This window comes from Beta vulgaris, chromosome 8 (assembly GCF_026745355.1).
Source record: "Beta vulgaris subsp. vulgaris cultivar EL10 chromosome 8, EL10.2, whole genome shotgun sequence".
NCBI lineage: Eukaryota > Viridiplantae > Streptophyta > Magnoliopsida > Caryophyllales > Amaranthaceae > Beta > Beta vulgaris.
This window is the reverse complement of record NC_079209.1, coordinates 11,447,787-11,519,875: the sequence shown is the minus strand read 5'-3', so window position 1 is coordinate 11,519,875 and position 72,089 is coordinate 11,447,787. Positions and strand designations below refer to the sequence as shown.

Sequence of the window (72,089 nt, the reverse complement as noted above, 5' to 3'; positions counted from 1 at the left end):
AATAGTATAAAAGTCAAACCGTCACAAGTAAAAAGAAACGGGGTAAGTGTGTTAAAACTATGTCATAACTCATATGTGAGTTTTCGTCACAAGCTTATGTTAGGAAATTTATTTAGGAACAGACGATGCATATTGTATATAATTCTCTGGTGGCCTAAATTTAGCTGGATATTTATTATATTACTCCCTCCGTTTCCTAAAAATCTTCTTTGTTACTGTTCCTACAGATACCAAGGAGGATCCATTTGTGTGGGGTGGGTAAAGTAGGAGAGAGAAAGTGGTTAAAATCGATAAATAAACAAATAAAAGGGGTTAAAGTAGGAGAGAGAAAGGAAGTAAAATTGAATTGATAATGTGATGGTGGACCATATGATGGGGATATGAGAGGGTAAAAAGGAGAAAAAAAATTCCAAATAAGGAATAAAGTAAAAGAGAGAAGATCTTTTATAAACGCGCTTAAACGGAAAGAGGGAAGATCTTTAGGAAACGGAGGGAGTAGAAGATAATGTATTTTCTAAGGATTAAATTTTAATATTTTAATTTAAGATGTTCATGATCAATTCAAAATCTTAACAAAATTTGTTTATATAAATTATAATTTGAGAAGAATTTGAAAGACTTTCCGTTGAAAGAAATATAATCTATCTATATCTATATATAATATTATAAAACAATAATAAGCTTTTTGCCACATATTAAACATCCACAATTTTGTATGCGAGTCATTCTTCCTTTGAGTTTATTATGGTACAAAAATAATACTTTCTATTGAATATGTTTTCCTAAATATTAATCGATGTTAATATGTGTCCAATCAAGCTTAATTTGGATCAAGGCAAAAAAATATAGGAGTCAGATGCACAGTCATAATAAAAATAATTCCTAAAATAAAAAATTATATCTCCCTAAATTCGGCATATTTGATAGGTAATCCAGCCAATATAAACCAATATCCATAAGAGTTTTAACTCTCCAAATATCCAAATGATATATTTGTGTAAACTGCATAAAAATAAAACTTTCAGTACAATTCTGTCAAAAAGATTAATATAGTGCAATGGGTGTTGATAGAGAAAAACATGTTAGGAAGAAAAGAAAGTCTACAATGATTGATAAGGAAAATCAACTAGGTGGCTATAACAAAAATAGTACATTCACTCTAACTACCCATTTATTTAGAACTCTCAACCTACAAACAAATTTTCACCATCCTAACCTATAATTTCGATTTTTTTTATTGTTGTGAAATACTGAGAAGACATTTTAGTATATGTTTTTTCCTTTGAATGATAACTAAGACCTACATATAACTCAATCACTAGTGGAAAAAATCTTATATGTCACTTAGTAACAGATGCGGTTTTGTAAAACCGTATCCGAAAATCAACCAAAAAATGGGAGACAAATTTGGCAAAAATAATCTGATGCGGTCGTCAAAAAACTGCATCAAATCGTAATAATTAAAATCTAAGGTTACTTTTCTAAAAAAAATATTGTAAGATGCAATATCTATAAAGTTGCTATCAAGTAAAAAGTAAACCAAAATTTCAGCACCAGCTTATACTTTTGTTTATCATTATCCAGAGGAAATTTGGTTAAAAAAGATTTAAGTCTTAGAATTATACTCCATTCAGGTAAGTAACACTAGAATTTTTTGCACGCGATGTGCGCTTGAATTTTTTTCGAAACAGAAACTCGATTTTCTTCGGCATTAGAACATTAGACTTACAAAGTATAATTGTTTTTATTAGTTGCAAAATTTGATTGGTTTAGTTTCTGTCACTTAAGTCTCTCACCATTCTTTTTGTTTTTTTTTACTTTTCAAAGTTAAATTCTATGAACAAAATAGAAATTTTATTGAATTTATTTATGATTTCTAATATTATAATTTTTTAGTTGATTTTTGGAAGAGATTGAAATTTCTTAAATTTCATTTTCTCTTTTTTCGTTTTACCGGGACATTTTCATCAATTTAGCCAGTACAGTACTTCATAAATCGTAAAGAAAATGGACACTTTGATTTCAAGTCAATTTTTTCATAGCTTGTAGTTTGTAAGTGAAATTTTTAAGTTTTTATAAAGTTTTCTCATTTTAGTGATTTGCATAACGTAAATTATGCAATTTTATGATTTTAGTTGACTTGTAAGTGATTGTTATAATTTATTTTTGGTATTTTTGTTTGAAGCCCCCTTTAATTTGTAAGTGAAATTGTAATTTAAAATGGGAAGGGGGGGCAAAATAGGCATTTCAAAAGAGGACACCATTGCTCCCCCCTTCCCTTATATAATAGAGATCATCGGAGCATCAGATCATAATTCTAACCAGAACTAATGAGGAGAATAAAATTATCATAATCTCTTAAGGCTAATTGCAGTTGTTGAACAGGACATATAGTCATATACAGAAACACTCGATGCTAAACATCCTGTAGAGTTGAACAATTGAACATAAAAAAAAAAAAATTCATAATATAAAAAGAAAATCATCGAGTGCAATTGCTAATTACCTTGATAATTTGGACGATTTCATTTGAGAGTTAAGACACGTAGCAATACATTATTTGAGTGTACAACAATATCCACTAAAGCACTGATGAGCAATTGGTAACTTCATGAGATTTGGGCAACTTCGTTTGATTTGTGCAATAAGAAATAATTTCCAACGTCTTTTTTGGCAATAATTTATTTAATTTATGCAATTTCATTTGAAAGATGTAGAAGAAGGAAGACTCTAGAATGAGATAGAAGTTTGAAAGACATCATGCAGTCTGTGGGTCCTTCTAATTTGTACAAACTATTTGGCGGTTTGGTTGTTGTTTTCGATGGTGATTTTAGGCAGCTATTGTCTGTAATACTGAAATGAAGCAGACAAGACATCGTGTTCTCAGCCTTAAGTTCTTCTTATCTATGGGATTCATGTCAGATGTTGAAACTGACGAGAAATATGCGTGTATAAAATGGATCTTCTAAAACAAGATTGAAAGAGATGAAAGAATTTTCAGAACGAATACTTATTATTGGAGATGGCAATACAGGAGGTCCGAAAGAAGGCGAAATCGAAATTAAGGTGTCAAATGATATTCTCATAGTAGGGGAATCTGGCCTTATATCGGCAATTGTGGAAAGCACATATCCTTTCTTAAAGATCACTCTGTGGGAGCTAGAATATTTCCAAGAAATTAGCTCTGACACATGAGATAATTGATATGGTGAACGATTACGTACGCACTATCCCATTTACCAAAAGAGGAGAAAGTGTATCTCAGTTCATATGCGATAAGCAATGTTGAAGGCAATTTAGGAGCTAGTGAAATTTATTCAACTGAATTTCTAAATACCATTAGAGTTCCAGACCTACTTGATCACCATTTGAGATTAAAGGTAGAAGCACCTATTATGTTGTTATAGAATATAGACCATAAATATGGGTTGTGCAACAATGCGAGGCTGGTGATTAGGAATCTTGAGAATCGCGTTATTGAAGTTGTGGTAATTTCTTATAGTAACGTGGGGGGATAAGGTATTTATTGCTCGCATGACTCTGACTTCATCTGATGCAACGAGATTTCCATTTAAGTTCCAAAGAAGGCAAGTCCCTTTGGTCTTTTGTTTTGCAATGACTATAAACAAAAGTCAGGGTCAATCTCTATTTCATGTAGGTTTTTATCTCCCTAGCGAGACCAGTTTTTTTAGTCATGGTTACGGATGGCCATGGACCCAGGAGCGACTCGGTCCTTATTTAAGGGTCTGAGTCTAAAATTTGAGACCCATTAGGTCTGGGTCGGATTTGTGTTTGAGTGCAAAAAAAAGGGTCTGAATCTAATAGATTATGACTCAGACCCGCCCCACAGACCCATATATATATATATTATAATATATATATATATATATATTATTATATATATATATATATATATATATATAAAAGCCAAGGGGGAGCTATGGTGTCCCCATTGAAAAGACTTTTTAACCCTTCATTCAATAGAAAATATTACCTATTAAGATTTTGAGATTTTTCTCAATCATAACCCTTCCTAATTTAAAATATGTATATCAAAAGAAGTTCAAAGTAGCTAAAATAAACTTTCATAAAAATATGTGTGCTGAAAGAAAAAGTTTATGATTGAAGAACAAATTAACATAACTAAAGCAGTTTTCAAATCAATTATTACAAAACCAAAGACATAAAATTTTAATTTTACCTAAATTTTTGAAATGCAATAACAATACCAACATCCATTAACAAGTAATAAAAAATACCAAGAAAACAACTTCTTCATCAAGTAATTTTTATATTTTATATTTACACCATGTGATATTTAATTAGAACTAATGATGATCGTAAATTAATTACATCCTTCAAAATTACAATTAGAAGAAATTTAATAATAATTGCCAAAATAATTCACACGCGCATCACGTGTAAAGAAGGCTATATATATACTAGCTTTATTTGAACACGATGCATGCATTCAATAAAAGCAATTTATTTTTCACTCAAACGACAATAACAAACATACAAACAATATTAACTTCTAATAACATTGATACTTGTCACTTTTATAGTGCTAGAAAGTTGATATTTTCTTCAAACATCACCTTTTTTTTTCCATAGCTCCATTGTCTTATAAAATTAAGTGTATCCCTTAAGTGTAAATTTTTTCTTTTTTAATAAATATAATATACATTTTTTTCAAAAATTTATTGTATTTTGTATTTAATTTTATTGTATAGAAAAGAAATTTTAACATTTTTTTTTTTTGCTGAAAAATGTGATTTTTATCCTTAGTTAGACATATGCTGTGGTAGTTTTCCGTGATTCGTGAATATCCATTGAACTATGTGTGCAGTGTTTGATTTCAAACTAGTTATTAGGTTCGAGCTATGCTCCGGGTAAGAAAAGTTCATTTATTAATATAATACTTTATGATAATAACACTAAATATAACTTAGTCTAGTGGTTAATACTTTAGTATATGTACTTGAGGTCTCGAGATCAAACCTTATACTGCGCAATTTTCTAAATTTTTTAATTGTACATGGATTACATGAACTAATTAAAACTTCCTAGGAAGAGCGCCACGTGGCACAGTTTCTTGTTTATGCACGCCTTTCAATATATTTATATAGATTTGTATTTATGACATATGGAGCATTTTACTATTTTGTAATCAACAATAAATACTAATTGTGGCAATCATATAAGTTGTCGTAAACATCCCCACCATTATGTAGTAATTTAAATTCATTAAGGATATAGTGGTAATCTCATATGAACACCACAACCTCCTCAATTGGCTTATATAATAGAGATAAAATGATAGTAATAGTAAAAATATAATAAAAATTTAAAGAGCAATAAAACTTTTTACCTTAATATATGAATTTTTAGTTTTTTAAGCAACCATTGCGTCAAGTACTCGACCCCTAAATTTCTCATTTTGTCCATTGCCGACCAGGACTAAGAGAACTTGTTATGGATATCTTAATTTGGAATGTTTTGCAGAAGTATTAGACTATTATGTTAGTATTATATCATTTTAATAACTAAAGGAACATGCGTAAAAGAAACGCGTGTTAAAAAAATAATGGAAACTCTTAATAAGTTTGAGACTCATTTTAGACCCAGAACTCGCTAGACCCATTGGATCTGGGTAAGGGTCTAGATTTTCTAGACCCTGTGGGTATGGTGCGGGTTTGGATCTACATCAAAATTTACGGATATGGGTCTAGTTGGACTCGCCCCAGATCCCGTCCCATGCCCATCCTTAGTCATGGTCACATCTATGTTGCCATTTTTAGAGTAACAAACAAACGGGGATTCAAGATCCTAATTTGCGACAAGGAATTAACATGGGGTATCTAATACCACGAGCAATATAGTTTATAAGAAAGTATTATATAAGCCAAGGGAGGAGGTGTGGTGTCCTCATTTGAAATGAATAGAATACCCTCTAATAAATTAAAATATATTTTTATATTAAATTTAAAAATGAGAATCAATGTAACTTGCCATATGGAATAAGTCAAAAATTAATGGAATATGCAATCACCATTAATAACTTGACTAGATTGACACAATTCACGAAATTAATTAAAATATTCAATTTAAAAAAAGTTAGTGATATATCATGACAACATAATACTTCGTATTCACAAAGTTCAAACAATATGCATGATTTATTAACATTTATAATCGTTAAAGAACTATACTAAAGCCGCCGACAAAGAATTATTAATTCTCGACCAAAATTTTCTAACAAGTAAAAATCGGCCATCTTTAGTTCAAAAAGATAATAACATCTAAAAAAAACTCAATAATTTAAATCACTACCAAAATAATTTTAGATTAAAAATATATATGTCAACGCACGCATCGCGTGCATATACGACTAGTTTGATTACTGATGTACGTTACTCACTTTTATTATATGTTTATTTTATGTGAATTGTGTTCTTTAGTAACATTTGTTCTACTTCACTATGTTATAAACTACTTATTACATAATAGCTAATCATTCTACCTTTACTATGTTGTAAACTATTTATTACATAATATTGTATGTATTAAATTAATTCAAAGATTCAATTCCATTAATGATATATGTTACTAAACTGAACTTACAAGAACACTATACTCTTATGCAAATTGTTATTTTTAAATGTTTGACAATAATAGTAGGTCGATCCACCATATACTATTGTAAAGATTTAAATTTAAATCAAGAATAACATATTAATGTGGACAAAATACTTATAAATCAAATTACAATTTATACACATTAGTATCTTAAATTACAAAACAAAATACTTCCCCCGCATTTTGAATGGGTCAAAAAACTAGTTTTATTAATAATATATTTTACTTCTTAAATTATTTTACTAATAATTTAAGCGGGGAAATTTTTAACGAGACAGTTAAGAACTAATTGATCGAGTAACATGTGTCAAATCACTAGTGGAAATAACATCATTGGATCTGGTCAAAACAAGGTTACCGATATGTTATTGGATCGTAACGGTTGGGCTAAGAACAACTAGAAAAACTCAACTAATCCGGTTTTGAACTGGATCAATTGAGAACTAATTGATCCGGTTGGGCAAGAAAATCGGACCAACTAATTTAATATTTATAGGCGCACAATTTTATTTTATCTTTTCAGTTCGTTTTCGGTTTCCTTTGCCTATAAATATCTTGTTTCTTTGAATGACTTTTCACAATGTTTTACAATGCTTTTCTACGACTTCTAAACACACTTACACATACTCATATTCAAACACTCCGTCCAACTCCCATTCAAACACATTCATGCCTTTGAATTTCATATTTCAAACTTTAAGATTGCTCATCTTGAAGATCGTTGCATAAGACTCAGGCGATAAAGGTACAATTTTCGAGGGTCAATTCCAATTTAATTCTTATTTTACTAACCATCTACTTATTATGATGTAAATCTTAAATGGAATTAATGCTATATTGTACATTTTTCTCTAAAGTAAATCTCCCTTTTTATATTTTCTTTTACATTACATTGATATTATTCATATGCATGCTATATGATTTAATACTTTCATAACTTCACATGCTTATTTTTGCTAATCAAAGACCTAAATAACTGTTCTAATATTGAATTAAGATAATTAGACAACTTGTTAGTTACCCAGTAATTTGATTGCATAATAACATGTCACCCCAAAATTAGTCTTTTGTTTGTTTGATAAACCAACATAGATTAATTATAGATTGCATTAAAATATTTTTTTGCATAAAACATGAAATGAATTGATATCAAGTAGAGGTAATCAATAAACGAACATGGTTCTGACCGTGTTCGTACCTTCACCCCTTAGCTCAATCTATGTTTCATTGACTATCTATGGACTCATGACGGAAAAAGGTATATTGGATAAGTCCCTAAGTTGTCCCAAGATTTTTCAATAATATCCAATTAGGTTTATGAGTCTTCTTTTAAAGATTGCTATCGAATTCAAAATATTTTCAATAAAACCTTTACAATGAGTTAGTCAAGTATGTGCTCCGCGTAGGCGAAATAAATTAAAATCAGGCCTACAATTATGATGTTATGCATGTAATTTTGAATCTCATGCAAACCGAAACTCCTATAATACAATTTATGGGATATGCTTTTGATGTTAATGAGAAATTTAAAACCCACCTTGATTTGAGTTCCCTAAAAAAAAAGAATCTAAACATAATTAAAAAAGTCATTCTAAGACCCTGATAGATTGTTTGTATTGAGGGAGGAAATTGAGGATACATCTTGTAAGGGGTATCTCATAAAGGTAAAAGGATGGTCTCCAACCACTAAACTACCCTTGATCATTCTCCGTACGTAACATGAAATACTTGGGATTGAGAATATGAAGGGGATTGGTTTGACGATGAAAGCATGTCTATTCTCTATAAATATTACTACCTAAGGATGGGGAATCGAAATGGATCAATATGATCCACTTGCTTTTCATGGAATGGAAGACACAAATATATTTAGTACATGTATCCAATATTATTAGGATCGGGATCCTACTTTGGAATGTAAAGGTTGGTCGGATCGAATCGGCAGGATTGAATCATAGGATCGTAAGATCCTACAATATAGGGTACATTAGTGATCATTATGCTATAATATGGTCAAAAGACTCATGTTAGAACTTTACACACATTAATAATGACGTTTTTTATTCCCAAATGGTGATAGTAGTTCAATACTCTAGGATCGACGTAACATTATGCCAAAAGCTAATAGGAGAAAGATAATATTTGGAATTATTTTGTGAAATTTTATGATAGAATCGGATCGTAGAATCGCAAGATCGTAGAATCGTGTTATGATGCTACAATGTAAATTTTGATAGTTGGGTAGGATCGAAAGATCCTATTAAATTAAGATTTATGTAGGATCGGGATTGAAAATAAAGCTACTTCTAAATCGTAAAATCGTAAGATCTGAATCAGGATTTTAACAACAATTATCTAGTTCTGTAATTTGGTTATCTATTCCCAATCTATACTTATGTTATTCTTAATCATCAATTTCCACTTCTCATCCCATATGCCATTGCCTTGTTAATTTAAGATGCAGGAATTGAAGTATTATCTATATATGGGATTCATTAGTTTTGTTATTACAAGAGTATAATATTAAGATAGGGAGACTAATAAATAACTTTTGTAACCTTTCTTTATTTGAATGGAAACTACACTAAAATCTTTAACATCATCAAAATTATACAGATTTCTCAAGTAATCCCAATTCACACTATCGTTTATTGAACCTTTTCTCCTCCGAACAAAGAGAAACGAATGATATGGTATATCACCTTAAGTTGGCCGGTTGGGCCCTACATAGGTGTTAACGAGCCAAATAAAAGCTCGAGCTTTGGGTTCTTCGTCTGATCTCGTAAGTCGAAGCCGGGCAAAGTTTTGAGCTCAAATAAGTTTCTGTTTCAATAAATTTAGATAAAATTCAATTAGGTTTAATAAATTTCAAGGTCCAATTATGTTTAATGTATGAATTGGATATTTCGACAGCAATACAGGAAGAAGATGATCGATTTTGATATTTATAAAATGGAAAACATAATATAAAGATAGATTGTCAAGTATTCAAGTGATTTGATCACATTCCCAAACTAACCGGTAAAATAAACTCCTCAGTATATTCTTCATACCGGTTTCCTATCACTAATTCCTTTTTTTTATAGAGCTTACCTACTTACTTTTGTTTTTAACGAGAGCTTACCTACTTACTTACTCCTAGAGCCAACCTTTTTTTTTTTTTTTGAGGGGAAAACACACCAAAATTATCATAAATCAAGCTCCACCAAGGCCAAAAAACCTTGGGGGAAATCAGACATCAAATACAACTCCTCATTTGGAGCAACCTCCCAACGAGCAACTAGATGGGCAACACAATTACCCGACCTCCTAACATGACAACAAGAAAAAGCATCAAAACCACCACTCAAGACTCTAAGTTCATCAAACCATAGGAAAATAGGAGCCTCTCCCACCCCATGTTTTGCAATAGCATTACAGACACTAAGAGAGTCCCCTTCCAGCACAATGTTACGCAAGTTCATCCTACGAGCCAGCTGGACTCCATAGAGCGCAGCACGAGCTTCCGCCATCTCCACCGACCATCGTCCAGCCCAACGACGCACACCTGCCGCCACCACACAGCCACGCCAATCCCTAATCACCACGCCACAGCCCACACTGCCACCATCATACAAATGCGCATCAAAATTTATCTTCACAAAGCCCACTAGCGGGGGAATCCAAGACATAGGTGAGGTTACTGCCCCTGTCGCACCCAAAACAAACACCTCCTTCGCATATGTCGCATAATCCTGCACCAACCTTACAAAGCCAACTGCAACTCGCCTAGCATCTGTAGGCTCTTCCTCGAACACCGCGAGATTGCGACAATGCCAGCTTGCCCAGGCCAACGCTAGAAAAGTACTTAGAGCCTCCTTCTCCAGCTTAGTTGCCACCCATTCGAATCTATCTCTGAACGAGGTTATTGGAGCTTGAAAGAGAAGGTCTCCAAACTCGCTCGAAGCCCAGATTTCCTTCGAAAATTTACACCCAAAGAGAGAGTGTATAATAGTTTCTTCTTGATGCAAACAAATAGTGCACCATGAATCACCCACAATGTGACGATAATGGAGCCTTTCTTTGACCCCCAAACTCCCCTTACAAGCCCTCCACACAAAATGTTTCAACTTGGGTGGTCCTTGTATACCCCACACCCTTCTCCATAGATTGTTCTCACCTGCCCCTAGTTGAAGCTCCCACTCCCGCAGCCTCCCCCAGCCTCCCCAGCCAGTATGCGGTTCGGACCGAAAAAACACCATTCCGGCACGGCCACCAATACAGCGAGTCCGAGGGCCAAAGCTGGGATAAAGGGACATCCCACACCAAGGCTCGGTCTTCCACTCCAAAAGTTGCCTCCACCATCTCTCTATCCCAACAACCATTCTCGAAATTAATGAGCTCCGACACTCTCATATCCATGTTGCTGTCACTTCTAGGTGTAGGGACAACATAAGCACCGTCCCCCGGCAACCAGGAGTCGCTCCACACATTAATCTGTAGGCCATTGCCCACCCGCCACTTAAGTCCCTCTAGCAATAAGGACTTTGCTCCCCAAATACTTCGCCAAGTAAAGCTTGGGTCATGCCCTCTAGACGCCTCAATAAAGGAGGTATTTTTGAAATATCGCGCCTTAAAAATGGAGTGCAGCAACGAATTCTCCCCCTTGCACAGACGCCAAGCCTGTTTGGCCAATAGAGCCTGGTTAAAAAATTTTAAATCACGGAACCCCATTCCACCCATGGACTTCGGGAGACAGAGAGACTCCCAACTATGCCAATGCATTTTACGTTCCGACCCAGTAGCGCCCCACCAGAATCTAGCAAGAATGCTATGCAACTCATCAATAAGACCATCAGGGATATGAAACATGGACATCATATACGTAGGAATAGCCTGAGCTACAGCTTTAATAAGTATCTCTTTCCCTGGTCTTGAAAGCAACTTCTCTTTCCACCCCTGTAGCTTTTTCCACACCCGTTCCTTCAGACAAGCAAAAATAGCCTTTTTCGACCTTCCAATGCATGATAGTCGGCAGGCCCAAATATTTTTCATGTCGCTCTACTTCCCTCACGCCCAATGTAGCAACAATTTCTGCCCTGCGAGTTCTAGAAACACATTTGCTAAAAACCACTTCAGTCTTGCTCAGATTGACTTTTTGACCAGACGCTCCCTCATATATATTGATAATGTCAGCAATTTTAGAACATTCCTGCAGACTAGCTTTAGCAAACAGAATACTGTCATCCGCGAAAAAAAGATGCGAAATCAGCGGCGCCCCCTACACACTTTTGCCCCATGAATAAGTCTATCATTTGCCGCTTTAGTAAGTAACAGAGAAAAAGCATCAGCGCACAACAAGAATAAATATGGAGATATTGGGTCACCCTGACGGAGACCCCGAGTTGGGATCAAGGAACCAGAGACAGTCCCATTAATCTTGAAAGAGAAAGATACACTAATGCACTGAATTATGCGCGACACCCAAGCATCACAGAACCCCATTTTATGCATAACCCGCTCCAGAAAGCCCCACTCCACACGGTCATAAGCTTTACTCATGTCAAGCTTCAACGCCACCGAACCATCTCGTTCCTCTCCCCTTCTTTTCATTGCATGAAAAATCTCGAACGCTACCAGAGCGTTGTCTGTAATTAGACATTTGGGAACAAACGCACTTTGATTGGGTGAAATGATCGAACCCAACATAGGTTTCAACTTATTCGCCATCACTTTTGAGATAATCTTATACAACACATTGCATAGGCTAATCGGACGAAACTCACCCATACTTTTCGCATCAGCGCATTTGGGAATCAGCACCACACAAGTTTTGTTAACCTCCTCTAAATTCACATCCCTCGGCCACCATTGCTTCACATAATTAACAACATACCTCCCTACAATATCCCAAAATTTCTGAAAGAATAGTGCATGCATACCGTCAATTCCCGGAGCTTTATTCGGATGCATTTGGAACAATGCATTCCTAACCTCTTCTCCACACGGCTCCGTATTGAGTAACACATACATCTCCGGGGTCACGACGTTATTAATACCTGCCAGCGCCCCCTCCATGTCCGTCGGCCTGCTAGATGAGTAAAGACCTTCAAAGTATTTCGTGACTACACCATTTATGCCCTCCACCGTGTTTACCCACACGCCTTCTTCATCCACCAACCCCTTAATAAAATTCCTCTTGCGACGTTGAGAGGCTTTGTGGTGGAAATACTTCGTATTTTTGTCACCATCTTTAAGTTCATTAGCCCTTGCACGAGCATGCCAGTAGGACTCCTCCAGACGGTGCAGTTCATCAAGTTTACCCGAGAGTGCAGTACAACCTTCGCGAGCTATGTAGGGACCCCCTCCGCAGCATTCTCCTTGCACAAACCTTCAACTACCTGTCAACATTCCTCTTTCGATAGCCAAAGAGCTTCGAACTTGAAGCTTTTCGCCCCTCCACGACACCGCTCCTCTCTTCCAGCTTTTAAAAATATGGGTGCATGATCCGAGCGGTGAATAGGCATGTGAATCACCTCAAAATTTTCAGCAAAAGACATCCACAATTCATTCGCTAGGAACCTATCTAGCCGTTCCCGCACTATAGATCCCGCATGTATTCCCCTTTGCCATGTATAACAGCTCCCTCGGAAACCTAAATCACGAAGCTCACATACATCCACAGCCTCCCGAAATAAATCAATTTGCCTCTCTCCCCTTCGAGCCCCTCCCTCTTTCTCATTATGGCTCAGAATCTCATTGAAATCACCGAAAAATAACATGGGTAAATTCACCTCCGTCACCTCCTTCATCAACTCCCACGTTAAATATTTGTTAGTTGCCTCCGGCCACCCGTAGATCCCCACCGCTTTCCACAGCGGGGCCCCCGCCTCGTTCAACACATACCCTGCAAAGTGGTGAGCGGAATATGATTGTATCTGGACATCTAAGTCCCGCCACCAGAAACCCATACCCCCCGAGTTACCACTACTACTCAAACAAACACCCTGCGTAAAACCACATTGTCTCTGGACAATCTCAAGTTTTTTGGAATCAATCATCGTCTCCATAAGAAAGACGATATTCGGCCTATCTCTCCAGCACCAGTTCCGGAGAGTGAGAACTGTCAAGGGATTGCCGAGACCTTGACAGTTCCAACTCAGTATTTTCATTGTTGTTCGCGGGGTGGGGCATCTCCCACCACCGCTACTTTCTCATTAGATATCAGAACCTTCATTCGTTTAGCCGAAAAATCTTCATCCAACATCACCTCATCAAACCCTCGCTCCTCTTCCATCTCCTTTCGTTTATGCCCAGTACTAACCCCCCTCTTCACACTTTCCTTTGGCGGAACAGCAGCAACATTTGACCCCTTTGATTGCATCGATCGAGCCAGACGCTTCTTCTTCTTCAGTGAAGCATCAGCCCACCCCACCAGAAAACCACCATTACCCGACGCGTCCCCATCCAGCAGACTCCCCCCAACTTCCTCCTCACACTGCTCAACTAGCCCCACCTTTTCAGTGGGAGTCCCCCTGCCTCCTTCTCCACCGTAACTCCAGCATTCACATCATCCTTACTGAGGTCCAAAGTCTCCACAACCCTCGTCAACACCTCCCCCCTAGTCTCCTTGTCTCCCTAAGCTTCCAGCACCTCCGCCCCCGAATTCTTACACACAAATAGGGTTCTCCTAAGGCCACAGACAGCCTGGACTTCATCCTTGTCCCGTTTTCGCCCTTTGCGTGGCGAAGCTTTTATCCGCAGCCCCCAGCCATACCCTTGCTCACCCTGTTCTTCACTAGCATGACAACAATCCTTTTTGCTATTCCCTAGGCGTCCACAAAGAAAGCAGAAAAAGGACAACAATCCTAGAGCCAACCTAATTATATTATACTACCCATATTAACCCCCCTTCTAAGCCAATCTATTACACAATAAGTTATTGAATAAGTTCCAACCAAATTTAATAAGTTTCAATAAAGCTAAAGAACTTAATAATTAATATATTAGTATGAAATATTTAATCAAAGTACCATTATGGTTATATTTATTTGTGTTAATATTGTACTCTAATATTTTTTATATTAATATTTTTTTTCATTATTTGACGATGATTCGTAAGATATTCTCAAAGGTTCTCTTTTCTATAGAGGGTACCATTATAATAGTAATGATAAGTAAACGGCGCAATAAATAAATCATAAATATTACAACTAATTGACATGCGATAGCCTTTTTTTCATAACTTAACTTGTACACTCACTCTTAAAACCTAATCTCGTTATTGTGATTTATAACTTTTTTAAAAAAACTACTCCCTCCGTCCTAAGATATAGTTCCCATTTTCATTTTGAGTGTTCCAAAATATAGTTCCCGTTTCCATAATTAGTTCCACATTTTTTCGTAATTTGTCTAAAAAAATCGTGTCTCATCATTTATTTGCTTCTTGAATTTTTTTCCTTTGTTTATTCAACCAAAATGTTATAGTTAGTGCTTTTTTCACCAATTATTCTCCATTCTCTCTCCTAAAATCATATTTTCCCATACAATATTTATTTAAATACACAAAATATCTTTACTATCTCTCTTAGATTCTACTTGCATAAATTATCGTGAAAAAAGGGAAATGAGAACTATATTTTGGGACGGAGGGAGTAGTTAGTGACTCTTCCGAAAATTCAATCTGTATAGGTAGCAATTTATGATTACTAGTACCATTATAATTATATTGTTACTAGCAGTAATGCTATTATTATTATTATTATTATTATTATTATTATTATTATTATTATTATTATTATTATTATTATTATACATGTATTATTATTTTATGCAATTAATGTATTAGTAAAATTATTAATAGTTTATAGGTAATAAGTAGTTGTTGGTACGAGCAATGTCCTGAATCATTTATTAAAGTGAATTTGAAATCTTAAATCAAAAACTTGAGAGAATTGGGAAAAAAGAGTTATGGCATTGGATTGTGCTCAGGAAATGATCTTGCAGTTCCTTTTAATTTTTCTACATGGTAAATTATAATATGAACTATTCATCCATATAACCTTGGTTTTAAGATAATACATAATTATATTATAACTTAGAAAAAGAATATGATACAATCTTGTTTTTGAAATTTAGGTTAATATGTAAGAATATATAATCGATGGATGTAACTAAATAGTGTAGTAGTATTAATTACGGAGGTTATAAAAATTTGAAGAACTTTCGTTTTAATATAAGAGTTCTAAGTGTTGTTTTGTTGACATTGTTTACCATAGAAAGTTAGAATTCCTATGAACTGGAACTTTTTGGTTTTGTTTGATTGACAAATTCATGGGAAGTAGAAATTTCAAGAAATTTCCGCTTCCCACAAAATGGAGGAAATTACTTATTTAGGGGGGCCTAGATAAGTGAAAACACACCATATTCGAGTTTGACTTATCTTAACACTAAACACGAGTATAAGAAAATATGTTACAAGCTTATGACATCTTCATAATTAAGATTTTGCTACCTTTTCTTTTTGATTTTCACGAGTACTTTGCACAAATATATTATTAAATTTCAATTAAGTTCCGTAATATATAAGATAATAATATAGCTAAAATATATACTTCGCTTACTCGAAGTCTCGTGCTCATGAAAATTTCCAATTGGGGACAAATATATAGTCCACGAGGACAAGGTGGGTCCGTTGATACTCGTGGGAACTATTATCTAGAGCTCAAAAGTTGACACGATACAACAACACAACACAAACTGAATACGTAAAAAATGGGTTAGTGTCAAGCTTTTTGAACACGTTTCTATAAACAAGTCAATACGTTTTTTTACTAACAAATGGATTGGGTTAGTATTGAGACTTACAACCCGAAACTGACACGACATAACACAATTAACTCAAACATATAGGAAATAGCACCATTTACAAAACATTAATGAATTCTTTGAATGTTTCTAATACACTATAGTAAGTTATCGTCTAAATAAACATATATCGGTAATATTGGACATCAAAAATCAATTTATTATTAATTTTTTTTTAGAAATTTTGAATAAATAAGTTAAATGAGTCGACACAACTAAGTGCTTAATTAAATGAGTAAGGTTAGTATGTAAAGATTTCTACACGATTAATTAAACGGATAGGGGTTAATAGAGTTTTTGACACGATTAGTAAATAGCACAAAGACGAAATAATAGACACGAATACGATACTAGATTACTAGCTATTAGACGTCTTTTCATTTTCTCCAAAGGAGAACAATTTGTTAAAATAGTTTGATTAACCACTGATTCACTGTCCTTTAAAAAAAAAAAAAAAAACCACTGATTCACTCTGCTCCTCTTCGATAAACCAAGTTTCTCTATAGAAGGAATCAATCCAGATTCCAGGTGAAAAAGTGCTGCTTCAAATTCTCCATTGGAGAGGAGAGAGAATTAGAGATGGAAATGGAATGTTGGGTATCCATGCCAAAGGTGGAGCTACATGCCCATCTCAACGGCTCTGTGCGAAATTCAACTTTACTGTAAAATTCTCTTACAACCCTCTTTTCATTTTGCTCTTCTCTAAATACCCTTTTTATCAATTCTTAATCTTTTGCATCATAATCATAATACTCAATTTCAGTTTCCTGCATTTTGCTTCTTCTGGCAGTTTAATTGATTCAATTTAACCAACCCCCTTTTTTTCTTTTACTTAATCAATGATTATATAACCCTTCTAAAAAACATATAAAATCAATGATTATATTAACTTGCAGAGAATTTGCTAAAGAATTGGGTGAAAAGGGCATTATTGTTTTCTCTGATGTTGAACATGTTGTTCTCAAAGGTATGTTATGTACTCTTATAATTTTTAGGATAGTTTTGAGTTGCCAAGAATTTTGGTTTGTAATAATTCTGTTAATGCAGATGACAGATCTTTGACTGAAGTGTTCAAGCTGTTTGATTTGATTCACATTCTTACTACTGATCATGCTACTGTCACCAGAATTACCAAAGAAGTATGATGGAGTTTTCTTTTTGGCTAGTGAAATTATGGAGATTTTAGCTTCCATTTTGTTAAATTAGCTACTCCTATAAACTAATCCTATGTTTTATATTAGGACAAATTAACAAGAATAATTCCAAGCTCGTCTGAGCTTCCGAAAATAGTTTCAACTTTGAATAATTTCAAAACAATCCTTATAATTTTTCTCAATGTTTGCCTTTGTTAAAGTTGAACTTGAATGTGAACTCCAAGATAAGCTGATAAGATGATTGGAACCATACGATATTCAATTTTCAGTTGCGAGGGACCATTTGGGAAGGAAAATATTGAAACATGGGATTTTTATAGAATTTTGTAGAGCTGGAATCGTTGTAGGAAGTTTGCAAAAGCTTAAAATTGTTGAGTTGTGTAGCTCTCCTTAATACTATGTATTTGTTTAATAGGTTGTTGAAGACTTTGCTGCTGAGAATGTTGTCTATTTGGAATTACGAACTACCCCCAAGGTGCTAAACCCAAGTGTTGGCTATAATTAAAACTTGTCCATTATGAAGATTATTGCTCATTTAAACTAAGGTGGAAGTAATTGGTGTACGTTTTCTTTGGGAACGTAGAGGAACGATTCTAGAGGAATGACCAAACGCTCTTACTTGGAAGCCGTGGTTGAGGGTTTAAGAAGAGTTGATGCCGTTGACATAGATTTTGCTTCAACTGGAGTTGTCTTGGAGAACAAGAAAAAGTCATGTTATATGAATAATGAGTGTGATGGCATTTCTAGGAAGAAGATATATGTTAGACTTCTCCTCAGCATTGATCGACGTGAGACACTTGAAGCTGCAATGGAAACTGTATGTATCTTGCTTTTTCATGAGGTTTAGCTCTAATTTTTTGGTGGTTGAGTGAGCAAAATAAAAGGAGAAGTCCGTAAGCTTATCTAACATAGAATTTTTTTTTCATACACTAATCATTTTCGTCCATTGCCTTCATATTACTCTGGAAGGTGACAATGCAAAAAAAATGATTACAGGTTAAGTTGGCATTGGAAATGAAAGATGTCGGAGTGGTTGGTATTGATCTATCTGGGAATCCAAGAGTGGGAGAATGGTATATGCCAAGAGTTTTTTTTTTTCCATTTAGCTATTCATTCAATGTGCTTCATCCTGTCTGAAGATGTTATGCATGTGGGTATGTTTGGTTTTGATTTTAGGACAACATTTTTGCCAGCTTTGAAATTTGCCAGAGAACAAGGCCTTCATGTTACACTGCACTGTGGAGAGGTATATGCTGGTATTTAGCCATTTGCCCTTGTTTTGTAATCAGTTGAAATTCTTCTGATTATCATGTCTGTAAACTTAGTGCTGTCTAGGTCCCTAATCAGGAGGAAATACATAGAATGCTGGATTTTCTTCCGGAGAGGATCGGCCATGCCTGTTGCTTGGAAGAGGATGCATGGAGAAAATTAGAGATGTCAAAGATCCCGGTTTGTGCCATTACTTGATATTTCCTATTATTACTTCTGTCACAAATTCACAATTCTTTGATACGTTGCTCAAAGTCCCTGTTGTTATATAAACTATGTGAAACCAAGCTGCAAATCCATGCCACCAACTAGTGATGATGCTATTCAGCTCCCGAGTCCTGAAACCTCCAACATACCTGTGAGGTGAGAGGTTCAAGTGCCATGTACTCGCTTTTCATGGTCAGAGGAGTTATTTGTGGTGTGGACCTCTGTGCTTGGTTATCCCATTTCCATCCCTAGACATTGACTCTTGCTAAAATAATTTCAATGCTCAGTTTCCTCCCCCCCCCCCCCCCCCCCGTTCTCGCTAAGTGAACTCTCATCATACTACTGCAATTTTCGCTTGCTTATTATTAGATAAAGAGTGAGGCTAAGTGGCTAACATGTTAGCCATGTAGGTCTCTCTTCAGCCTCCATCACAATCTTTGCTTAATGATTTTAATTTATGTCAAACTATAGCAATATGTTTATTGTTAGGGGATTCAGATTAATTCAGTAAATAAACTTTGGCTTTGCTCTTTTTTTTTTTTTTTTTTATGGCTTATCAACAGTGGCGGATCTAGAAATTATATGCAATGGGGTCACTAATCATAAGTACCCGAAATAAGCACCCGAACCAGTGTTGAGTGTGGTCTCTTCTGCTACTAATTAACACTTTTATCTAAATTTATGCACTAAAAATTAGGTTTTTTCTCATATTGTTTTGCCTCAAGTGGGGTCAAGTAACCCCACTTCTATCAACATGCATCCGCCGCTGCTTATCAATGTTTACTGTTGTTTAAGGCGGTTATTCCCATTCATGATCTTGAATCATTCTTATCTTTGCAGGTTGAGATATGTTTGACATCAAACATCAGAACTAATACAATTTCCTCCATCGATGTTCATCATTTTGGTGTGGCTCCTTTCTAGCTGTATATTTAATTATAAATGTCAAAAGTTAGTCTACAGTTTCAGTAAGCATAAGCTCTTAAAAAGATATGTGCAATCTATCCTCTGATAAATTTGTTTATCTGTCAGCTGATTTATACAATAAGAAGCATCCGCTTGTTCTATGTACTGATGATTCTGGGGTGTTCTCTACCAGTTTATCTAAAGAATACGCCATTGCTGCTGCTGCATTTGGTACACGTCCTCTCTAAGCTCGTACACTTCCATTTAAATACCTGCTTGTTGCTGCTTGTTTATATTATCTCTTTTCTTTTGTGAAAAAGGTATTGGGAAGAAGGATTTGTTCCAACTAGCAAGGAACGCAGTTGAACTTTCATTTGCCGGGGAAAAAGTTGTGAGAGAATTGAAAGAGCTATTTGATTTGGTTGGAAAGAGCTTAGCTTACAGTGATTGATAACATGAAGCAGTCATTTTTAGGCTAGATATGGTATTATGATTTACTGGTAATCTGGTATCGTCAAACTCATGTGCTAGCTTTGCTCTCAATGCCGAAACATAAACACCCACATTTTATCAAACCCTTATTTGATCATCAAATTCTGTTAAGAAAAGAACAAATAATCAACATACATATTTATGTGGTTCACCAACAATGACTAATCTATGGGCAAAGAGAGAAATTAGATCTTATTAGGTTTGGACTCTCGATGCGCGAGACTACATATTTCTGAATAGGGAGCCGATATAGGCCGGAAGGGAGTGTTGTGTTGTTTGAAGCACCATACTCAATGTATCTCAAGAGAAGGGATAGATAAAGAGGGTGGTTAAATCTTTCTTCCTCACTTCCTTAGAGCCAACTACCAAAAATATGTATACAATAATACTTGTCTTTTCATGTACTTGTAGAATATTCTACTAAACCGCAATTTAGGTAATTTGGTTCTTGATAATGGTGGTGGTGTGGATTGACCTTGCATACTTTTGAACTTTTGATTAGTAGGTATAATGGCCTAATGGGTTAGGTCAATGGTTCAATACCTCAATACAAAATGCCATTCCAACTTCCAGGTCCCTTCGACATTTTTAAAGTGCTTTTTTGTTGTTGAACGGAGACATTTTAAAGTGTATTAGTAAGTGGACTTTGCTACAAAAATGGCAAGTTGGTAAGTATTTTATGTTTTTTTTTTTGACGGGAAATTAGTAGCTATTATTCATTCAATAACTCCATATATGAGATTACTAAGTTGTTTGCCTCTATGGGCACTTCTTCCATCCAAATTTTTAATTCTCCAAAACTACAACTAAGGTGGGCAAGGTTATGAGCAATCTTATTCCCATCTTGTAGCTCAGGAGTTAACATCCTTGATGAGCTGGCGTTTTCTGTTAGAGTTTGTTAGAAAGTTAGTTTTGATTAGTTTCTTAGTTTCTTGAATACTCTTTGTATAAATAGTGTTTAGGATGTAAATTTCATTTGAGATTTTGATGAAAATAAAAGATTAAGAGTTTCTCTCTCTAATCACATTGAGATAACATCTGTTATCTCTTCACATCTCTACCTACATGCTTACAAGAAATTCTACCACACGACTTACCAAGCTCAAGTATATCATTCACAATGTTCCCAAAGCTTGTTTGATCACTGCTGCCCTTTTTCAAATGAGAAACTAATTTTAAGCAATCACTTTCAAGCACAACATCTCAAAGGCCCACGACGATGGCAATAGAAAGAGCAAGGGCGAGCTGCCATTGCCTTCGCTTTGCTCACATCCACACATGAGTCATCACGAGTCCACATCTCTTCAAAGCGAAAAAGTCTTCTTCTTTTTTTTCTTTCGGACTGTGCATCTGCATTTTTTCTTATATTAACAAGCAACGGTAAATGATTCGATCTCCTTTTCTCCAAATGCGTCACAAACGAGGCTCCAAACAAATTTTTCCACACTGAATTTGCAAATCACCTGTCAAGTCTTTCTTGTATATCCCCCCTTGGTTGTTAGTCCAAGTGAAAGGATGACCTATGAAAGAAAGGTCCTCTAGGTGGCACTAATCCACTACCATTTGAAGAATTGTCGCCTCCATATGTTCAAAAACCACACCTCCTTGCTTCTCCCTTGACCACAACATATGGTTGAAATCTCCTCCTCATAACCATGGAGTGTGTGGATCAGAGTGAAGGCCTTGCATCAATAACCCCGTTTTCCCTTGTTCTCTTCCTTGGGCCATCCATAAACCCCCGTAAAAAATGCCAACTCACTCCATTATCATCTTCTATCATAACATCGATATGATTTACAGAGAAAGACATAATGCTTACATCCCACCCTTCTTCCTTCCATAACAAAGCTAAATCACCCCTTCTTGTTCTCATATTCCCCAAACAATCAACTGCCAACATTCCTTTCATCTTAATTCAATCTAACTTTTTCCATCTCCACTTTGTTTAATTTTGTTTCTTGAAAAAAGACCAAAAAAGGATGCTCATTGATCACAATGCATCTCAACACATTGACCAACGAGATGCTTTCCAAACCCCGACAGTTTCATAATAAGACATTATTCATTGGCCACCGAGAGCTCATTGTGTGGGGCTCGCCACGTTCACAGGAATATCATGTTCAATCATATGCTCTGCCTCATTGTGATCCACATCCACTTTTTCACTCTCCCTTGTCTTCCTTCTGATACCTATCAAAGCAACTTCATTCTTTGTTTTACTTCTTGTGTCTCTTTGTACCCTATTCTACCTTTTTTCATTTTGTCTTCACAATCTATTCTCTCATTTAGATTTTTTCCACTCTCCACCCTCAAGCTAATGCTCTTAATTTCATGTTTTTTACCTCCTACTTCACCACTCTCCATACTCCTTTCCTCGGACCCACCTTCTGCACTTCCACTCTTTTGTTCTCCCTTCTTCTCCACGTGTAATATTTGTTCTATACTCTCCATGATTTAATTTATTAAGGATAACACTCACTTGCTCCTTCATCTCACTCGCCTGGATTGATTTCGGCTTTGTGATGAAAAATGTTTTAGCACATGAAGATCTTCTAGCATCGCCACTCCATTCATCCACATTACTCCTTTTCCATGGTGATACTTTGATCCATCCACGATAAGGCATATGGACCTCCTCTTCGTCTCGGCTCATCTCACAATCTTTGACTCCATGCCCAACTTTCCCACACCAAAAGCAGAATAATGGGGGCTTCTCATACTTAACATCAAAAAATTCTCAATACCTCCTTTCATCTTCACCTTTATTTTCCACAAAAGAGCTTTCCTCACATCAATGTTGACTCTTAATTCAGATTGATTTATCAATCCCCATTGATCCTGAACTGTCCATCTTGATGAAGGTTCCGATTTTGTTCCCAATTGCTTCCACCTTTGCAGTACTGAGTCTACCTTTAAAGGTTAAATTGTAAACCCTAACCCACATAGGGCGTTCATATAAATTCATGTCCGAGGGTTTTATGTCTCCTACAATGTCTTCGAAAATTATAGCATGCTTGTTAAAGTGCCATGGTTGATATTACACAACACGTTGTTTGTCCTTCCAATATCGTCTATATAGCTGATATCCAGTCCATGTCTCAGTTGTCATACGTTCTTTATTGTCTCCATAAAAGCATTAGCATTAATTCTTCTCTTCGTCCATATCTTACCCACCAGTCCCAGTTCTAATCTCGTCTCCTCATCCTCCTCTCCCTCCTCCTGCCATTCAATCACCCCTTCGCTTTTCTCCTCTTTTTCGTCGTTTATGATACCACTGCTAGCCTCTTTATTGTTATTATTTTCTACTATCGACAATTGTTTTTGCGTGATTTCTCCTTCCCTTAGCGTGAGTGTTGAAGAAGCCATGATTTTCTGGAAAGAGTTTCGAGAAAAGCTCGAAAATCAACCATCAAAAGGGAAACCCTAGTATCGCCTAGAACAACCCTCCCAAGAAAGGCCTAGAGGGAACTTAGAAAAATATGTTGCAATTGTTCTTTTCGACTTATTTCACAGGTGTTTGGTAAGTATTTTATGTTACAACTTGCATACATAAACTTTTCATGTCATGTTTTTTTTCCTTCAATTTTTGTACTTTGCAATTAGCATATTACCTTTTTTGCTTGTAGGCATTTGATTTTCTCATATTACGGAGACGTATCGCTAATTAAGAGCAAACATAAATGAAATTCATATGATTGCTTCCTTTTCTTTGGTGGAAGATAAGGAAGGAAATAGTTTCTCATAATTGAGATGAACGTTGCTTGTTCACATTTTTTTTGCGAGTGTATATTCAACAATAATATATATAGTTTACCAAATTATAGATGATGTATATGCAATTATTTGTATCATGTATGAAACTCAAAGTATTATCATAACTGCAAGATTTGTAAATGAATGTACAATAAACAAAATTGTGATAAACAAAATCTTCATAATTGATATAAACTAGGTAGCCCTACGAGGCTTAAAGATAACCATAAACTTGAATTGCCGTTAGGATTGCAGAAATCGAATATGTTTATAAGATTGTTAATTTAGGTGTTTGGCATGTCTCACTTGTGACATTTAGTTGGTTTACTTTGATATTTTAGTCTTCGCTATGTATATTGGATATTTGACTGTTTATAAATATGTTTAGAGAAAACCAACTTTCGATGTATGTTTAATGCAAGTACCAAAAGCCAACATGAAAAGCTACTACGACCAACTTTATAACTACCCAAAAATCGGTTTACTTATCCTTTTGCTGCTTGATCAAATAACGTAATGAAAAAACAAATCAAAAATCATTCACCAACTCCCTCAATATATTAATTATGAAAGATAGAAGCATTTAATCAGAGGATCGTGTAATAAATTGGAAAAAAAGAAATTTCTAAGTTCAAGATATTTTTTACTAATTGGAATCAAAGAACCTAATAAATCTGTTTCGTCCAAAATGAGAATAAGCTAGGATTATGAACTTATAATCTAGAATATGATGATCGAGTCGATCCATGATTATAAATTCATTCCATAAGGGACCAAGTACATTATTTAGAACAAGCTACTTCTAGAGAGGGGAAGGAAGCTTTAGGAATATACTTGACTTACAACGCCGTCGTTTAAGCAGGAGAAAAGTAAACAAAGAAAAGTAAGCATCATCAAAATTCATCATCAAGATTAATAAAGAAGACGCGAAAAAGGGTAATGTTGAAAGCTTCAAATATTCGAAAAGATCACATAAAGTTGTAAACTACACTCCTTTGATTTTGACAATTCAGATATGATCCACTCTCTCTAATTTAATTCATTCAACTTCATTGCTAATTGATTTATTTCATTCATTCGTTAATTTTTCAATCAATTCAATTTGAGATTTCTCCCACAATCGATCGATTGATTTTCATCTCCCAATTTTCGCATTACCTTAAACCCTAAGTTATCGATTAATTCTCTAAAATTATCCGAAATTCAATAAAAAATCGAAATGTCATGGGGATTAGGGTGGAAAAGAGCGTCGGAAGTATTCCATTTAGCGCTGCATTTCGGCGAAGAAGCAGAAGATGAAGAAGAGGAGAGAGAATCGATGATCGTGGTCAACAATGGCGGAGATTCGGCGAAGAAAGTAGTGAAGATGGAGTGGACAGCGGGAGACGACGAAGATCAGGTGGCGTTGAGGTTACAGTCGAAGTTAATGGTGGAGATGCCGCCACCTCAGGACACGGTGGTGGTAGAATTGGAGGAGAGAGAAAATGGAGGTGGAGTTGCGGTGGACATGAAGGTTGTTAGGAGGAGAGATCCATTGAGAGGGATAACCATGGTTAAAGCCGCCGGTTCGGGCCAGCAGAGTGATGGCATTGGAGTTCTCACGAGGTTGCTGAGGTCTAAGGTTGCTGCCACTGCGGTGGCCACTGATGTAGTAGGAGATGGAGGGATCACTTTTTCGGAGCATTGGAATGGTGTCACTTCTTTAAGCCTTTGTGGTTGTGGTATCTCTGTAAGTACACCCTCTATTATCACTCTTTTTAATAATTTCTCCAATGCACGTTTTGTATAGTTGATATCATTGATTACTTATTAGTAAAAATTATTAAAGTTTGATTTTCCTAATATACGAATCAAACGACACCTCACATGGCTATGTTTTTTTTGTATATAGAGTTTTTTTTTTAGGATTTTCTTTACCTAGTGTCCGAATTAGAAATGGGAAATCTAGTAAGGGGGGACAGAGGGAGTATGTGACTAAAATTTATTAATGCAATGTATTTGTTTGTTTATTATTATAATGCATCATTGCATGTTTAAACTTTTATCAATTGTTTATGGAAGGAACGGAGAATTGGTGTTTAACTTCTTACTTGTAATCTTAGATTATAATCTTGTAATTTTGTTCTGCTGGGTTTTTTAGCTAGTAAGTTGTTAGCATTGAATCTTTGTAACTGTTCAATGTTTTGATTAAGAATTATTGGTGGAGTTTGATTGGGGATGTTTTCCTTGAATTCTTTTAGAATATGATGCTCTGACCCTCCTTGAACGCAAGATTATCGTGATTATATCTTGACTGCCCTGGAGTTCAATTTTTATGTCAGCAAGTGGTGGTGGTGGTGGGGGGGGGGGATGATAATGAACTTAAGAACATTCACTTGTTGATTGATGATGAGGTTCAAATCCCTTTGAGGTGAACTGCTTGATGTTTGGGTCATCTATGTGAAACATGATATCGGAGAATATAATGAACTTAACAATGCTGATATGTTGTTAGTTTGTGCAAACTGATACATGTTATGCATGTAGTGGTAAGGGGACTGAGGGAAGATGGTACCTGGTGTATACTTCGTAAAGTTGAATTTATGAATTTCACTTGATAATGGCATAATGAGGGTCACACATGTAGGATGTTCTCAAAGATTTTGCAATGGTTCATATATAAATTCTTTCATCTCATGCTATAATGGTGTAGTCTTTGAAGCATTGCAGTCTGCAGTGTTCTCTGAACCCTTAATTGGTAGGATATTTGTACTGTCACATGTTTCATGTGGTAGCAAAGGTGTAATCAGTTACGTGTTGTAACTTGAAAACTCATCCTGAATTTAATGCCAAAGATATTTATGGAATGCAAATTGAAGATATGAAATTTTTAGTGTTCAATACAGTCAAATTAAGCCTCTATTCACTATGTGCCGTTCACTTGTGATCTGTGCCTAGTAGCTATCGTCTTGCAATCTTTGCTAGCAAATTCTCTAATTAATCAGCTATGCAACGCACCCCACCATTAATCTCGTCAAGCGGTACAGATAGATGAGTAATTGAAAGTGTAAAAATTGCTATATAGAACTTGTAAGCATATTAAACAGTGGTGCAAGAACGAGGATTACTATAGGCAGCATTCAATCAATAATGAGATAGATGAATAAATGTTGTAACACGTACAAAACTAATCCAATATGGATACCGCTGATGGCTAGTTCTACAGAGGCGAAGAAAAATGTCCCTCCTCTTCCATTTTGACTGTCCTAATGACACAATTCAGTGCTAACAACGGTGACCAGTAATAATTCTTGATAGTTGAACTATGCACTACATGTCTAGTGTTAGTGAAAAATTTGGGTAGTCGATCGAAACATCTTTAAAAAAATATAGGACAGCCAATTTAGAAAAGGAGCGAGTAATTGTATAAGCAATATCGTGGTTAAAGCATGGTCTCACCTAGCAATATTCTGATTGCTTTCTCAATTTCACTTGTTTGCATGAAGTCTGGAACTTGTATTTATTTATTTTGTAAATATGATAGTATTCAAGTGTCAGACTTTATAAATTTATTTAGATTCTCTATTATGCTGGCATGGCCAAGTTTTAGCTGCTCTTTGATGTATTTTTTTTGTGCAACCAACAGGTATTGCCTGTGGAAGTGACAAAACTTCCATTACTTGAGAAGCTTTACCTTAATAACAACAAGCTGTCAGTTTTGCCTCCTGAAGTTGGTCTACTCAAAAACCTGAAAGTTCTTAGAGTTGATGATAACACATTAGTTTCTGTTCCAGGCAAGACTTATGTAGTTATATCTGTTCTCTAAAATAAATTTCATTAAGTGGAACGATCTTGCCTAACAGCTGAAGAGTGCAAGAGCTGTTAGATAGTTTGGTTTTATCTATTGTTTACTCATTATCCTAATTTTTTGGACTTCGGAAGCAGTGGAACTGAGGCAGTGTGTTGGACTTGTGGAGCTTTCACTGGAACACAACAAGCTGATACGCCCGCTACTAGATTTCAGGTTGTTTCTCTTCTGATCAGTATCTGTTACCTGTCAGACATTCAAACCCTTTAATTCTTGCTAGAAGATCACAAAATTATAAAATATTGCAAGAGAGACCTAATCTTGTTTCCAGTTCATGGCAGGGCGATGGCTGAAATACGTGTTTTAAGGCTGTTTGGAAATCCATTGGAGTTCCTTCCTGAAATTCTGCCATTACAAAAGCTGCGGCATTTGTCTCTTGCAAACATCAGAATTGTCGCTGATGAACATTTGAAATCAGTGCATGTGCAGATAGAGGTACTAGAGATTCATGTTTGGAATTTTAATTTTAATTTCATTTCACGCTGTTGGTCAATTTAAAATCAGTGCATGTGCCGATAGGTACTAGAGATTCATGTTTGGAATTTTCATTTTAATTTCATTTCACGCTGCTGGTAAAATATAAGTTTTTCCACTAATTGGGAAATCGACAATGACAGACAGAGGCGACATCCTATTTTGGTGCATCTAGGCACAAGCTCAGTGCCTTTTTCTCCCTTATATTTCGCTTTTCTTCTTGTCGACATCCCCTGCTGGCATCTGCACTGGCAAAAATTATGCAAGATCAGGATAACCGTGTGGTTGTTGGTAAAGATGAAAATGCAGTTCGGCAGCTCGTTAGTATGGTTAGCACTGACAACCATCACGTGGTATGTCAAGCTGTTGTGATATTTTTCCTTGTCCTATCTTTCTCAGATAGTAGCTAAATCTTCTTTCATTGTGGTAGGTAGAACAAGCATGCTTTGCTCTTTCCTCCCTTGCTGCAGATGTGTCTGTTGCAATGCTTTTAATGAAATGCGACATCATGAAACCCATTGAAGCTGTTCTGAAATCAGCTGTTGAGAAGGAACTAATTTCTGTGTTACAAGTCGTGGAAAACCTTGCTTTTGCATCTGATGCTGTAGCTCAGAAGATATTCTCCAAGGATGTACTGAAATCTTTGAAATTATTATGTGCCCATAAGAATCCAGAGGTAATCTCAAAAGAAGCATATTAGTTAAGTTGTACAATCCTGAAGTTCTTTGTAAGGAAAATTGATAATTGCTCGTCTTAGGTCCAAAGATTAGCTCTGTTGGTGGTTGGAAATTTGGCTTTCTGTTTAGAGAACCGGCAAAAGATGGTTACTTCGGAAAGTCTGCGGGAACTTCTTATCCGCTTGACATCCACTGCTGAGCCACGGGTCAATAAAGCTGCGGCTCGGGTCTTGGCAATTCTTGGTTTGTTCTAAGACCTGATATTCTTGTTTTGCTTTTGAGGCTCAGCATAGTGATTTCTTCATCATATTTGATTTAGGAGAGAATGAGATTCTACGGCGTGCAATCCGGGGGAGACCAGTAGCGAGACAAGGGCTCCGGATATTAACGATGGATGGGGGTGGGATGAAGGGTCTTGCAACTGTGAAAATCCTGAGAGAACTGGAAAAAGGGACAGGGAAACAAATTCATGAAATGTTTGACATCATATGTGGTACATCAACAGGTGGTATGCTAGCCGTAGCTCTTGGGATCAAGTCAATGACGTTAGAGAAGTGTGAGGAAGTATACAAAAAACTTGGTGAGTGCATGCTCTGATTGTTGATGCTATATTGCTCCATCTTTAAGATGTTTTGCCTTTAGTATTTGTTTGAAACCTGTTTTTGTCTCACATGCTTGATCAGGCAAACTCGTCTTTGCTGAACCTGTCTCAAAAGACAATGAGGCAGCCACTTGGAGGGAGAAGCTGGACCAATTGTACAAAAGTTCATCTCAGAGCTTCAGAGTTGCTGTACATGGGGCAAAAGTATGGGTTTACTTCTCTTCCCACTATTGGTCTTCTGCGTTTGAATTTTCATCCATTGTTGGTAATAAGATGTTATCACTTGTTTCTTGCAGCATAGTGCAGAACACTTTGAGAGATTGCTGAAAGAGATGTGTGCTGACGACGATGGAGATCTTTTAATCGATTCTGCTGTGAAAAGAGTACCTAAAGTTTTTGTAGTATCAACCCTGGTCAGCGTTGTTCCTGCGCTACCTTTTGTATTTCGAAATTACCAGGTTTCACTCATTTATCCTTCAATTTCGTTGTATAATCATTTCATGACATTGTTACTGGAACTTCTACATAAGTTTATTTGACACTAAGAAATCTAATATTGCTTGTGTGGTATATGTTTCAAAGTTTTAGTATTTCAATCTTTTCTCAACTATGTTTCAGTATCCAGCTGGAACTCCAGAGATGTACCTGTCACCTTCGGAAAGTTCAGCAATCAGCCTGTCAGGTGAAGACAACACAAGTGCACAAGTTGGGTACAAACATAGTGCTTTTATTGGGAGTTGTAAACACATGGTCTGGCAAGCTATAAGAGCTTCCTCTGCAGCACCATATTATTTAGATGATTTTTCAGATGGTAAATTAGTATGCTGTTGATTTCCTTTCCCCATATGCTGGTTATTTTTTTCTTCAATTCTCTTGATTTCAGTCTTCCTTGTCTTCAAGCAGATATCAATCGCTGGCAAGATGGCGCAATAGTGGCGAATAACCCTACCATATTTGCAATACGGGAAGCTCAACTATTGTGGCCTGACACTAAAATTGATTGTTTGGTTTCTGTTGGATGTGGTTCTGTTACAACAAAGGTTATAATTATTGCATGCTATTTTTTTGAAGGATTATAATAATATTTAAGTGCTAAGATGTCAGTATCATTGTCATGCTGTTGTGATAGTCTTACTCTTAATCTCATTAAATATAAGAGTAAAGCAATTAAAGGAAGTTAAGGAGGAGATTCGTATTAAGTATTTAATTGTTACAGGCACGGAAAGCTGGATGGTTAATTTGGGACACAGTGCCAGTGTTAATTGAGAGTGCATGTTCAGTGGAACGAGTTGAAGAAGCTTTAAGTACACTGTTACCAATGCTTCCTGATATACACTACTTCCGGTTTAATCCTGGTAAGATACTTGAATGACTTGATTTTCCCAAACATCATTTTATGTATGCTGTTTAGGGTTCATTGCTTTTTCGAACCTTTTGTATTGTGATTATGCTTCCTTTTCCTGTCTTTACAGAAGTATGAGAAATCGATCTCATTGGAAAGTTGCTTTTGTGTTCTTTGTTTTTGCAGTTGATGACCGATGTGACATGGACCTTGATGAAACTGATCCTGCGGGTTGGTTGAGATTGGAAACTGCCACAGAGGAGTACATCAAAAATAACTCTGAGGTATTCACAAGTGTTTGTCAGAGGCTTACATTGCCATACCAACAGGATGAAAGATGGCCTGAAGGGGTAAAACCTCAAAATCCATCTAAACCAAAGTCAGCAAATGGTATTAGACCTGAACTTTTATGCTAGTTGCTTTAGCGTGTTGTGTCAAATTTTTTCTGGATTTTCTTCGTTTGACTTCCCTGTTCTACATAGAGAAATTATTTTTGAGGTCTAATGCCTCTATGAAGGCCGTATTGAACCCTCTTTTCTTGTTTTGCATTGCTAGATGATAATGGACCTTCCTTGGGATGGAGGCGTAATGTACTTCTTGTGGAAGCTTCTAATAGTCCAGATTCTGGAAGAGTCACACATCATACAAGGTCACTTGAAACATTCTGTTCCCATAGCGGAGTAAGATTGTCTACTGTAACAGGAATTTCAAATTCTTCTAAGCCGGTGACTGGTACCTCAATTAATTCACCATTTGTTTCACCTATGTTTACTGGAAGCTTTCCATCAAGCCCGTTACTGTACAGTCCAGATGTTAATCAGAGGATTGGCAGGATTGACTTAGTTCCTCCTTTGAGCTTGGATGGCCATCAGCCTTCAAGATCAACTTCTTCACCTCCAAAGTCTCCTTCAGGACCCAGACAGCTCTCATTGCCTGTGCAATCATTGTTAAATAAGCTGAAGAATTCACCACAAGTTGGCATTGTTCATTTAGCACTGCAAAGTGACACAACAGGGGCTATATTAAGGTCAATATCTTTGTCCTACTTATTTTAGTATCTATCCTGTCAATGAGCTTTTATCTGTTTAAGCTTGCATAGATGGGTATCACATTTAAAGATACTGCTGTTGACTAGAGCTTGATGCTGGTAAAAACTTTTTGTAGTTGGCAGAATGATGTATTTGTGGTTGCTGAACCTGGGGAGCTTGCAGACAAGTTTCTACAGAGTGTTCGTTTTAGCTTACTGTCAACTGTTCGGGGTAGAAAGGAGATGTCAAAACTTAACACCATCTCAACCATTTCCGAACTGGTGGCATATAGGCCTTATTTCCAAATCGGTTGTGTAGTCCATCGGTACATTGGGCGACAAACACAGGTATGCTTTGGCTTTTTCTCTGCTGCTAACCCATGCCTACCTAAATTGCAGACTCATCAAGTTTTTGTTATTATGAAGGTTATGGAAGATGATCGTGAAATTGGGGCCTACATGTTTAGGAGAACTGTCCCATCCATGCATCTGTTGGCTGATGATGTTCGCTGGATGGTATGTATACACATCTTATTGAGAAATTTAAACTTGTAGTCTATAAAATAACCCTTAGTTCTCACAGCGTTACAAAGAAGTGCTTGTTGATAAAGCCATATTGCTGGATTATTTTTCTTTGTGCGCACATGTGCATTTGTCTGAAACTATTATAGTGCCATCGATGCTGTAGAAACACAATAATACTGAATTATAAAGGGGATACCTAATTTTAAGCTATCAAGCTTCTTAACCTGAATTGTCTATCCCTCATTCTTAGGTGCTTTTCGAATTTCATGATTTTATATCAAACTCGAAGTTCTCCTATAGAAGATAAAACCATCTATTTCCTATAGCTTTGCACCTTAACTAGGATTTCCAAGGTCTCAACTGCTTTCTGAATTCTATGTTAAACATCGGAGTAGATGACAAGATTCACAACATCTATAGTTGGCTTTGCTTAGGGGTTTAAATATAGATTGCAATCAGTCGCACCATGTGCTGAAGATAAACGTTATATGCTATGTTGCATGTGTTTTCCCTTGTACAAGTTATGATAACTTAGGTGTTGAGCAAAATGGGCGATAGTGATGAAGCAATTGCATGGTACAGTATCAAACATATTGTTAGGGCTAGGGGTTCTCCATTGGAATTAAGATATCGTATGTAGAGTAGAAAAGTTATGGCTCACAAAAGGTTGTTTGGAGGATAGGATGACATTTTTCATGGTAGCAATCAAGGTGGACCCAGGACTTAAATATGATGAAGTAGTGTTTGTTGAACCCGCTTACCTATTCTTGTTTTTTGGAAAATGCTAGATTTTTGTTACTTGTGCGCTTATTCTATGAAGATATAAACATGAAACTACACATGAGTCTGTAGGCTGTAGGTTGCAGGAATGAGGTGTTCATGGTCATTGGTCATGTGTAGCCTACTAGCCTTGTAGGTTTGATTCATTCAACATGTCTGATACTTGTTTTACGTACCTCCTCCCCCCTTCCTACTTTGCTCTACAAATGAATTATAATGCCTCCTGACGGACTTTTTGGGTTACAACAACGTTGCTTTAATGAAAGAAAAACATAAACCTCTAAAATTTGAAGATAGAAACTTTTTAAGATCTTTCATTAGTTTATATATATATATATATACATATATATATATATATATATATATATATATATATATATATATATATATATATATATATATATATATATATATATATATATATATATATATATATATATATAGAAAAAATTAGATTAGGAGACACTCTTCACGAGGCGAACACCTGAAGTATTTCATTAGTTTATATATGAGAAAGATATTGTTCCCTTCTAGTTATTTTTAGGGCTTGTGTTTTCTTGCCCTACAAATATCAGATATGTTGTGGTACTACAAAAAAGCCCCACATAAGAGTGTTTTCTTGCAAACTTTCATTTAAAGTACGACTCTAAAGAAATTAGAGGAGGGTTGCTATTCATATTTCAGTGAACATCTACTGCTAACTATTTCAAGTTAATTAACAAAAACTTCTTATTAACTTTCTTTTGTAAAAAATTGCTAATGGATGCTACTGAGATCTTGCATGGTTTGGGCCCTTATTTTCAAAATGTAATGCATTCTGTACTAATGTCTTGTACGTTTGTCATCTCACAGGTTGGAGCGTGGAGGGATAGAATCGTAATCTGCACAGGAAGATACGGGCTGGTAAAGCCCTTAATTAAGGCCTTTTTAGACTCTGGTGCTAAAGCTGTTATATGTCCTTCTGGTGAACCTCCTCAAATGCAATCAGCAACATTTCACGGATCAGGGGATTTTGATGTTTTAGAGAGCGGCAAGTTTGAGCTTGGAGAGGATGAAGCAGAAAATGAAGAACCAACAGAACCAGTGAGTCCTATCAGTGACTGGGAAGATAGTGACTTTGAGAAAAGCACAGAAACATCCAAGGGTTTCTGGGACCATGAAGAGGAAGAACTGTCTCACTTTGTATGTCATCTATATGAATCCTTGTTTCGCGAAGGAGGAACAGTGCATACTGCGTTGCAAAGTGCGCTTGGCTCGTATCGGAAGTTGAGGTATTCATGTCATCTTCCAAGTATGCCCTAAGTTATGTGACCTTTGGTACACGTTGACTTGGACTCTTTATTTTACCTCAACTATCCATGTTGGATTTTATGCACTGTGACATGAGTATGACTTCGACACTTCATTTGCAGCCAAATCATGGAAAGATTTCTTAAGACTGCCCAAGTTGGGCACTTGGACAAGTATATGTATCAGACACGAGTAGCCCATCCCAAGTAACATAGATACAAAAGTGTATGTTAATAGTCAGACAGGATCGTAATGAATCTCATTATTCATAAGACTCTAGGGTGATTAGAGAAAGCAATAAGTCATACAAATATGTGAGAGATTAGAAATAAGTGATTAGGCTTAGTCTGAACACCCATTTTTGGAGTCGTACAAATTTGTATTTTTTCCCTCACATCAGAATTATACTGCGGAAAAATGTTGATGAGTGTAAATTTTGAAATCATAGAGGAAATACATATTCGAACTTTTACATAGTATTTGTTCTGCTCAACTGTTCTTATTTTCTGATGTCCTCTATGGAGTGAGGGCACTTATTACTGCACCTGTTGTCACCCCTTTACTTCAGTTAAAGGGGAACATTTAACTTTCTTAATTCTCATGTGCTTTCAAATTTAGGTGTAGCTTCTTTTTTTTTTTTGTGGTGAATGGTTTTTATCATTTTATTTGAGGATATCATATAGTTTATGTTATCATAGATCGCAAAGTCTCAGAGATGAGTATCATAAACGGGATACTTTAGAATGTAAAAGCATGGTCATTAATTTAGTTCCAAATGAAATTATGTAGAAAAGTAGACATAATGATGGGAGCAAGCATTATCTTTTAACAGTATATTAGAATGAATTTTTTCCCAATTTGCATGTATAGGAGACACGAGGGTAACTAATACACTAATAACTCGTGAGTGTCTCGGGCGATGCTCCGGATTGTTTCTTTTCGTAAATTTTTGTCTTGTGAAGAAAAAATTGATGTTATAATTTGAAGAATACAAAAAATTGGAGTAAGAGTCTATGTCTACAAGACTACAATAGTCTATTATCATTACCATTAATGTGTTAGGTATCTAATTACTTGTGTAGTATTTTAATGAGATATAAATTACAATTATATTATATTTTAAAATATTAAACAATGATGTTATGTAGGATTAATGGTTAAGCTTTCACTTTCCGTTTCAAAGATCACGTGTGTTTAATATTTCTAACCACACAAGTGACACAACATTATTTTTTTAGTTGAACCTTTTAATATATTAAATATTAATATAGATATAATTATTCAAATCCAGATCTTGGATACCAGTTTCCGAGTTTATAATACTCCATAATATAAAAGAAAAGAGACGAGTGACCACGAGGGATAAGCACCATGAATTACAATTATGATGAGTAACTTTATGTATGGTCCTTCGTTAGGTCATTTTCATATTAAAATTATAGGACTACCTATATATTTCCCACTTACAAAGAAAAAAAAATTGTATTTCCCACTTACACTCTTAATATTGGGCATTAGGCAAAAGGGATAGAACTATACAAGTAAGAAGGCTAAAGCCATGCTCAGGGCCACTCACTCAAAGCAATCATGTTTGTTACATTCATAATAGAAAATTACTCGCACATCCTTAATCATTGTCTTCACTTTCACCCAAAATAATAACTCCTTGTGCTGCTACCTATTGTGTTTGTACCTTTGTTTGGTTATCTGAGATTTGATTGCTCAAATTAGCTGTTGATAGAGGCGTGATTTTCGGCTCTGAATTACTATATATGATCTATTCACAGTCACATTAGTCTACTAGTCTAGTAGTCTTATCCCAAAGTCCCTGGATTTTATCAAGCTTGGAATTATATTACTTGAATCTTACCAAAATTGAAAATGATCTGACTTGAAATCGACTAAATATAAATTTAATATGACTATATAGACTAAATTATCATATGATGACATTTTTATTTTTTAACAATAGATCAGAGATGACACCCAAATAGACCAAGGCCAATCTAAAAGTGAGTCTTACAAGTGGTTTAATATGACTTGAAGTGTGTAGATCTAGAGGGAAACTGATCGGTATGAGTATGACCTGTTATTCTACTTGTTGGAAAATATTATTAAACTATTAATAAGATTGTGGTACCAAGTAAGTGTTGGCCCAGTGATGATGGGGACTGGCTTTGGTAGGACGGACCCATGTTCGAATCCCCGCAACACCCTTGGGAGAAGAATTAAACCTAACCACCCCGAACTTGGCCTCGATCCGGATGTAGCCCAAAGGGTGAACTAGGTGCAAACACCAAAAAGAAATAAGATTGTGGTGAATTTTATGGAATTCCAAAGTCCCTATCACAGGAAAAGGAATTTTCTCATGCTGCTTGGGCGCTTTACATAAAGCAGACATGTACTCCTCTTATAAAGCAAAAGATCAGAGATGCCTGATGGCTGTTGCCTGAAGCCTAAAGCAATCCTCCCACAAAGTCACAAAAACAAAGACAAAGAAAAAGACGCCAGAGCCATCATTCTGTGCTTCATTTACAAGTCTCCCACCACAAATGACAAATACACACTCACTAGAATAAAATACTATCACTTTTCTTAACAATGCTATATAAGAGAAGCACCTCAACCAACATACTCATCACAGAAAAAATGGGCACAACAGCTCCACTTGCAATAGGCACCAGAGGCACGGTAGGATCTCTTGTCCGAAGAGAGATTGAGTATTTTCGAAGGCTCGAGTGTGTTGAAACCTCTAAGAAACCCAGCCCCAAAAATTATGTGGGTATCTCTAGCAATAAAACGAGTTTTCCAACGAGTCGAGTGAAGACACCTACGTTGGGATCATTGCTGACTATGAGCTGGAGAAGGAAGGGAAGGAAAAGCAACAGCACCAGTAGTAGTAGTGGCAGTAACAATAATAGCAATAGTTTTCTGCCTAGTATGTGCTCTGCTGTGGATGTCTCAGAAAGCAAGAAGTTTGGTGGGTTTAGTTACAGGAACCTTAAAGTAGATATGAATGTTCATTAGAATTCCATTTATATTAAGACCTTGAATCTTTAATAGGATTTGCTATTTGTAAGTATCTTTTCTAGAGTTAGTAGTTCTAGATGGTCATATTCCTAGATGACTTTATCTTGTGTTTCAAAGGATGCTTGTGATGAAACAAGTTTGATGATAGATCTTTCAGACTTTTACATGGATTGGAACTTTTAATCATGTAAGATGATCAGAAACAGCATTTAGTTGATTTTGAAACATAAAATTTGTGCTATAAAGTAAAAAGTGTGAAACCATAGAATCTTTCATGATATTAGTATATATATGTTGATCATGTGTAAAATACAACCTTTTTCTGTGAATGGATGAATGCTCCTGGTGTAAATATACATCCCTTCACATTCTCTCTTTCACATACACCCAGGTTTCGATGAAAATTGTATGAAAGCTCTGTTTAGTTGGAAAAAATAATATTTCCAATGGACTACTCATGGTTTATGAAAAGAACATTTTAGGCGAGAAACAATTGTAGATTAGTTTTTCTTTATTTGGTTCCTTGCAAGAAAAGTTCAAAGCGAAAGAGAAAGGGAAATGGAGGGAAAAGGATGAATGGAAGCAAAGAAAGGTAAGGAATAAGGGGGGAATATGCAAAAAGATATTACACGATGAACTCTAGTACCAGGAGAAGTATAATTCACTCTTAGGGAAAACTAATTTTCACTCTTACAAACTAAACATAAGGAAAATGGAAAAACCAGTTTCACTGAAGATGTTTTCTCTCAATCATACTCTCTCGAAAACTTTGTTTGACTTACCTAACACAATATTGTCTTTTAAGGCATTGGTCCATTGATGGAGGAACTTCAGCATACTTGTGAACTGACATGTGACAAATGTATCTGCATCACACTTAAGTTAATACTGGTTCCCAAGTACAAACCCTTGAATAATGATGATGTAGCCAACTATTCTATGTTTTTGTATCATAGATTCATATCATACAATCAGGTCAGTGCATAGCGCTCCGATCTAAGATTGGGGTTGGGAACAGGGTAGAGTTTAGCTGTGAAAATGAGCAGTTAACGAGAACACTTGATGGGAAGGGTGTACAAGTAGACTATAGACATGTAAAAAAAAAACAACTCAGCCAGAACCTAACCCGGTTAATATTGAGTTGCAATCTAGAAAATCCATATAACATCATTCCAAAAGAATCAAAACAACATAACAAACTCAAAAATCTAGCATGACCAACTAGACTCGCTAAATCCAAAAAAGTCTAGTGAAGATGTCCTAAACCAACTAAAATTTGGTACTAAAAGCACTTCAAATCTGAAAATTAGATTGATCCACCTGATCAACTTATTTGACAGGTCTATGTTGAAGAGAAACATTCTGATATGGTTCTCTTTTAACAACCTTTTGAAGTTGAATGACCTTTCAACAAGTATTCTTGATTTATGATAATTGACAACCTGACACTGTGCTTACATTCTTAAAATACAAGACCTTTCAAAAAGAAAATAAATTGACCTTGAATCTATTTCTTCTGGTCATAGGGGAGAAACTTTTGCTACAATCTACAAGTTCTACATAATTATAAATACATTGGATGGTCAAAAACCTATCCCTCAAAAAATTTACATCACCCAGAATTCTCTGACAGAGGAAGGGGTGACCAGTTGTGTTTCGGAAGAAAACCACTAACCAGATAACTGTTTGTTGGATAACGAAGTATATATTGGTACCACTACCCTTACTACTTATATGTTGCTTTTTTATTAGCAAGGACAATAGAGTCGATAAACTTTTTGTTCTCCACCAAACCGTTTGGGTGAATTGCCCAACCTTTTCCAGGAGGAGTAGAACGCGTTCATGCATCAAATCATGTGATCGGGTGATGTTCCTAGCTGTACCACATATCCATGTTGATGTTCCTCCTTTTTATCTTCTGCTTCTTCTTCATGGTGTTCCTCTTGTTCGCCCTCTATGTCTTCTGCTTCGACAGCCCTTATAATGATTGAATCTGATCTCGGGCTTCCAAGGTCATCTTCTGGTTTTGCTAGAAACTCGAGAGCTGTTACAACATCACTTATTAGAGGTCGTGTGCTAGCTTCTTCCTGAAGACACATAGCTGCCACTGCAAGGGCTTGATATAAGCCTTTGACAGGGTACTTGTCTGCCATCAATGGGTCAGCCATTTTTGTGAACATCTTCCTGTCCTTGAAGAGTGGTTCTGCCTGCAGAATGAAAAATCAGATGTTACAACTGAAATATGAAAAACACAAATGCATCATATATACCCCTAACATTTTATAAATGCACCATCTACCCTCGATGTCTGGAAAAAAAGATTCACCAATTACCCTTGACGGTTGATAGACCACAACAGTCTGTTAGTCTGTAAGGATATATGTCCCCCAAACATGTAAAATAACGCTAGGAAACTGAATATGCAACTGTAAGACCTTCTTAAACATCAGAATCTAACGTATCAATGACATCCGTTGGTCTATAAAGGGTAATTAAACCTCATGAGCATGTGTATGAAATATTAATAATCAAAAGTTGAAAACTGGTAGTGATGCGGAACTGTTGAAATTGGTCCTAAATTTGGAGTATACTTTTGTATCAAAACTACATGATAGAATTTCAACATACCCAAGAAACCAGATTTTGCTCAGCAGTTGGTTTAGTAGTATCAACGGCTCTCCTTCCTGAGATAAGCTCAAGGAACACAACTCCAAAGCTATAAACATCTGATTTTGTGGTGAGTTGACCAGTCATTGCGTACTCAGGTGCACAATATCCATAAGTGCCCATGACTCTAGTCGAGACATGTTCCTTGTCCCCAGTTGGACCAATCCTAGCTAGCCCAAAGTCAGAGAGCTTAGAATTAAATTCCTCGTCTAATAGGATGTTTGATGCTTTGAAATCGCGATAGATCACTTGTGGCTTGTTTGTTTCATGCAAATACTCGAGTCCTTTTGCTGCTCCTTCGGCTATCTTCATCCTGGTATGCCAATCCAAGGGCTCCTTATTTGGTGGAAGATCTACAAGACAAAACAAATTTGATGTCAACTATGCTCTAACATGACAACATGATCTAATTATGACTGAAATCGATACAACACAAGTTAACCAGAAAATCTTAAACTCGATACAACACAAATACTGGAACCCAACATGATTTGATCGATCTCTCATATTGTTGCACTTATGCTACATTCTATGAACAACTCAAAATTGACATGAGATTAAGCAGAATCATGACCCGTACACTCGAATTGTCATTGATGTAGCATGTTGTTCGGATTGGAATTAATGCAAAACTAGAAAGTTATTTTTTTTCTTATTCTAATTTCATTACCTAGAAGGTGATCTTCCACAGATCCATTCGCCATAAACTCATACACCAAGATTCTCTGATCACCATCAGCACAATATCCAATCAGATTGACTAAATTTGGATGATCAACAAGGCTGAGCATGAAAACTTCAGAAAGGAATTCTCTGTTTCCTTGCTGTCCATTCCTGTCAAGCTGCTTCACAGCCACAACCTGATTAACACAAAACAAGATTAGCGAAAGAGTATAACTATAAGATTTCAATTTCTTTTGGTTTTGAATATTTTGTCATATGAAGTTAAATGTCATTCTCGTACTATTCAGGTTTGTTTGAGAGCCTATATCCAAAACATTCCTGTGTTTCATATTTTATTTGTCAGAAAAACTGGAAACAAAAGAATACCTTTTCTACACCTGGAATGTATCCTTTGTATACCCTCCCAAATCCACCTTCACCCACGAGGTTTTCGATACTGAAGTTGTTTGTCGCGTTAGCCATTTGTCTAAATGTGAAAGTTTGAGCTGAACTCTTGTGGCCTGCAACTGATTCAAGCATCTGCTGCTGCTTCTTCTTCCCTATGACATACATATATAAACACAAAAATGATAAGAAAAGGGTATTGCATTGTCATAACTCATAATAGATATTCAGAATTGTACTAGTCTTTGAAGAAATCTTTATTCTTGGGTGTTTCTAGCATGAATTTGACAGGCTTAAGACTATTTATCATTGTGTTGGCATCCTAGAAGGGAAAACACAATACAAATGCTGGGCAATTCTATTCTATTCTTGAAGCAACAATAATATGAGATAACACATGTAAACATGATGAAATATATATATTCCTCCCCACAAGGCCACAAAGCATTATATTCCTGACATAGGAGATAGGACCATAAAAGAAAAAAAAGAGCAAACCTCTGGCAGCCGTTCTTAAGGAGAGAGTCTTAACAACGGTGGCCATAGACATTTTATTATCAGTAAAGTTGGCCTTCATAGTTGTTCTCCTAATGAACCTCCTCCTGTTCCTTCTCCTACTCTTCCTCGGCGACGAAATGGCGCTGCTGGTGCTGGTGCTGCTGCTACGGCCTTCCTCTTCGAGGAAATCAGCCCTGCAGCAAGCAAGAAAGGTCATCTTCCACCCTTTCTTTCTCCTTCAAACAAGCAGACACCCTAAAGTTAACTTTGCCTCCTTTAGCAATGATCATAAACCATTCATTACAAAAATAGTCTCCTTAATATAAATAGATAAAAATGAAGACATAGTTGGCATAACAAGCCTGCAACTTTGTTTGGTACAAGTACAACCCTGTATTGGCTGCACGACCATGCAAGATGATTAGGTTGACAAATAGGACTAGTTTTGTTTTTTTTTTTTAAGAAAGAGAATCATGATCTTATAAGTATTATATCTTTTATCTTCCTCCTACTCTTATTATTCTTACCATGTAAATATATCAGATATGTAATTTATATTTGTGTTTATCCGTGTCTTAATTCTTGTATATCTGATCTTGGTCAACGTAACCTTATATTACTATTATGGCTTCATCCTTATATTATATACTTGTGCGTTGTGATGTCAAAGTATGTATTCTGTACCTATGGGCTAATAATAGTCTAATATGCGAGACCTTCTCGTTAAATTGGTCACTACAAATGTATAAGAAATTACTTTAAAAGCCTGAAATAGAGTTCCTCCCATAGTTGGGAAAATAAAGTTGCGAAATTCCTAATTTCTCTCAAGGAGGAATAAATAACGTTCCTCCCATAGTCCCATAGCATCTTTTTTAGCGCTTAAGAATAATTTCCGTCACTAAGAGCATGTTCTCCCAACTTATTTTCAGTTCAGTTCATCTTAGTTCAGCTTAGTTCAGTTCAGCTCAGTACAGTACAGTACAGTTCAGTTCAGCTTAGCTCCATTCTTTTATAACCATTTTGTTAAATATTATTATTATGTTGGTCTAATTTATTTTACTAATTCTTCTTCTTATTATTATTATTATTTATTTTTATATCATTATTATTAAGTATTATTATTATTATTATTATTATTATTATTATTATTATTATTATTATTATTATTATTATTTTGTTTATTATAACTTTACTCATTATTATTAATATTATTATTAGGAGGAATATGGTTTAGGTCAAAAGCACAAATAAACTCACGTTTTTAGCCCATAAGCCAATCAAATCGCGTCAAAACGGGTTATGATGCAATTTTGCGCGGTCCGACCCAATCATTATATTTATTACTAAATATTATTATATTATTAAATCTAATTATTAAAATAGTAATATTAATTTACTTCTTAGATATTATTGTTATTATATAATCAAAGTATTAATATATTAATACAAATAATATAAAGTAATTATTATTAGTTATCTTATTATCATTAATTATGATTATTATTATTAATATTATTTATTTATAACTATCATTTAATATCCAAATATACTATTATTATTATTCATTATTCATTATTCATTATTCATTATTATTACTTATCATTATAATAATTATTTAATATTTATATTATTATTTTTTAAATATTTATTATATATTTATTACATTCAATCTAATTCAATTCAGTTTAATTCAATTCAATTCAGTTTGTTCAGCTTAATTCAGTTCAGTTCAGCTCAGCTCAATTCAGCTGTTTTATGCCGAAGAGAACAGGCCCTAAGTCTATACATATTACTTCATCCGTTTCAAAATATAAGGCATGCACGATGTTCGAGGTCGAACTTTGACCGTTTATTACTCTAAATTTACGTGGATAAAAATTTTAAAAAACAATATTATTATAGTATTTTTCAAAACGAATCCAACGGTATAATTTTATAATTTTTATTTATTATTATATTATGAGAGATATTTGTGGTCAAAGCATATCTTCATAAAGCGTGAATGCCTTATATTTTGAAACAGAGGGAGTACTAAGTAGGAGTATGCCCGTAAAAAATAAAGTACTCCGTATATAGGAATATAAGAATTGAGACTAGACTTGACAAAGATTTTGTGGAACGGGTTTTCGACAATTTGTGTGATATTACTGAAGAGGAAAAATGGTGCTCTCGCTCGTCGGATCTCTCTTTCCGATCATATTAGGAAGAGTTCTCTTATTTATGTGTGTGTTGTTGTTAGGATTATGTAAAGGGAGAGAAATATTGGGAGTAAACGACTTGTTCCTTCTATTATTCACAAACGTATATAAATAGGTTACACCAAGTAGGGTAAAACACCCCTTATACAATAAGAAAACTATACATAACATATCTTTCCTAATACTCCCCTCAAGTTGGAGCATGCAAATCACAAATACCCAACTTGCGCAACATTTAATGAAAATGTTGATGACCAAGCGCCTTTGTCAAAACAGCAGCTAAGTGATGACCTGTCGGAACATAGGCGGTATAAATATTACCATTCTATAACTCATCCCTGACAAAATGACAATCCACCTCTATATGCTTCGTGCGACCATGGAAAACAGGATTTCGGGTAATATGAAGAGCATACTGACTATCACAAAGTTACTTCATAGAGCCAAAATGCAAAACATCCGGAGAATGAAGCAAATACTTTAACCATTTAAGCTCACGGGTCGTTGCTGCCATGGCACGATACTCAGCTTCCACAGAAGAGCGAGAAATAGTAGGTTGCTTCTTAGTTTTCCAAGAAATGGGAGAACGACCAAGAAGCACAAAATAGCTAGTCAGGGGGCAAGTGGTCCAATCACTATCACAAAAGGCAGTGAGACACAAATCGTTCAGTAAGTAACAAAATACCCTGTTCTGGATTCCCTCTAATATATCAAAGAACACAAATAGCAGCATCCTAGTGATCGACCTACAGATTACTCAGAAATTGGGATAAAATATGAATAGAATAACTGAGCTCATGACAAGTAACTGATAAATACACCAAACGACCAACAAGCCGCCTATATTGATCAGGATGCTCAAACGGGTGACCCTCAACATGAGCAAGTTTATGGTTCTTCTCCATTGGAGTATCAATTGGCTTACAGCCCAACATACTTGTCTCAGTCAAAACATCAAAGGCACACTTGCGTTGAGAAAGGAATAAACCATCCGTCCCCCGAGCAACTTCAATGCCCAAAAAATATTTCAACAAACCCAAGTCTTTCATATGAAAGCAAGTACACAAATACTGTTTAAAAGCGTAAATTGCCTCATGAGAAGAACCTGCAATTATCAAATCGTCGACATAAACAAGAACATGCAAGGATGCACTCCCTTGGGTGTAAGTGAAGAGAGAGTAATCAACATAGGATTGAACAAAGCCAAAATCACGAAGAGTTGTAAATAGTTCAGCAAACCACTACCGAGGTGCTTGACGTAAGCCATACAACAACTTACGAAGTCTGCAAACTTTTCCAGGAGCAGGATTATCATACCTAGGTGGAAGGTGCATATAAACCTCCTCTTCCAAATCACCATGGAGAAAAGCATTCCAAACATCCATCTAATGCTATTCCCAACCTTGTGCTACAGCTACCAATTAGCACAGTCCTGTGTTTTTAATAAACATTCGCTACCCCCTGGTATGTGCCACTTTCGAGCTAAGAAAATACGAATTGTCCCCATCTTGGCAACGGGAAAAACGTCTCATGATAATCAATTCCTACAACCTGTCGATTACCATGCACAACTAAACGCCCTTTAAGGCGCCCAATTTCACCACTAGATGTATACTTAACTTTATACACCCAATCACTTCCAATAGCTTTCTTACCCGGCGGCAAATCCTCTGGGGTCCACGTACCGTTGCGTTCTAGAGCATCAATCTCCTCCTTCATAGCCAATCGCCAACCCGGATCCTTAATCGCTTCCTTAAAGGAAGATGGTTCTTTCCGCTTCATAATTGCTGCTAAAAAATGTTTAAATTGTGTACCTGAGGAGCGTCGTGATTGAGAAGGCAAAGCTAGAAATGTAGTAAGGGGTCCATCTTGTGAGTAACTGTGTGAGTAACATAGTCATTGAATTTTTTATTTGGTTTGCGAACAAGATGACCCTGACCAAGAATTTCTGTAGCACCTTGAACCACCTCACTCCCCCTTAATCTCAAGGGAGATACACATTCTATATCCCCAACAACAATGGAAAAACCATCACGAATATTAGGAGTAGCAATGTCAACATGCGTATCACCATCACTGTATACCGAACCATCACCACCATGCCCACTGGCTGTGTGGCAGACTGGTCCGCAGCTTGGTTGTGGTTGTTGGGCTGCTTCACAGGCAGCTTACGGCGCCCAACAGGAGGGGAAGTAGATTGAGCAGAGTTGTCCGCAGCCTGATTGCGGTTTTGTGGCTGTACTGCACCCTGGTTGCGGCAGCTATTGAGCTGCTGCTCGGACACCTCTCCACATCCAGAACAGTTCGAAGCAACAAATCAGCAGCCTCATCTTCAAATACGAGAGGAGGCACAGTCTCAACCCACACCTCATCACTACTTGTGTCCAACTTAGTAAAGGAAAAGGTATGCTCAAAGAATTGCACATCACGACTAACAAAAAAATCATGCGTATCCAAATCATAAATATGACATCCTTTTTACCATACGGATAATCCACAAAAAATACATCGTCCTAAGAAGAACCCAAGTCTTTCATATGAAAGCAAGTACACAAATACTGTTTAAAAGCGTAAATTGCCTCATGAGAAGAACCTGCAATTATCAAATCGTCGACATAAACAAGAACATGCAAGGATGCACTCCCTTGGGTGTAAGTGAAGAGAGAGTAATCAGCATAGGATTGAACAAAGCCAAAATCACGAAGAGCTGTAGATAGTTCAGCAAACCACTACCGAGGTGCTTGACGTAAGCCATACAACAACTTACGAAGTCTGCAAACTTTTCCAGGAGCAGGATTATCAAACCTAGGTGGAAGGTGCATATAGACCTCCTCTTCCAAATCACCATGGAGAAAAGCATTCCAAACATCCATCTAATGCAATTCCCAACCTTGTGCTACAACTACCACTTATATTTGACACGAGGTTTATGAGCAGCATAACATAAACACCCAAAGACGTTAAGAGCACCGATAGGAGGAGCTTACCTAAATAAGATCTCATACGTAGTTTTACCTTGTAAAAGAGGAGTAGGGGTCCTATTTATAAGATGCACAGCAGATAAAACACATAAACCCCAAAACTCAATAGGCAAGTGAGCTTGAAAACGTAACACTCGAGCCACATTCAAAATATGTTGATGTTTTCGCTCAACTCGACCATTTTGTTGTGGAGTATCAACGCATGAGGTTTGATGTAAAATACCGTTTTGCGCATAAAATGATTTTAAACACAAAAATTCTTGACCATTATCACTACGCAAAATCTTAACACTCTTATTAAATTGAGTTTTGACCATAGCACAAAAATCACGAATCAGTTGACCAACCTCATACTTGCCCAACATAGCACCACAATGCGCAGCCAAACAATAAGGGCCCAAATATCACAATGAATTAAATCAAACAAATGATTTGCTTTATTCATACTTAATGGAAAGGAGTTATGAGGCTGCTTAGCCTTAAAACACACTTGACAATCATCGTACAAAGGTTTCTTAAACTACTAGTACTAGTAGCTACTTCAAGAAGAGAAAACACAACTTTCATAGATGGATGACCCAAACGCTGATGCCATAACTTGGCTCACTAGTACTAGTAGCTACTTCAGGAAGAGAAACACAACTTTCATAGATAGATGACCCAAACGTTGATGCCATAACTTGGTTGACTCGGCAACTGTAGTCTTATTTGCTTGAATATGATGAACGTGCCGAAAAAGATAGACCCCACTACTCATCTTCCCTGGTCCAATCAGACTCCTCAAACTTTGGTCCTGGATGACACATAGCTTGTTAGTAAAAAGAACAATTAAATGTTGTTTCTCTAACAATTGAGAAACAGACACTAAATTACAATTAAGAGCAAGAACACATAGATCATCCAAAATCAAAATATCACTCAACCGAACATGTCCTTCCTTAGTAGCAGTGGTGCTTTTACCATTAGGTAATCCCATCGGTGATGATGAAATATCATGAATATCAAAGAATAAATTAATATTACCGGACATGTGATTGGAAGCACCGGTATCAATAATCCAATCATTGTCAGTCATCTTACCATGAAGATTTGAAGAGGGAGAAGAAGAGGCATGCTTGAGATTGACAGCAGCCATAAGAGTAGCAAATTGAGTATCACTCAATGTAGGCGTACTAGCACGATAAGATTTAGTGACATCACCTGAACCACTATGGTTGCTACTCACATTACCAACAAAATTACCACGGCCTCCGGACTTCCCACAACCATTAGATCTGCCTCCACGACCCCGACCTTGGTACCAATCAGGCCAACCATGAAGCTCAAAGCACTTCTCTTTTACTTGACCCTTCACACCACAATGAGAACAAACCCTATCATTACTAGGACCGCTAGAGAAATGACGACCCTCGACACCGCCATCAGCACGACCTTTAGACTTGCCAGCAACAGCAAATCCGACAGCTTTGGGGGATGAATCAGACACCGTAGTAACAGAATTATGGCGTTCAACAACCAAAATCTTGCCATGAGCATAAGCAAGAGAGGGTAAAGGATCCATCATCAATAAAGCAGACACCTCGGTCTTGAATTGCATAGGATCAAGACCGATCAAAAACTTGTGCAAACATTTATTATCTAACAAAGTTTGATATTCTTTCGCTGCAGAACACGAACAAGCAAGTAGTTTTGATGCACTAGCCAACTCACCCCAAAGATTACACAACTCGCTATAATAAATAGACACAGAACGACCACGTTGCTTGTAATCATATATTTTACTCTTTAATTCATGCACACGAGATCTAGTACGAAGAGAATAACAATCATGCAAATCATCCCATAAAGTTTTACATGATCAGGACAAGTCACAGTAGCACGAATAGGTTCAAAAAGAGTATTAAATATCAAGAGTAGAGCTCACCATCCCCCATTGTTCCAAATCAGGAGACTTGGAAGCGGGTTTAACAATCGAACCATTAGCAAAACCAAGTTTATTCTTCGCATGAAGATTATTAGTAATTGAATTAACCCATTGATCATAGTTACACCTTCAAAACAATAGGAGTAATAATAGCACCTGTACCTTCCGAGGGATCAAGATAATACGTCGAAAACTGTTCGTAGTGTGGGGATTTGACTTCCCCCATAACAAAGAGACAATCACCGACACAATTGCACACGAGTAAGAATTGGAAGCAATCACACCAACCGACACCAAACAACAAGCAAGAACTGGGCACCAAAAGGGACGATCAATACATTCGCATACCCACAACAAATTCAAGATCACGTCAAGAGTTCGCACAAAGGATTGGAAAAAAAATTGAAACCCTAATTTAGAGTTGCTCTTGATACCATGTTAAGATTATGTAAAGGGAGAGATACATTAGGAGTAAATGGCTTGGCCCTTCTATTATTCACAAACGTGTGTATATATATATATATACACCAAATAGGGTACACATTCCTAATACAATAAGGAAACTATATATACATAACATATCTTTCCTAATAGTTATTGTTTTGATGTGCTTATGTGACAATTTTATAGTTATCATATATAAGGTTGTCCATGATCTAGTGATTATAGCGAGCTACATAGTAGATATTGGTCGCAATTATCTTTCTTATTATACTAGTGTCAAAAACAGAAACTTCCTTTTAATTAATTAATCAAATATATTTTTTTTGACAATGAGAAAGCGTGCATTAATTAAAAGAGGAAGTACAACCTAATACTAGTACAACCAAACCTAAACCAAACAAACCTAAAGGAGCTTTATGAGCTCGTACATTCCATCTAAAACAAAAATAAGTAAAATCGATAAAAAGTCGTATAGGAAGGGAGGCATCGCTGGTCAGTGCTTGTGATGGTCGGTTCAAACTTCGGATGGCTGATGGAAGTGGTAGAAGAAGCGAAGTGACATTCACGATCCGAACAACGAACAACCAATGACGAGCGTCGCGTCTCGTCGCATGAGCAATAATCCCAAAAATCTGCTATCGCTTGGGATTCTAGGCTCATAATTTTTTAAAAGAGCCATGTTTTATTGTGACTCATTACTCATACTCGTGAGTATTTCAGGTTTCTCCAAGAGGTAGGAGAAACGCATATGCGTGGGCGTGCTGAAAAACCACCATATGCAATTGGGGTGTCGCTTTCATATTTGAAGTTGTCAAGACAATGACCATCAAGATCAATGACAAGCTAAAAAGAGAGCCAAACAAATTGAGCTCTTGAACACACCTCCGGTTTGCAAAACCGGAAAACATACTTCCCAACCATGAAAAACTTTCATCGCCTCGTCCATGCTTATAAACTTCTTCAGTAACATTGTCCATCAACACATATTCCCAAAAAACTACATATTCTACGTTACAACCTTCAACCACCAATCTTGACCCAACTGACAAACACATGTCGATGGCCAAGACCAACCACGGACAACATCATTAGCAACTCCAAATAAACAACGCACTCCTATTATCCGAAGATTGGGTGGGTTTTTGTTATGAAGAGGAGTATGGTAGGGTTAGGGTTTGATGAAAGGTTTTTTTTGGAGAAAGTGTGTTGGGTGGGTTTTTGTTATTTATCTCTTTTTAATTAATTAATCAGAGTTGAAGCTTAAAAAATTAGGAAAAATTGATATTAGCAGTCTATACTATTAGTGATTTTTTCTCTAACCGGTCCCAACTATTAATTATTTCTAGTTAGTCCCAACTATTATTTGTATTTGATAAAAACAGACTTGGTAACCTGTTTATCTACTACAATAGGTAAAGAGTCCCTCATGTGATTTGCACGTGCCATTCAATGATATTTGATTTCAATTTTTGTACATTTGATTTGTGTTTTGTTTACTTAACTTCTTTCCTTTTTTTCCCCTGCTCTTATATTTTTCTTTCTTTGTTTCTCTTTCTTCTTTTCCTGTGATGGAGTATCATGATATCATTATCATCTCTTCTTCACCATTTTTCATTGAGAGTTGCTAATTCGAAATCCATGGACCCTTGGAAAATTTTCCAAACCCCATGAAAATTACACTAACAAAAAATAAGAGAAATTTTCATGAAAAGTTAATTTCAATATCATTTGTAGCTAAACAAGAGCAACCAAACCTTGCTTCCAAGGTTATAATTATTCCTAAAATAAGGAAAAAGCATAAGAATAGACACAAATAGAAGAAGCTTTCAAAGAATTCGTCCACTACATTTGGTTCCTCAATAAAATGCTTTAGATGATGGTTGTCTGATGCACAAATGGAGGAAGCTTTCAATTAATGCTTTGGATGATGATGTTTAGGGAATGTGGCAAATTGGGTTTTGCACGCCAAATAAATGTTCGATGAAATGCTTGAGAAAGATGTAGTGTCTTATAATACCATTTTAGGCCACATGCTAGAGTTTGGGAAACTATGAGGAATTATGATTTTTTTTTTTTTGGAAAATAAGTAAGGTTTATAGCTCAATCAACAAAAACAACCTAAGCTAGCTAGCTAAGCCAGCAAACACAACTAAAGTTGGACATGCCCAACCTTATAACTCATTAATCCATCTCCTATCATTATCTTTAACCTTAGCACTTATGATCTGAATGATTCTCTGCTTTACACTCGTTTTGATATTCTGCACAGCTTTACTAACTGTCATTACAACCTGATCCCAGTGGGCAGAATTCCTATTTCTCCATATTACATAAACAGTGGCTGCAAATGCAGCTAGCAGGACCATTTTCCTAGTCCTATTACCTTAATACATATTCAGAGTCCATCTGCAGTGTTGGATTAGGCTCCTTTGTATCCAAGGGATACCTAGCCATTGTAGGACTTCTGACAGGCACAGTTCACTGAACTTACATTCAAACAACAGATGCTTAATAGTTTCAGGGTGCTGTTGGCATAGCACACATTGGTCATCTACACATACATTCATTAACTTCAGCCTTTGTCTTGTTTTCAGTCTATCCTGAATAGCCAGCCACATAATCAGTCGATGTTTAGGTAAAGTATCCTGTTCCAGACATATCTAGCCCACACTACTTGCCTGTTGCCCCTTCAATAGCTGGTAGGATTGTTTAATACTAAACTGGCCATTAATAAGCCATTGAACCCCATTTGTCTTCTCATTCATCATATTTTTTGCTTGACATACATACTTCCAAGCCCAGCTGGCATGACTAGGAGCTGCATAACTAGCCCAGTTTGACTCTTTAATATAAACCCCATGCACCCATTTCACCCATAGGTTATCTTGTTTTTTAGCCACACCCCATGCAAGCTTGCTAAGAGCTACCATATTCCAAATTCCTGTGTCTCTAAAGCCCAGACCACCATCTTTTTTATATCTGCACAGCTTGTCCCATGCTACAGCACCTGTTTTTGTATCATTATGGGTACCAGACCATAGAAAACATCTACAAATTGAGTTGATCTCTTTCAAGATGCTTTTAGGAATTATGAATAGTTGTCCCCAATAAGTGTGAATGCTCACGAGCACACTATTGACTAGCTGACACCTAGCTGCAAAGGATAAGTGTCTAGTTCTCCAAATCCTTATTCTAATCACCATCTTCTCAATTAAGGCTTGACAATCCTTAGCCTTCAATTTAGAAGTAGATATGGGAACTCCAAGGTAAGTAAAAGGCAGTTTTCCAACTTTAAAACCACTAACCTATGTCACTCTTTGAATATCCCTCTGAGTCATGCCAGTAAAGTATACCTCAGATTTGTGCTTGTTAACCTCTAGCCCTGAGGTGTCAGAGAAAAGCTGGAATCCCTGTAACAACATGTATATGGATTTGAAATCACCATGGCAAAACATTAAGAGATCATCTGCAAAGCAAAGATGCTTGAGATGTAAGCTTTTGCATTGAGAGTGAAATTTGAATCCTTCCATATCCTCCACATATGATAGTACTCTGTCTAGGTAATCCATACAAAGAGCAAAAAGCAATGGGAACATTGGGTCCCCTTGCCTGATACCTCTTTGAGCTTCAAAGAAACCAGTTGGCACACCATTCAGCATAATAGAAAACCTAGGAGTTCTAACACAGACCATAATCATATCAATGAACTTCCTAGGGAATCCCACTCCTTCTAGCATTTGCTGTATGAACTCCCAATCGACTGAATCATAAGCTTTCTTAAGATCTAACTTCATCATGCATCCAGCTCTATTCTTGCTTCTATTGTAATTTTTAACCAAGTCTTGACAAATCAAGACATTATAGAGTATACTTCTTCCAGTAATGAAAGCTCCCTGGTTGCTAGAAATAATCTCTGGAAGAATATTATTCAGTCTCTCACTGATAAGCTTAGTAATACACTTGTAAATCATAGAGCAACAGGCAATAGGACGAAATTCACTTACATGTTCAGGAACTTTTACCTTTGGTATCAATGTTAAAGTTGTAACATTAATGACCTTCAGAAGCTTACCAGTCTTAAAGAAGTCTAGTACAACATCACAAATTTCATCACCTATCACCTCCCAATAGTGCTTGAAAAAGCAACTATTGAAACCATCAATCCCTGGAGCCTTGTCGTTAGGGATACTGAACATCACCCTCTTGACATCCTCTTTTGTGAACTCGGCTAGCAACATCCTGTTGTGATCTTCAGTCACCATTTTTCCTTTTTTCATGATAGTTTCAATTACAACTTTCTTTTGCTCAACATTAGTAAATAAGCTTTTGTAAAAGTTGACAAAAGCTTCCTCTACTTGCTCTTTTTTATTCAGCCACCTGCCATTCATGTCATGTATAACATGAATTCTATTATGTCTTCTCTTAGCTTTGATAGCTTGGTAGAAGACTTTAGAATTTTCATCTCCACATTTTAGCCAACTCAATTTTGCTTGCTGTTGAAGCTTAGTGTGAAGCATCTTCTGAGCTTGTTTGTAACTACTCTGAGCCTCTTTTTCTGCAGTACTGAGACTAGTATCCCCAGGATTCTCATGCATGGCATCTTGAATTTCCACCAGTTTAGCTTTAGTTTTACTAACAGCTACCTCTGCATCATCCCATCCCTGCTTTTTCATCCTTATAAGAGCTAGCTTAATATTCTTCAATTTCTGCACTATTCTATACATAGCACAGCTAGAAATTTGAGTCTCCCATTCCTTTTTTACAATCATCAGCAAGGAATCATGTTGACACCAGTAATTACAGACTCTAAAAGGTTTCTTTAAGCTCATATCAGGATACACACAAACTAGCAAAGGAGTATGATCATATTCACCCTCAGGAAGAATATGAACCTCAGCACTATCATAGCTATCCATCCACAACTGGTTAGCTAGCACCCTATCAATTCTCGAAAAGACTCTTTGATCTCCATCTTATTTATTACACCATGTGTAATATCTCCCTGTAGCTTTCACATCACTAATTTGACACTCAGTAATACACTCCAGCATTGGTGTAAGCTCAGCTCTTCTCACACTACTACCAAGCCTATCATCAGTATTACTTACAGCATTAAAGTCACCTAGTATTAGCCAAGCACCCACCAACCTTCTATTGATTTGTTTCAATCCAGACCATTGTTCACTCCTACTTTATTGGTCATTAAAACCATACACATATGTGCACTCAAAACCAGTAGCCCCTGTCTTTGATTGAACCCAACAGTGGACAAACTGGTTATTCACCACTTTAATGTCCACATTAAATGCATTAGGACACCACCCTATCATAATTCTACCATTCTCACGACAGTTCAAGTTGTGAGTAAAGCACCACCCACTACAGACATTCATATACATACTCCCTAGCTTCTTCATTTTGACTCTAGTTTCTAGAAGGCCAAATAACTTAATGTTGTGAGACTTAATAAACCTTCTCACTTCATTTTGTTTATTCCTGTTATTTAGCCCTCTAACGTTCCAAGCCATGATGTTATCCATCATTGTTAGGGGTTATCACCCCCTGCCCTTTATCAACCATTTCATCCACCATACCATCATCCCCACTGTTTCCTTCTACCATCATTACATCCTGCATCTCCCTACTTTCGTTTCTCCCCATCATGCTTGTCTCTGCCTCCTCATTTAGCACATGAAATGAGTTATGGGTTGGGATACTCGTTTCTTTTTGCCTCACACTCTTATTTCTCACCCCTATCTACTGGAACCCATCTTTATCCTTCACTACTTCACCTTTCTTCACCCATATCTTCTTTCCTCCTTTATTCCTGCAGGCCTCCAGATCATGCCCAAAGCCTTTGCACTGAGTACATTAAATGGGCTTCCATTCATATTCAACTTTTTGTTCCATCCTATTCCCATGTTCATTACAGAACGCAATGCTATCAGGCAGAGCATCATTAATCCCTACTTCCACCATAACTCTAGCAAAATTCAATTTCTCCTTCTCTTTTGTTGCTTGATCCATTTTAACAACTGTACCCACCATACCAGCTATTTTAAACAAACTTCTCTCCCCCCAGTATTTGAAAGGAAGCTGAGGGAGCTTAATCCAAATAGGCACAGTCGACACATTAACCTTGTCCATAGACATATCTGGATCCCAAAGCTTAGTGATCAATGGCTTTTGATCAAAAAACATGAATCCACTCGTCGTCACCTTAATACATGATTACAATGAATCAAATCTCACAATGAATAAGCCTTTGCCCACCATAGCTATTTTGTTAATTCCAAGTTTCCCCCATACTCTTCTAAAGTACACATAATGGTGGATTAGCCCCCAATACAAAACACACAACAACAGATGACCAAAACTCTACTTCCTCCTGAATGTCATCAGAATCAATTTTCACAAGATTGAAAGAATTACTCACTTGGTGTTCCTGTCGTTCCACATCCTCTGCCCATGAAAGCCTTCTTGCAGCACCCAGCTCTTTTTCACTACTCTGAATAACATTAAGCCATTCCAATAATACCGATTGTTCTCCCAGCTTCTGACTAGATTCCATCACCGTTGTTACCAGAATATTCTCCCCTTCCTCTATTATCACTTCATTTTTAGCACCATTCGACTTTTCCGATATCGGGCTAGGCACATTTAGCACCGATACACCAGTGACTTCATCAACACTCTTCGTTTTCCTAACCGGAGATGATGACGAACCAGACCCCTTATTCTTCCCTTTTCCTGTTTGGGCACTCTTCCTAGCTCGCCCTCTTGCCATGGCGCCAGTGTTAAGCTACACTGAAAGAGCAAAACCAATGGAACAGTGTTTTCTAGAGAGAAGGGAGAGTTTCTCTCTCTAGACCCATTTTCTATACATAGGAATTATGATTTTTGATGAAATACCTGTTAGAAATTTGATTTCTTGGAACATTATTGTCGTGGGTTATAAAAATAATGGTTATTTGAATTTAACAAGAAATTCAGGATTCGGTTAGTCGAATCTGTCAATATCTTTTTTGGGCTTGTTGGGTATTTGTTTGATTTGTATTTTTATTTGGTTTAAGTTTTGAATTATGTAGAACATAAAAGAAAAAAAAATGAAGAAGATGATGACTAACGACAAAACAAAATAATACATAAGAGAAAATAACAGATGAACTGAGAAGAAAAAAAAGAGCAAGAAAGAATGAAGAAGAAGATGACAGTGAAAAGAATAAAAAGAATTAAAAAGACGAAAGGGGAAAAAAAGGAAGGGAAAAATGGTAGGAAAAAATAAAGTCAAAAAATGGAAAAATAAACATATTTAGAAAATAAATTCATTAAATGGCACGTGCAAATCACATGAGGGGTTATTGATATGTCACAATTATATATAGTTTTTAGATGCATTTGATTGCATTTGGAACTCTCTTTAGAGCATTTAGGTGCATAATGGAATGAATTACGTAAGTTGTGCTCTACTACTCCCCGTTTGCGTGTTTTGATCATTTTCAGGTTACTTTGATGCAAATTGATTATGATTACCTAAGATCAAGCCTATTAATCATTGAAGATGAAGATATCTTGCACAAGGATCACAATGCATCATTTCGGGACAATTTCGAGTTAGAATGAAGCAAAGAGTTGATGAAAGAAGTGTCAAAACTGACACCTGTTCACTATTTTGGCCATAACTTTTGATATACAATTGATAATCAAGAAATTCTAGTTGAATTGGAAACTAGACTTCAAGGGATTTCCAATGATAGGTCACACGCCCCAATCCGACATCTGGTTCGAGAGATACAGCCTTCACAAGTTGACGCAAAATCACTGTTTCTTCGCCCGGTCGACCGGGCGAGAAAAGATCCAAAATCGCTTGCGCACCCGACCGGGCGGGCTCGCCCGGTCGACCGAGCGGATTTGCTTTTTTGTCGTAAGTTGTGAATCACCGTCGCCCGACCGGGTGGATTTCGCCCGGTCGACCGGGCGGTTTCTCGGGACGCGTTTTTTCGGGTTTTTTAGCCGGTTTTGTAAAGAGTATAAATAGGTTTTTAATATTTTCGTTGAGACTATCTTATTTTCTGCGCTTTTTAGAGCAAAACACTTAGTTTATTCTCTCTACTTTTGTTGAACTCTTACATTGGAAGATTATATAGATCGTCGATTTCCTTTTTCATTGTTCTTCAATCATTCGATATTCTTCTTTACTTTCTTTAATTTAATGAATTCTATTACTTTGATCATGTTTATTGAGTTCTTTATTATCATGAGTGAGTAGTCTATTTCTAGGGTTTAGAGAGGGAAGCCATGTGTATACCTTTTTTATTGTGGTTTGATGTTCTTCAATAATTGGATTGAATTAGAATAATTCCTATTGATTTGTTATACTTGTTTAATTCATGTAATTGCGCAATATCATGAGTTATGTTCAGCTAATAAGAATTAGAATCGAAAGATCATATTCATTAGAGGCTTGTTACAATAGGTAGATTTGATTATGTTGAGCGACCGTACTGGCATATCTTAATCTAGGAGTTGTTAATGCCTGACCAAGGATTAGCGAAATACTTCATTTATTCGAACCTCAATCCAAGTGTTGTTGAACTATATTATATTGATTAAACTGATATAAGCATGATGGACCGATCGATTGCCCTAGGCTTTTAATTATTTGATAAATTCTCATTTTTCAGCGTTCTAGTTTAGTTATTAATTACTCAATCATTTCCTCTCTGGAAGTAGTTAGATAATTGAACATAAATCTGTAGAACTCCTCTCCCTGTGGATCGACCCGTATTTGCCAGTTTCTGCTAAACAGACACCGTGCACTTGGGTATATTTTAAAACCATCAAGTTTTTGGCGCCGTTGCCCGGGAGACGGCTAGTTTCTATAGCTTTCTGATTAATTATTTCACTATTTCTGTTGTCTCATTGGAACTTCAAGTTCCAATTGAGGCCATCTCACTGCATATTTTTCTTTGTTTCTTTTATGCCCAGGTCTAAAAGAACAGGTTCTCCAGTTCAGACTGATCCTGATCTTGAGAAAACCATCCGGCAGCTCAAGAAGACACAAAAGAAGAAAAAGCAGTCCGCTAATCAGGAAAAAGCCACGGAAGAACCAACTGAACCAATTATGCCTCCTAAGTCACTGAAGTCTTATGGGGTACCTTCTCCTGGCAATGTTCCCACAGGCCCTACTATGCCTGATATACAAGCAGTCAACTTCGAAATCAAGCCTGGCCTCATCAACATGATCAGCAGAATCAGTTTGGTGGCATCCATCTGAAGACCCTGCAAATCATTTACAACGGTTTCAACAGCTTTGTCGTACCGTTAAGCACCAAGGGGTCACTCCTGATCAGTTGAAGGTCATGGTCTTTCAATTTTCACTAAAGGACAAGGCACAGAAGTGGCTGAATGATGTTAATGAAACTGAGTGGAGTGCTATATCTGAAGCATTCCTGAAAGAGTACTACCCTCCCCCAAAACTGCAGAAATAAGACACAAGCTTGCCACCTTCCAACAAGAACCCGATGAAACACTGAAGGAAGCATGGAATAGATTCAAGGATCTGCAGAGAGAATGCCCACACCAAATCTGGATAAGTGGTTCATCACCCAAGCATTCTAACATGGTCTACAACCCATATCAAGAGTACATTGATTCATCTGCAGGGGGAGTCTTCTTAGATAAGGAGGTGGATGAAGGGTATAATTTTCTGGCCAACTTAGCAGAGAATGATCATAGTTCTTCCAGGACTATTACAAAGAAAAAGTTGGATGTTGATGCATATGCCTTGTTGTCTTCACAAGTAGCCCAGTTGAGCATGAAGATGGACTCACTGAAATCTTTGCAGTCTAGTATTCCTCCTATGAGTATTAATGCAATGTCTTCCATGGCTCCTATTACTTCTTCCTTTTGTGAAGTGTGTGGTGTTCAAGGCCACTTTGGTCATGATTGTTGCTACAATCAACCTGATCCGAATCAAATGGCGCATGCAAATGTTTTTCAGCAAAGACTCCACACAACCCATACTCTAACACAACAACCCAGGTTGGAGAGAACATCCTAATTTTTCCTACAAGAACAACAATGTTCAAAATCCTCAACCTCCACCACAATCTTCCTACCAACCACCACATCAAAACCCACCACAATATGCTGCTAGACAACCATATTATCAAGGGGCTCCTCAAAACCCCCCTCCTGGTTTCAATAGGCCTTCAACCCAAGGCTATCAGCAGCAAACTCCTCATAATACCAGCTCTCAAGAGCCTACTATGTCTGATCTAATGAAAATGATGGTTTCATGCAGAAAAATCATGAGGAGAGCATCAAGGAGCTGAAGAACACCACCAAGCATTTGGAGACTCAATTGCTCAGGTGGCGGAAAATAATGCACAGAGGCAACCAGGTCATCTGCCGGGACAACCCATCCCAAAGGAGACTGTAAATGCCGTTACACTTCGTAGCGGACTGTTTATGATGCTCCTCCCATGCCCATTGATGATGATGCTCCTAGCAAGGAGAAAGAGGTGGTAGAGGAAGAAGCGGAGAAGAGTTCGATGTCTGAGGTCGAACTAGCTAAGGAAGATCAGACAGGAAAGCGGGGGGAAAGGTTTCTGAAACGCCTATTATCACAAGGCTACCTTTTCCCCATAGGATGCAGAAGTCGAAGGTCGATCAACAACTTGGTAAGTTCTTGACTATGGTCAAGAACCTTGAGGTAACAATTCCTTTTACTGAACTTATTTCTCAAGTGCCTGTTTATGCTAAGTTTTTGAAAGACATGATTACTAAAAAGAAAGACTTTGGTGGGGTAGATCGAGTCGCTCTAACTGAAGAGTGTAGTGTTGTTTTTACAAAATCGAACCCCGCCTAAGTTGAAGGATCCTGGTAGTTTTTCCATCCCTTGCCATGTAGGTGCATTATTTATAGATAAGTTATTGTGTGATTTAGGTGCTTCTGTATCTGTCATGCCTTTATCTGTTTATAAGAAACTGAATATGGGAGCACTTAAGTGCACTCAAATTACTTTGCAAATGGCCGATCGTTCTATAAAATACCCTCTAGGTGTTTTAGAAGACGTCCCTGTTAGGGTGGGAAAGTTTTATATTCCTGTTGATTTTGTGGTGCTTGATATGGAGGAGGATGCTTAAATTCCTATTATTCTTGGTAGGCCTTTTTGTGTACGGTGGTGCTGTTATAGATGTCAAGTCTGGGTCTTTAACTTTGAGTGTTGGTGATGATAATGTCACTTTTAAACTAACCAATGCTGTTAAGTCTCCTATGCTTGAGCAAAATTGCTGCAGGAGGAAAATGTTTGATGAGGGGGCACTCATTGCCAAGCCCCTCCGATTTGAGATTGAGGAGGTAATATGGTCGTGCGGGACCTTTATAAACCAGCGCTAAGCGGGAGGCAACCCGTAGTTTTTTTCTTTTCTTTTTTCTTTTTTTTCTTATTATTTTTTTCATTTTTTCCCTTTTAGAGAGTGAGCGAGCGGGAGCGTACTAACATTAATTTTTCCTCTAAGCATAGTCCTATAGTTCATCTTGCGGCACTGAGGGCATTGCCACGTTCAGCTTGGGGGAGGATTTTTGTATGTATTTTCTCTCTTTTACTACCTTTTAGTGTAGATTTTTTGCTTTCTTAGGCCAGATTTATTTGCTTTCAGACAAAAAAAAAACAAATATTGCTGAAAAAATACCAAAAATACGATTTGACTGGATTGGTGTGATTGTTTCCCTGTGCCCCATGATGTTCTTTGAAAGTATATTTGGGCTCTTTATCTGGATAGTTGGGCACTTGAGATTGTGATGCTGGAATGTAACTCTAAATGCCTTGACCCTCAATGAGTTTTGATAATAAAGCGCTTATCTTGACTGCATACTTGAATTGGTTAGACCGTGAGGATTCATTCTTGCCAATGGATTCATTTCTATATCCATTCTGTTTTCTTGTGTGTTAGTTCCTCATTAGCTGACTGATCTTGACTTTGACATCGTACGCATTGATATCTGATGGCTTGTGGCAATTGTTGTGATAGAGGCGTTCTTTTGTCTGCTTTTTGAGCCTTAAAGTGATTTTTGTGATATACTTTTATCCTCCTTAGCCCCGCTGAGCCTAATGACTATTTCAGGTTACTAAACCTCATTACATGCCCATGGCCCTTATTTTGATATTAATCCCAAGCCTATTGGGGGAGCATATGTTTGAGTTAGTATCTGAGATAGTTTTTATGAGTTACTTTGATGGAGATGATTGTATTAAGGTACAAAAGTTGAGAAAAAGAAAAGAATGAGCAAAATGAAATACATGTGATTATGGGATTGAAAAAAATGCAAAGAGAAAGAAAAAGAAAGATTGAAAAAGAAGAAACGAACAAAAAGTCAAAAATTCTTTCTTTTACAAGTGCTTGCAAAGAAAAAAAAATCATCACACTGCTTCAAGGATGAGTTTATTGAAAATTTTGTGATTTATAGAATTGGGACACTGTTATTTGCTATATTCAGGAAGATACTTCTAGTAACTTGTGCTCCCTTATTCTTGGTTTTTCCACCACATTTCCCATACATAATCCATACCCATACCTAAGCCCCATTACAACCCTGAAAAAGTCCTCTTGAGCTTGCGCTTACATTGTCTATCAGATTGATGTGGTCAGTTTGTCAAGGTTAAAGAGTACGTTCGCTACTTGAGTCGACATGGTTAAGATGAGTGGCATTATTACCTTTCTAAACACATGAGAGTGTGAGTGGGAAGGGTTATTATGGTTGGGATGGTGAGTGATCGGACTCATTTTTTGCCTGCCACAAAAATGTCGAGAGGAGTGACACCCTAGTGAGAGCCTTCTCGAGATTTGTATGTCATCTAAGGCAGCTGCATTTCATTGCTTATTTGGGCGATGGGTAAATAGAGTAATCTGAACAGTTGAACTTGAATTGTGCCTGCTTTAATGATTTATGAGCTTTATAAAAGATTTTGATCTCTGTTTTCATATATGAAGAGGTGAAGCAAGTATATTCATGTTCATGTCTTGTTTGCTTGAGGACAAGCAAAGGTTTAACTTGGGGGAGTTTGATATGTCACAATTATATATAGTTTTTAGATGCATTTGATTGCATTTGGAACTCTCTTTAGAGCATTTAGGTGCATAATGGAATGAATTACGTAAGTTGTGCTCTACTACTCCCCGTTTGCGTGTTTTGATCATTTTCAGGTTACTTTGATGCAAATTGATTATGATTACCTAAGATCAAGCCTATTAATCATTGAAGATGAAGATATCTTGCACAAGGATCACAATGCATCATTTCGGGACAATTTCGAGTTAGAATTTTTTTTTTTGGTGAACAAGCGATAGCATTAGATTAAGAAGTCATGGCAAATAGCCTATTACAATCTGAGTCTAAAAGCTCCATACAATAGTCAGGTGGTGCGATAATATGATGAATTACATTAAGATCACTTCCTCCATTCCTACATCTATGTGATAATGCATCTGCAACCTGATTATCTTTCCTTCTAACGAACAATAACCTCGTCTCGTGGAAATACCGCAACAGCTCCCTGCAATCCATAACAATATCACTATAAAAATCGTCATGATCCAAATTGTTATTAATCAGGTCCACAGCTTGCTTGCAGTCGGTGCGGATGACAATGTGTGTATAGTTTTCTTCACTTGCAACATGTAAACCCTGGCGAATTGCTAACAACTCTGCATGTAAAGCATTAGAAGCATATGACAAACAATAAAACCCACTACACCATTTCCCTTGTTTATCCCGAATAACACCTGCTATGCATATTTTGGTTTCAATGTCAATAAAGGATGCATCAATATTCACATGGACCCATAAGGGCGGAAAACTTTCACACACATGAGCAACACTGGTTGTTGATACATTAAGGTTCTGAGATGCACTAAATTCTTTTGCTAAGGACACAACGGCTTTGAGTAAGAGATGGGGGGGGAAAGTGTTTTGCATCAAAAATAAGCTTATTCCTAGCTTTCCAAATCTCGAAACATAAGTTAGGAAACAAGACCGACCATTGAATACCCTCGTAACCATTGGGAATGGAAATACAATATTTCAACCATTCAGCTATGCTCATAAGTTCCCAAAACTCCCCAGGAGGTCTCACTAAATCCCACACTTGGGATGTAACTACACAATCCCTCATCACATGCATTGAGCTCTCTTCACTCATATTGCAAACAGGGCACATAGGAGATGGAATGATGTGTCCGTACATAGAGGAGAAGTTTTGTAGGGATTCTATCCCACCATAGCAGCCACACAAAGAGCGTAGTTTGGGGATGTGTTTATCTTCCAAATCCAGTCCCCTCCTGTTCTAGAGGGTTTCATGTATGTATATATCCTGTAAGCTTGAGAGAGAGAGAACTTACCCTGGCTCACTAAGCCAGAATAACTCCGATCCTTATGGTTATCAAAGGAGATAGGATGTGTATATATGCGATCGGATAGAAAAGGGGGGAGTGCGATGGATATCTCGTTCAAATTCCAAACGTTATCCTTAATTAAGTCACTGACCTTTAAATTCAACTCTTTCTCAGTTAACGGTCCTTGCACCCAGGTACGCAGCGGCCCAACCCCTAGCCAGTCATCATGCCACACCTTGACGGATTTTCCATCCCCAATTTTCCACCTTATGTTAGAGCTCAAGAAGTCAAAACTACGCCCTATGTTTTTCCAGACTTGGATCCTTTTCTAAAAGAATCTGATAATCGTCCCTCTTATATTTGGATGTAATACAATCCTTTGCTAAGCTTGGGTCGCCCTGGGTCATTTTCCACCCTAGTTTGGCTAACATAATGGCGTTTAAGTCACTATGACTCCTAAGTCCTAACCCCCCATGTGTCTAGGTAAGAAAGTATGATGTTGTCCTACCAAGTGAATGCGTTTCTTACCCTCCGAATCCCCCCACAAAAAGTCATTGCAGATTTTGTCTAGTTCCTTAAGCGTGGCTTTAGGAAGCTGGGTTGCTTGCATATAATAAGAGGCTATCGAATTCATGGATGCTTTAATCAAAACTAACCTCCCTGCTCTGGATAAGAACTTCGCCTTCCACATACTTAACTTCCTACGTACTTTATCTACGACAAATTGGACCTCACTTCTCTTAGGCCTCATGTGTGACAGTGGGAGACCTAGATAAAGCCCTAAACTCTCACTTTCTTTAATATTCAAGGTTTCCTGAAACAACATTTTATGGTCTAACAATGTTTGGGTGAGAAAGTTAGCCGGCTTTTCCCCTCATTAATTTTTTGTCCTGATGCCTCACAAAAGGTTTGTAGAATATGGCGCAGCATGAAAGCGGTAGACTCGTCTACCCTCCCAAAAATAAGTAAGTCGTCTGCAAACATAAGGTGTGAAATTGGCACTCTGTCCTTCCCTACCCAAAATGGCGTCCAAGTCTTTTCTAAACAGGCTTGGTTAATGAGGCCGGTCAAATGTTCCAAGCAAATGTTGAAGATGAATGGGGACATGGGGTCTCCTTGCCTAAGTCCTCTTGAGTGAATGAAAGTTTCAGACTTTTTTCCATTTATTAAGACCGAGGATTGAGCCTTATTAATACAATTCATTATGAGAGTTATAGACTGTGTATCTAGGTTATGGTCTGTAAGGCACTGCCTAATGAAATCCCATTCTAGTCTGTCATATGCCTTCTCTAGGTCAACTTTCAAAGCAAACCAACCTAATTTGCCTTTTTTCTTATGCATAGAATGCAGTACCTCTGAGGCTACAGTAAGGTTAATATCTGTTCCTCTACCCTGGATGAAACCGTTCTGATTTTTTGAAACCCAATCAGGCATAAATGGTTTCATACGGTTCACCAAAATCTTGGTCACCAGTTTATACATGGTGTTGCACAAACTTATAGGCCTTAACTGTTTTACACTTTCCGGATTCTCTTGTTTGGGGATGAGACAAATCAGGGCTTGACCTAGGTCCTCCGGATGTCCTGTTTGCTAAACCACTCCCTAACTTTCTCACAAATCTCCCCTCCAACAATATGCCACTCCTTTTGGAAAAAGATTGGGTGGAATCCATCTGGTCCGGGGGCTTTTAGTGGTTTCATTGAAAAGAGGGCCTTGCGGATCTCTTGATCAGTTGGGGGAATCACTAGATTGATTTGATGATTGCAGGCATGTGGGTTTGTTCTCACACTCTCAATTTTCTCCGTGTTATATAGGTCGATGTAAAACGTCCTAATAAGGTCGGTCAACTCACCAGGGTCTGTTATGAGATTTCCAACATTATCCTTTAAACATCGAATACTACTTCTTTGTCTCTTAATCAAAACGCTTTTATGAAAGAACGAAGTATTACGCTCACCTTGCGTCACCCAATCTATCCTACTCTTAGCAAGCCAAAGCCACTCTTCTTGAAGAAGTATATCCATGAACTCAGTTTGTAGGACTCTTCCAAGTTAAGATGAAAAAGGGAAGCAGGGTTAAATTGAAGGTAGTTTTGGATTCCCTTGAGACGGGCAAGCACTCTTTTCTTTTTTGAATATACGTTCCCAAAAACCTTAGTATTCCACAAGGAAAGCTCTATTCCTACTTTCTTTATTTTTGAGCTAATGGTGTCATACTCTCTATTCCAAGCGTCCTTTACCACCCCCTCAAAGGTCGGGTCCTGAATCCACATTGGTTCGAAACGAAAGGGTTTTACCCCCATAGGCGGGGGAGGGTTGTCAAGGGTACATAAAATAGGTGTATGATCCGATGAAATTCGGGGAAGGTGCCAATACAAGAGTTGGGATACATTGTCATCCATTCATCATTTCCAAAACCTCTATCTAGCCGCTCGAAAATGGGATTGTTTTTTCTCTTATTTGTCCATGTGAATTTTGGGCCATTGAAACCAAGATCAAGCAATTTGCACATATTAATAGTATGGTTAAACAAGTTAGTGCGTGAGTTATTTATTGTGTTGCCTCCCCATTTTTCTGATTGACAAAGAACCTCATTAAAGTCTCCCATAACCAACCATGGTATATTAACATTTTGCGAAACTTGATATAAATCATCCCATAATAATTTTCTATTCTTAAATTTAGGACTAGCATATATAGCGGAAAGAAAAAAGGAGTGTTAGAATTTACCTCCACTAGTGCATGGACTCCTTGAGCATTCTTGTTGATGATATGGACGTTCACACGCCCCGGATTCCACATCATAAGAATGCCCCCTGCATAGCCAATGGGATCGACGAGGAACCAAGAATCATAAGGAGGGTGCCAACAATATTAGCCGTGTGGGCTCGGTTTGTTTTTGTTTCGGCAAGGATAATGATGTCTGGGCGGTTATGGGCTATAAGGTGCATGAAGTTGGGTTTAAAAGTATTGCGCGCTAAACCCCGCGCGTTCCAAAATAGCACTGTCATATTATGTGGGAGATAAGGTTTCCTCTTGAGCGCCTTTATGACCCCCGTCTGTGGCTCGGCCCATGGATTGACTTGCTCGCCTGTCATTGGACATACCCACTTGTGCCTTTGTGGATGGACCCTCATCATAGTGGTTCTTAGGGGTTTTTTTCCTCCGACCTCGGCCCATTGAAGTTGTATGGTCATCTGCTTCAACATGGGCATTAAGTCCATCTCCATCACCGCATTCGAGTTCCCGTGGGCTGTCCACTCCATCGGTGAGAACTTCAACCTTACTCTTGTTCGTGTTTGATGGATGAATGGTTGTGGGTCTAGCCACGGTCCCAACCCTTGTAACACTGCCCTCTCTTCGTCTTCGGCTACGACCTCTTTCTTTAGCACCCAATTTAGTAGTATCCATGGCACTTGTGGGAGATGAGCTGCGTCTTGTATCTGGGGAAGGTGAGCAGGTTCTATGGTTCCTTGATGGTACATGAGCAGCCCCATATTCTCCTCTTCCACTACTGCCGGTTTCAAGATCAGCTTCTTGACTTCGGTGAATGATAATTCGTCCATTATCTCCCCCTCCTGACGGAGGTAGAACACATTTCTCATGTCGATGTCCGGTAGGAGAGGTAGCATGGGCCTTGCCAAATGAAGCAAAGAGTTGGTGAAAGAAGTGTCAAAACTGACACCTGTTCACTATTTTGGCCATAACTTTTGATATACAATTGATAATCAAGAAATTCTAGTTGGGTTGGAAACTAGACTTCAAGGGCTTTCCAATGATAGGTCACACGCCCCAATCCGACATCTGGTTCGAGAGATACAGCCTTCACAAGTTGACGCAAAATCACTGTTTCTTCGCCCGGTCGACCGGGCGGTTTTGCCCGACCGGACGAAATCAATTTTTCACCAAAATGCAAGGAATGTTAGCCCGGTCAATCGGGCGAGAAAAGATCCAAAATCGCTTGCGCGCCCGACCGGGCGGGCTCGCCCGGTCGACCGGGCGGATTTGCTTTTTTGTCGTAAGTTGTGAATCACCGTCGCCCGACCGGGCGGATTTCGCCCGGTCGACCGGGCGGTTTCTCGGGACGCGTTTTTTCGGGTTTTTTAGCCGGTTTTGTAAAGAGTATAAATAGGTTTTTAATATTTTCGTTGATACTATCTTATTTTCTGCGCTTTTTAGAGCAAAACACTTAGTTTATTCTCTCTACTTTTGTTGAACTTTTACATTGGAAGATTATATAGATCGTCGATTTCATTTTTCATTGTTCTTCAATCATTCGGTATTCTTCTTTACTTTCTTTAATTTAATGAATTCTTTTACTTTGATCATGTTTATTGAGTTCTTTATTATCATGAGTGAGTAGTCTATTTCTAGGGTTTAGAGAGGGAAGCCATGTTTATACATTTTTGATTGTGGTTTGATGTTCTTCAATAATTGGATTGAATTAGAATAATTCCTATTGATTTGTTATACTTGTTTAATTCATGTAATTGCGCAATATCATGAGTTATGTTTAGCTAATAAGAATTAGAATCGAAAGATCATATTCATTAGAGGCTTGTTACAATAGGTAGATTTGATTATGTTGAGCGACCGTACTGGCATATGTTAATCTAGGAGTTGTTAATGCCTGACCAAGGATTAGCGAAATACTTCATTTATTCGAACCTCAATCCAAGTGTTGTTGAACTATATTATATTGATTAAACTGGTATAAGCATGGTGGACCGATCGATTGCCCTAGGCTTTTAATTATTTGATAAATTCTCATTTTTCTGCGTTCTAGTTTAGTTATTAATTACTCAATCATTTTCTCTCTGGAAGTAGTTAGATAATTGAACATAAATCTGTAGAACTCCTCTCCCTGTGGATCGACCCGTATTTGCCAGTTTCTGCTAAACAGACACCGTGCACTTGCGGTATATTTTAAAACCCATCAGTTATTTACCTATTGTAGTAGGTAAACAAGTCACCAGGTTCGTTTTTATCAAATACAAATAATCGTTGGGACTAACTAGAAATAATCAATAATTGGGACCGATTAGAGAAGATCACTAATAGTACGGACTGTTAGTATCAATTATTTTAAAAAAAATATCATAGCTAGGAAGAAACTTATTTTATAATGTGTAAAGGAAAATACAGTGGTGTAAATACCCCATTTGAATATAATGGTGGGCATTGGGCATTAGTGGATTGAGGTTGGTGAAGTGGTTATTCTAAGTATTATTCTTTATTATGCTGGCATGTTTGACTAAACAAATAAAGTAGCTGTATTCTCATTACTAAGATGTACTCCCTCTGTTTTTTTTATCTTTCTCACTTTTCATTTACACATCTTTCAATGCACATTTTTGAACTTAAATATCTTTCATCATATATTAGTAAAAATTATGACGATTGAATATTAATAATGTACTAATTGAGACGAATCAAACAAGATCCCACATGACTATATTTTTTCTTATAAATTGAAAAAAATTGAGAAGATTCTCTCTAAGTATGAATAGTGTCAAGATTCTAAGTGAGAACAATAAAAAAAAACAGAAGGAGTATTTAGCATGTTTAAAGATGAAATAATGTATCTCTCCTGTCAAAAAAAATGTAACTATATGTCTATATGTTTATTAGATATCCCTATGGACTATGGTACTTTGGGACGGTAAAATTTTTATATATGAATGGTATACATTTTTTTTAGGAGATATGAATTGTATAATGGATAAACACAATAGCATAGAAATTGAGTTAAGCTAAATCATATTTTTTTAATCAATTTTTTATTGATTTGGTTAAACTAAACTTGTTTGTTGAGCTTAGGGCTCTGTTTGGCAAAACTAGCGGTTGCGATAGCGGGTAATTGTTGTAGTAGCTGTTAGCTATCAACTAGTACCATATATCTCTCATTTCTCATCGGAATCGGGCTTTTGACTAGGTATTGGAAAGCTATCGAGCTAAATTTTCATATACAACTTGAATTTTTCCAAGATATTTAATGTGTTGTGAGATATAGTTTTTGAAGCTGACCCTTATGCATAAACTCTTATGAACAAACGGAATTACTCTTATGAACAAAGGGAGTTACTTATGAATGTGTGGTTAGTCTTAAAAGAGGCGTGCATTTCCCAAAAATAAGTAACTTTCGAATTTTCTAAAATCTGAAAATTCCGACTCGTATCTGATCCGAATATCTGGATTTTTCCGGATATACGATTCGAATTATCCAAACATAAAGATATTCAAAATCTCAGACCGGATCGACAGATAAATGAATCGGATTGTTCAAATCAGATTTTTCTTTTTTTGCACACCCTTAACTCTTAACAATAAAAAAGGTGTTACTCTTATAAATAAATGTGGTGACTTTTATAACAAAAGAATATACTAATTAGTTTACTCTTATTAACGAAAGAGACTACTCGTATGAAGAAATGGGGTTATTTTTTTGAAGAATTGGGATTACTCGTATGATTAAATATGGTCGTCATATGATTAAGTGAGGTTACTATTGTGAACGAATGAGGTTACTCTTGCGAAGAATTGGGGTTACATATATGACTAAATAGGGTCGCCATTTGATCAAGTGAGGTTATTTTTATGAACGAATGAGGTTACTCGTACGAAATAATGGGTTTACTTGTATGAACAAATGGGGATTACTTGTATGATAAGATAGCTTCATCGTATGATTAAATGAGGTTACTCTTATGAACGAATGAGATTACTCGTATCAATAAACGGCGTTCACTTTTGTGAACAATTTGGGTTACTCGTATGATTGAATAGGGTTACTTGTATAAATAAATGAGGTTACTAGTATGGATAAATGTGATTACTCATAAGATTAAACGAGGTTACTCATAAGATTTAACGATATTACTTGTATGACTAAACGAGAAAATGAGAAATTAATCGATTTACTCTTATAAATGAAAGGGGTTACTCCGATCGTTTGGAATAATCGGGGTTACTCGTATGATTAAATGAGGTTACTCATATAAATAAGTGAGATTACTAGTATATATAAATGGGGTTACTCATAAGATTAAACGAGGTTACTCATATTAAACAACATTACTTGTATGATTAAATGATAAAATGAGAAACTAATTGATTTACTTTCATGAACAAAAGGGTTTACTTGTTTGAATAAATGTGGTTACTTTTAGGATAAATCGCATCTTACCACCTAGACTTTTCACGTTTTTAGAAACTCCCACCTTAATGAATTTTTTTTATAAATTTCCACCTACCACTTTCAATTTTATTAAAAACTCCCACCACTTAACAATTTTTGTTAAATTCCATTAACAAAACCGTTAAATGGGTCCCTCATATACATTTTGTTAACAAAATCGAACTTTAATAGTTGCAAGTCTTTCCAAATAGTTATAATTCGTTCCAAACTTGCTCCAAAATTGTTGAGATTTTGCCCTTAAATTGATGAAATTGACTTTGATTTCAGCGTAAATTAATACTAAAATGCATATATGAGGTCTACTTAACGGTTTTGTTAACGGAATTTAACAGAAATCGTTAAGTGGTGGGAGTTTTTAATAAAATTGGAAATGGTAGGTGGAAATTTATTAAAAAAATTCATTAAGGGGGGAGTTTCTAAAAACGTGAAAAGTTTAGGTGGTTTTGAACAAAAAATCCTTACTTTTATAAATAATTGGGGTTATCTGGGGTTACTTTTATAAATAGTTAGAGTTATTTGTATGATTAAACGAGGTTACTCGTATAAATAAATGAGGTTACTAGTTTAAATAAATGGGGTTAGTCATAATATTAAACAAGGTTAGTCATAAAATTAATCGAGGTTACTCATAGATTTAAATAACATTACTTGTATGACTAAAAGAGGTTACTCGTATGATTCAAACGATGTTACTCATATAATATTTTTAAGGTTAGGATTCCTATAACTCGAAGAAAACAACAATAATCCAATGAGATTTTGACACGAAATAGATCTAGATGTTATAAGCACTCGGTTAAAATTCCACACAAAAATTTTAATTTCAATAGATTGCAGTTATCGTTTTACTCCAA

The 72,089-nt window shown here is 36.7% G+C and overlaps 5 protein-coding genes across 6 annotated transcripts; 3 read left to right on the top strand and 2 right to left on the bottom strand.

Moving 5' to 3' along the window:
* The first annotated feature begins 16,837 nt into the window (after positions 1-16,837).
* Positions 16,838-21,081, top strand: LOC104882834 (N6-mAMP deaminase). Its single transcript, XM_010667248.4, has 11 exons — positions 16,838-17,147; positions 17,382-17,452; positions 17,533-17,624; positions 18,055-18,114; positions 18,223-18,456; positions 18,636-18,712; positions 18,816-18,885; positions 18,975-19,088; positions 19,956-20,022; positions 20,148-20,252; positions 20,342-21,081. Exons 1-11 carry the CDS (start codon positions 17,065-17,067, stop codon positions 20,470-20,472), a joined length of 1,104 nt encoding a protein of 367 aa, XP_010665550.1. The 5' UTR covers positions 16,838-17,064; the 3' UTR covers positions 20,473-21,081.
* A 4,001-nt stretch (positions 21,082-25,082) lies between these two features.
* Positions 25,083-35,308, top strand: LOC104882835 (phospholipase A I). 2 transcript variants are annotated; one of them, XM_010667250.4, is made up of 18 exons: positions 25,083-25,995; positions 27,892-28,039; positions 28,191-28,269; positions 28,395-28,548; positions 28,731-28,940; positions 29,018-29,263; positions 29,345-29,507; positions 29,584-29,844; positions 29,948-30,069; positions 30,162-30,323; positions 30,484-30,676; positions 30,769-30,905; positions 31,082-31,220; positions 31,394-31,597; positions 31,763-32,234; positions 32,372-32,582; positions 32,661-32,750; positions 34,392-35,308. In XM_010667250.4, the coding sequence occupies exons 1-18, from the start codon at positions 25,486-25,488 to the stop codon at positions 34,839-34,841; spliced, it is 3,951 nt and encodes a 1,316-aa protein (XP_010665552.1). In that variant the 5' UTR covers positions 25,083-25,485; the 3' UTR covers positions 34,842-35,308. The 2 variants fall into 2 exon arrangements, with proteins under 2 accessions (XP_010665552.1, XP_010665553.1); XM_010667251.3 differs by lacking the exon at positions 25,083-25,995 and having other exon boundaries at positions 27,992-28,039; positions 28,385-28,548.
* A 1,958-nt stretch (positions 35,309-37,266) lies between these two features.
* Positions 37,267-38,151, top strand: LOC104882879 (uncharacterized). The gene has a single exon (XM_010667293.4). The coding sequence runs from the start codon at positions 37,431-37,433 to the stop codon at positions 37,854-37,856; it is 426 nt and encodes a 141-aa protein (XP_010665595.1). The 5' UTR covers positions 37,267-37,430; the 3' UTR covers positions 37,857-38,151.
* A 1,030-nt stretch (positions 38,152-39,181) lies between these two features.
* Positions 39,182-41,840, bottom strand: LOC104882836 (probable serine/threonine-protein kinase PBL23). Its single transcript, XM_010667252.3, has 4 exons — positions 41,577-41,840; positions 41,197-41,386; positions 40,488-40,879; positions 39,182-40,066 (listed from the first exon to the last, which is right to left on the bottom strand). The coding sequence occupies exons 1-4, from the start codon at positions 41,760-41,762 to the stop codon at positions 39,707-39,709; spliced, it is 1,128 nt and encodes a 375-aa protein (XP_010665554.2). The 5' UTR covers positions 41,763-41,840; the 3' UTR covers positions 39,182-39,706.
* A 2,880-nt stretch (positions 41,841-44,720) lies between these two features.
* Positions 44,721-45,675, bottom strand: LOC109133642 (uncharacterized mitochondrial protein AtMg00810-like). Its single transcript, XM_019247209.1, has 3 exons — positions 45,570-45,675; positions 45,110-45,395; positions 44,721-45,036 (listed from the first exon to the last, which is right to left on the bottom strand). Exons 1-3 carry the CDS (start codon positions 45,673-45,675, stop codon positions 44,721-44,723), a joined length of 708 nt encoding a protein of 235 aa, XP_019102754.1.
* Positions 45,676-72,089: the final 26,414 nt, after the last annotated feature.

Bases quoted from the DNA above. Each gene is read 5' to 3' on its own strand.
- LOC104882834 (XM_010667248.4), top strand. From the start codon at position 17,065: ATGGAAATGGAATGTTGGGTATCCATGCCAAAGGTGGAGCTACATGCC. The intron at 17,625-18,054 runs GTATGATGGAGT...TTTGTTTAATAG, and splicing joins TCACCAGAATTACCAAAGAA to GTTGTTGAAGACTTTGCTGC. The intron at 20,253-20,341 runs GTACACGTCCTC...TTTGTGAAAAAG, and splicing joins CATTGCTGCTGCTGCATTTG to GTATTGGGAAGAAGGATTTG.
- LOC104882879 (XM_010667293.4), top strand. From the start codon at position 37,431: ATGCTATATAAGAGAAGCACCTCAACCAACATACTCATCACAGAAAAA.
- LOC104882836 (XM_010667252.3), bottom strand. From the start codon at position 41,762: ATGTATGTCATAGGGAAGAAGAAGCAGCAGCAGATGCTTGAATCAGTT. The intron at 41,387-41,576 runs GTATTCTTTTGT...TGTGTTAATCAG, and splicing joins ACATTCCAGGTGTAGAAAAG to GTTGTGGCTGTGAAGCAGCT. The intron at 40,880-41,196 runs GTAATGAAATTA...TTTGTCTTGTAG, and splicing joins TGTGGAAGATCACCTTCTAG to ATCTTCCACCAAATAAGGAG.
- LOC104882835 (XM_010667250.4), top strand. From the start codon at position 25,486: ATGTCATGGGGATTAGGGTGGAAAAGAGCGTCGGAAGTATTCCATTTA. The intron at 25,996-27,891 runs GTAAGTACACCC...TGCAACCAACAG, and splicing joins TTTGTGGTTGTGGTATCTCT to GTATTGCCTGTGGAAGTGAC. The intron at 28,040-28,190 runs GCAAGACTTATG...CTTCGGAAGCAG, and splicing joins CACATTAGTTTCTGTTCCAG to TGGAACTGAGGCAGTGTGTT.
- LOC109133642 (XM_019247209.1), bottom strand. From the start codon at position 45,675: ATGGATGTTTGGAATGCTTTTCTCCATGGTGATTTGGAAGAGGAGGTT. The intron at 45,396-45,569 runs GTAAGTTGTTGT...TGATAATTGCAG, and splicing joins TGGAAAAGTTTGCAGACTTC to GTTCTTCTCATGAGGCAATT. The intron at 45,037-45,109 runs GTATTTATCAGT...AGTAATCTGTAG, and splicing joins CGGCTTGTTGGTCGTTTGGT to GTCGATCACTAGGATGCTGC.